This window comes from Mustelus asterias, unplaced genomic scaffold, assembly GCF_964213995.1.
Source record: "Mustelus asterias unplaced genomic scaffold, sMusAst1.hap1.1 HAP1_SCAFFOLD_485, whole genome shotgun sequence".
NCBI classification, from domain to species: domain Eukaryota; kingdom Metazoa; phylum Chordata; class Chondrichthyes; order Carcharhiniformes; family Triakidae; genus Mustelus; species Mustelus asterias.
In genome coordinates this window covers 230,847-295,000 of record NW_027590437.1, presented here as the reverse complement: position 1 = coordinate 295,000, position 64,154 = coordinate 230,847, and the positions used below count along the sequence as shown (strand labels likewise).

Sequence of the window (64,154 nt, the reverse complement as noted above, 5' to 3'; positions counted from 1 at the left end):
ATTTAATGTTTCATATCAGAGGGAGCGAGATCTGAATGAGAGTGGAATAGAGAGAGAGAGAGAAACACACAGGGAGGGAACTGTCTCATAGAATCATAGAAACCCTACAGTACAGAAAGAGGCCATTCGGCCCATCGAGTCTGCACCGACCACAATCTCACCCAGGCCCTACCCCCATATCCCTACATATTTACCCACTAGTCCCTCTAACCTAGGCATCTCAGGACACTAAGGGCAATGTTTAGCATGGCCAATCAACCTAACCCGCACATCTTTGGACTGTGGGAGGAAACCGGAGCACCCGGAGGAAACCCATGCAGACACGAGGAGAATGTGCAAACTCCACACAGACAGTGACCCAAGCCGGGAATCGAACCCAGGTCCCTGGAGCTGTGAAGCAGCAGTGCTAACCACTGTGCTACCGTGCCACCCTAACTCTTTAGTCTCTGCTTTACAACTGACTTGTTGTGTTTGGGTGTTACTGAGAGATTGTGTAACTGAGAGGAGATCCTGGGTTTTTGCTGTGCTATTTAATTTAAATATTTTCTTGTATTTTAATTATTTTCTCTCTCTTTCCCCAAGAATTAATATTTAGATTTTACTGAGAGATTGTGTAACTGAGAAGGGGGAATCCTGGCCTCTTGTGCTATTTAATTTAAAGAATTCTTGTATTTTAATTAATTATTTTCTCTGTTCCCCAGGGATTTGAATTTTGAAGACTGCAACATGACTCGGAATCCTTGGACAAGGGGCTTTTCTCCAGAGGAGGATGGATGGACTGAGGCCTGTTCTATAGGCCGCATGTGAGTTGTTGTCTCTTTATTATCCTGATCCAGGTTTAATTTTAATCTCGCTTCCTCGGACGAACCAGTTCTGGTTCGATTGTGGGGTGGGCTGGAGTTTAAAACCCTGGGGTTAAAATATCCCGGCTTTGCAATTAGTCACAAACAATTGCTGGGTGGCAAAGAGTGAATTAAATATCTGTAATATGAAACTGTCTAAAAGTTAGTTTTAAATCCAAGATAACAGGGATGGGAGACAGAGCGCTGTTCCTAATTGTTGAATAAAATTCATAGAGGCCTTTATAATTCAGTTTTCAGATGTTCAGACTTTCATTGTGTCCTCTCTGCAGCTTTTCCCCCATTCTGTCTATTTCTCTCTCTCTTTCTCTCCCTGTCCTTCCTCTATCTGTCTCTCTTTTTTATTCCCTCTCTCTCCCTCTTTTTCCCAGGAAATAATATTTTGTTGGACAATCTCTCAGTAAAATCTGAGAAAGGGGAATCCTGGGCTCTTGTGCGATTTAATTTAAACATTTTCTGGTATTTTAATATATTTCTCTCTCTTTTACCCAAGAATTAATGTTTAGATTTTACTGATTGTGTAACTGAGAAAGGGGAATCCTGGGCTCTTGTGGATTAAATTTAAACATTTTCTTGTATTTAAATTAATTATATTCTATCTCTTCCCCAAGGAATTCATATTTAGTTAGACAATCTCTCAGTGAAATCTTAGAAGGGGGAATCCTGGGCTCTTGTGCTATTTAATTTAAACATTTTCTTGTACTTTAATTAATTATTTTCTCTTCTCCCCAGGAATTTGAATTTTGAAGACTGCAACATGACTCGGAATCCTTGGACAAGGGGCTTTTCTCCAGAGGAGGATGGATGGACTGAGGCCTGTTCTATAGGCCGCATGTGAGTTGTCGTCTCTTTATTACCCTGATCCAGGTTTAATTTTAATCTCGCTTCCTCGGATGAACCAGTTCTGGTTCGATTGTGGGGTGTGGGGGGGCTGGAGTTTGAAACCCTGGGGTTAAAATATCCCGGCTTTGCAATTAGTTACAAACACGTTAACCCTTAGGTGGGTGGCAAAGAGTAAATTAAATGTCTGTGATATGAAACTGTCTCAATTTGTTTTAAATCCAAGGTAACAGGGACGGGTGACAGACCGCTGCTCCTAATTGTTGAATAAAATTCACAGAGGCCTTTACAATTCAGTTTTCAGAAGTTCAGAATTTCATTTCGTCCTCTCTGCAGCTTTTCCCCCATTCTGTCTATTTCCTCTCTGCTTTCTCTCTCTCCATTCCTTTCCTTCCTCTATCTGTCTCTCTTTTTTATTCCCTCTCTCTCCCTCTTTTTCCCAGGAAATAATATTTTGTTGGACAATCTCTCAGTAAAATCTGAGAAAGGGGAATCCTGGGCTCTTGTGCGATTTAATTTAAACATTTTCTGGTATTTTAATATATTTCTCTCTCTTTTACCCAAGAATTAATATTTAGATTTTACTGAGAGATTGTGTAACTGAGAAAGGGGAATCCTGGGCTCTTGTGGATTAAATTTAAACATTTTCTTGTATTTAAATTAATTATATTCTATCTCTTCCCAAGGAATTCATATTTAGTTAGACAATCTCTCAGTGAAATCTTAGAAGGGGGAATCCTGGGCTCTTGTGCTATTTAATTTAAACATTTTCTTGTACTTTAATTAATTATTTTCTCTTCTCCCCAGGAATTTGAATTTTGAAGACTGCAACATGACTCGGGATCCTTGGACAAGGGGCTTTTCTCCAGAGGAGGATGGATGGACTGAGGCCTGTTCTATAGGCTGCAAGTGAGTTGTCGTCTCTTTATTACCCTGATCCAGGTTTAAATTTAATCTCGCTTCCTCGGATGAACCAGTTCTGGTTCGATTGTGGGGTGTGTGGGGGGGCTGGAGTTTAAAACCCTGGGGTTAAAATATCCCGGCTTTGCAATTAGTCACAAACACGTTAACCCTTTGGTGGGTGGCAGAGTAAATTATGTATGAAACTGTCTATAAGTTTGTTTTAAATCTAAAATAACAGGGGTCGGAGACAGAGCAATGAACCTAATTGTTGAATAAAATTCACAGAGGCCTTTACAATTCAGTTTACAGATGTTCAGATTTTCATTTCATCCTCTCCACAGCTTTTCCCCCATTCTGTCTATTTCTCTCTGCTTTTCTCTCCATTTCCTTCCGCTATCTGCCTCTCTTTATTCTCTCTCTCTCCCTCTTTTTCCCAGGAATTAATATTTAGTTGGACAATCTCTCAGTAAAACCTGGAAAGGGGCAATCCTGGGATTTTGTGCTGTGTGATTTTCATTCTGGCTGTCCCGGGGGGTTTGATTTCACTGTCTCAGCCCCTCTCTGCCTCACTCTCTCTCTGTATAAACTTTTCCCAAATTACAAAACACTCAACACAGCTGACTGCACCTTGTGGGATCTTGCTGGGGATTTTGTTTTAAAAAGGGTGTTTTCTCAGAGGCAGTTTAAACCTTTCAGGGGACTGTGGGGAAGTCTCCAGACTTGGGACAACACACACACAGGGTTGGGGGCTGGGGGTGGCGGGCGGGGGGGAGGTGGGCAGTCAGGTATACTGGTATTCTGGGAGACTGATATTCCCAACAAGGGCCAGAGGTCTCAGTGCTGAAACATATTAAACTGTTCAAACAGAGGCAGGCAGAAAGCCATGAGGCTTCAGAGCTCCCTGTAGATGCAAAGGTAACTCCCATTGCCAAAAAGTAGCCACATGTGAAGTGGAAACACCTTCCCTCAGCTTGTTACACACTGACCTTTCCACAAACCCCAACATGTTTACAAACACTCGCTGCAGTTTCTGCAAACTTTGTATCAAACTGCCTCCCATTCTGCTCAATACTGACCCCCTCTCAACCTGGCACTGAACTAGTGTCTGAATTGAGACAGAGACACACAGACAGAGTTTTTAAAGTTGAAAGTTTTAAAGTTTATATATTAGTGTCACAAGTAAGGCTTACATTAACACTGCAATGAAGTTACTGAGAGAGACAGAGAGAGGCAGAGACACACAGAGACAGAGACATAGATAAAGAGACAGAAAGAGACAGAGAGATAAAGAGACAGAGAGGATGTTTAAAGTTTGTTTATTCCTGTCACAAGTAAGGCTCACATTAACGCTGCAGTTACTGAGAGAGACAGAAAGAGAGAGTTTTTAAAGTTGAAAGATTTAAAGTTTATTTATTAGTGTCACAAGGCTTACATTAACACTGCAATGAAGTTAGTGAGAAAGACAGAGATAGAGGGAGCATCCAGAGTGGGTTCAGTAACACATTTATTGATCAGATATCTCTCTCTGTGACCCTTTAGCGATGAGATATTCAGCCAGGATGGTTTCACTGACCCTCTTCAGCAGGCAGATATTCCCAAATCCAGCCTAGGTCTCAGACACACACACACACCACTCACACATTCCCTCTGCTCTGTCCAAGGGAATATTGTAATCCAGGAATTTCTATTTTATATTTACAGGGTGAGGGGGGGAGAAACTCAACTCAAAAATCCTGCAGTCTCTCCAAGCTGCTTTTAAATTTCAATTCAAACCCTGGGCCACATGGGAAGCTGCAGAGATTGGGAAACTTACCAAACCCAGTTTGTGTGTGAGAGTGTCTGCAGCTTTTGTGTCTTTGAACTTGCGAGGGTGTCAGGGAGAGAATGTCACTGTCTTCACCTCTCTCTCTGCCTCTCTGTATAAAAAATCACCAAATTAAACCACACTCAATAATGCGACCATACACAATTAATTATCAAATATCTGTCTCTCTCGCTTTATCTCTGTCTCTCCCCGTCTCTCTCTCTCCCTGTTCTCTCTCTCCCTGTCTCTTCTCGAGCAGAAACAGGTGGAGACAGAGAGGCAGGGAGAGAGAGAAAGAGGGAGGGATGGAAACAGCTGGAGTTGTGGGTTAGATGCAGGGGGAGAGACCCAGGCTGTTAGAGGGAGGGGGGGTTTCAGTGAGGGACAGGGTCTCCAGTTTAATTCTGAGGGTCCTGAGAGAGGGATTTCACTGTCTCAGCCCCTCTCTGGCTCCCTCACTCTGTATAAACAATTCCCAAATTTAAAAAACGCTCAACACAGCTGACTGCACTTTGTGGGATCTTGCTGTGCACCACAGTGATTTTAGTTTTAAAAAGGGTTACTTTTAAGAGGGAGTTCCGGCCTTTCTGGAGATTTGGGATGATGCAGACACACACACACACACACACACACACACACAGGGTAGTGAGTGGGGAAGGGGGCTCACAGCAGGCGAGAGAGTGGGGGGTGGGGGGAGGACTGTGTCCCATCTGATTCAGGTTCACATTGCTGCTGCTGCTGTGGGATCTTGCTGTGCACACACTGGGCCTGTGGCCTTTGGCTGCACTGCAACAGCGACCGCACTTTTTATTTTCAAACAAAATCTGGCCCAGGGACCGCAAAGTGGGTTCAAGGAAAAAGCTTGAAAAGGGGTCGGGTAAATTCAAGCACTTTAATCGCCGAGGCATCGTAGGCTCTGGAGCAAGTGCTGGGGAATGGGAGGAGGATAGATTGGGATTTGATGGCCAGCATGGAGCTGGTGGGCCGAAGGGCCTGTTTCTGTGCTGTGTGACTCCAGATTCTTTTCTCTCTCTCTTTTCCCAGGAATTTCTATTTGGATGGGGGGTGGGTATAGAATTTCCCTGTCTCTGTCTCTCCAGCGTTCTTACCAATCCCAGCACCCCTCCCCTCTCTCTCTCCCCAGACATTCCTGTCCATATTTCATCTTTCAATAAAATGTTTAAGAAAACACCAATGTGAATTGTTGTCAATTTAATTTGGGAAGAGAGAGAGAGAGAGAGAGAGGAGTGGATCCCATTTCCCACACACTCTCCTGCAGTCCTCACCCACAACATTTATTTAATCTGGCCCTCACCAGGTTGTGTGTGTGGGATCTTGCTGTGCACACAGGTGGGTCTGGCTCCCTATTCCTCGCACTGTGACCGTGAGCAGAACTTTAAACAGGAAAGATGTTGGGGAGGCGGAGGAGGCAGAGAGAGAGACAGAGAAATGGAGGGAGAGCTAAACAGAGAGGGTGTGGGGGGGAGGGGTGTGAGAGGGTCTCAGGAGGGGCAGGGGGAAAGAGACACAGAGTCTGGGGCTGCCCTCCTCCATCGTGGGACTGGCAGTGGGATCTTGCTGTGCAGAATTACCTTCATTGTCATTTGAATCATTCATTCATTTTCCTCTGATGGAGAAATCCAGCACGAGGGGGCATGGCTTTAAATTGAGGGGGGGTAGTTATAGAACCGATGTCAGGGGTAGGTTCTTTACCCAGAGGGTGGTGAGGGATTGGAATGCCCTGCCAGCATCAGTAGTAAATGCGCCTAGTTTGGGGGCGTTTAAGAGATCCGTAGATAGGTTCATGGACGAAAAGAAATTGGTTTAGGTTGGAGGGTCACAGTTTTTTTTTAACTGGTCGGTGCAACATCGTGGGCCGAAGGGCCTGTTCTGCGCTGTAATGTTCTATGTTCTATGTTCATTGACTAAGGGAGGGTGGGGGTGTGATTGTGGGATTATAAATATTGTTACCACGCTGAGGTGATGTTTCCCTCTGCGCTATTTTGTAACCCCCCCAAAGAGATACACCTTGCCTCGTAATCTTAAGTGTGTGTGAGACAGGAGGAAGCTACTGGTTTTAGACAGATGTGCAGAAGGAGGTCATTCGGCCCATCTAGTCTGTACCGACCACAATCCCAACCAGGCCCTATTCCCATGACCCCACACTTTTAACCTGCTAATCCCCCTGACACTAGGGTCAATTTAACACGGCCAATCCACCGAACCCGCACAGCTTTGTGCTGTCGGAGGAATTGGTAAATTAAAGCAGGATCTGACACTCTCTGTATCAGGAACAACTAACAGGTCTTTAATTTAGACTGGGTGACAACCTTATTAAAACAATGAACAAACTGAATAAACTCCCCAGTAGAATGCTGTTCCAATGACAAGACTCACTCAGGAATAATGAAATAAATCATTACAGAATAGAGTCACTCTCAAATAATATAATACCAGGCGTCTGTTGGAAGTGTGAACTTTCTTCTGCTGCTTGGGTCTGGAATACTTTCTGAGTTGGTTTCTGCTTCTATTTAGATGGTGATGTGATGAAGCTGTATATATTACTGCAGGATTCAGTATCAGACTCTCCCTCCTTCAATCTAAAGAGGCAGCAAGGTCGCTCCCTCCCCGTTATTTCCCCCTGTCCCGGGTTTAAATACCCAGAATTTCCTCACAGTATTCCTGCAATTTGAGTGGCTTGAGGCTGTCACCAACGCTCCAATTTGAATGCAATTGGTTGTGTGTGTTTGAGAGCTTGTTTTAAAATCATTGACCCAATTCAAAGCCTGTTTTGCTCTGCTGGGACACTGGCTGCTGCTTTGGACACAAATGTTGTAAAGTTGTCTTCTGCAGCCCTGCTTTCTGCAGTTTAAAATCCCCAGCACAAAGACACAGGCTTTCTAAAGACACAACGCTGGATGGTTCGTTTTGGTTTTCTCAGCATTTCTTTTCAATATTTACATTTGTCAAACACCAGATGTTTTACCCTAGATGCAACTTCATAACAATATTAGAGAGAGACAGAGAGAAAGAAAGGGAGAGAGAAAGACAGAGAGGGAGAGAAAGAGAGAGAGAGAGAAAGGGAGAGAGAGAGACAGAGACGGGAGAGTGAGGGAAAGCAGGAAAGGGCAGCAAGAGGTCAGGGTTGTGGGGGAGTGCAGTGAGGGGGTGGGGGAAGAGACACAGGATCTGGGGGTCTCTCGTGTGGAGGGAGAGAGAGGGAGACGTGTGGTTCCCTCATTTCCCACTCACTTTACCCCAATCCTCATTTAAAAATCACTTTGTATCTGGCCCTGCTCAGACTGTGTGTGGGATCTTGCTGTGCCCTCATGCTCTCTGTCTCCCCTCCTCCCCTCCCCATATTCCCCGCACCGTGACAGTGCCCCACATTTTAAACATAAAAAGATGGAGGGGAAGGAGGGTGGGGTAGAGAGAGGAACAGAGAAGGGGTGGGGAGTGTCGGGGGCTGAGTGGAGGGGGGTAGGGGGATAGAGACAGAGGCTCTGGGGGTGGGTGGTGTCCTCCTGCAGTGTGGGACTCCCTGTGGGATCCTGATTGCAGCATTCCCAGTCTCTGAGAGAGAAAGAGAGAGACAGAAAGAGAAAGAGGGGGAAAGACAGAGAGAGAGAGACAGGCAGGGAGAAAGAGAGAGAGAAACAGTGTGAGGGAGAGAGAGAGAAAGACAGAGAAAGATGGAGGGAGAGAGAGAGAGAAAGATGGACGGAGAGAGAGAGAAAGGCAGACAGGGAGTGAGAGAGAAAGATGGAGGGAGTGGGAGAGAGAGAGGGGGAGAGTGAGGAGGAAAACAGGAAAAGACAGCAAGAGGTGAGGTTTGTGGGGGTGCAGTGAGGGGGTGGGGGAAGAGACACAGGATCACAGTGACCCGAGCTGGGAATTGAACCCGGGTCCCTGGAGCTGTGAGGCAGCAGCGCCAACCACTGTGCCCCCGTGTGGCCCTACACATTATGATTCAATTCTGAGGGTCCCGGGGCGAAGGGGGGGGGGTGGATTTCACAGCCTCAGCCCCTCTCTGCCTCACTCTCCCTCTGTATAAACATTTCCCAAATTAAAACACACTCAACACAGCGAACTGCACCTTCTGGGATCTTCCAGAGCACCACAGAGATTGTGTTTTAAAAAGGGTTTGGCTTCGTTTTAAGAGGGAGTTCAACCCTTTCTGGGAATTTGGGATGAGACACACAGGGTAGTGAGTGGGGAAGGGGGCTCACAGCAGGCGAGAGTGTTGGGGGTGTGTTGGGGAGGACTGTGTCCCATTTGATTCAGGTTCACATTGTTGCTGCTGCTGCTGTTGTTGTGGGATCTTGCTGTGCACACACTGGGCCTGTGGCCTTTGCTCGCACTGCAACAGTGACCACACTTTATTAAACAAAATCTCGCTCACGGACCGCAAAGTGGGTTCAAAGGAAGAAGTGTAAACGGGGTCGGGTAAATTAAAGCACTTCAATCGCCGAGGCATCGTAGGCTGTGCAGCGAGTGCTGGGGAATGGGGGGAGTATAGATTGGAATTTGATGGCCAGCATAGACCTGGTGGGCCGAAGGGCCTGTTTCTGTGCTGTGTGACTCCAGATTCTCCTCCCTCTTTTCCCAGGAATTTCTATTTGGATGGGGGGGCGTTCATAATTTCCCTGTCTCTGTCTCTCCAGCGTTCTTACCAATCCCAGCACCCCTCCCCTCTCTCTCTCCCCAGACATTCCTGTCTATATTTCATCTTTCAATAAAATGTGATGGAAAACACCAATGTGAATTTTTTGGATTTAATTTCAGGGAGGGAAAGACAGAGAGAGAGAAAGAGAGAGACAGGGAGGGAGGGAAAGACAGACAGAGACAGAGAAAGACAGGGAGTGGGGGAAGGAGAGACAGACAGAGAGAGAGAGAGAGAAAAGCAGCCGAATAAAACCTGCAGCAGCCGCTTTATTCCATCGGATTGGGGATGTGATTGTGGGTTTTCCTGCTATCTCTCTCTCTCTCCCATCTTTCTCCTTTGATTGTGAGTTATCAGGGAAGGAGAGAGAGAGAAAGGGAGGGTAACAGAGGGAGATCAAAGGCAGAGGTGCAGGGAGAGGAGACACACTGGAGGGGGGGGTGGGTTAGGGGTGGGTCCTCTGCTCTGCACTCACAGCCCAGCTCCCCAGTCTCTGGGGAAAAGACCCTCACTCACACCCTCCCAGAAGGTGGGATTTGTAACCAGCGGCTGTGTGACTGAGGCTGAATCTGTGCTGTTGTGTTTGAATAGATTTTTTCCCAATATAAAGATATTGGAATGTGGCTGCTGCCACATTGCAGTGAGAGAGAGATGTGGCTTTGCAGGAGCTTCCCTCCCCATTTCCCCATGGAAATCACTGAGAAATAGCAAACGTGGCTCACAACACGTCATTATTTGAAACGGTCAGACAGAAACTTATCAGAGAGAGCATTTTAATCCCCATTCATCCCCAGACGGAGAAACAGAGCAGAGATCAGGACAGATTATCCAGAGTAAGAGAGACCGGGGCAAAGATGGGGTATTGGATATATATATATAGATCTGGGGGGAAAGCAAAAGAAACACAGAGGGGGCTGGACAGGTTCAGAGATAGAGGCAGAGAAAGAGAGAAACAGCGAGAGACAGAGGGAATGGGAGAAGGGTGTGACTCTGCTCGAAGTGGAAGGTTCCCTGTACAAACAGCACCAATGCTGGAGTGACTTATTATTTTCATTTGCGGTGGGGGAGAGATGGAGGGGAAAGAGAGGGAGACGTGTGGTTCCCTCATTTCCCACTCACTTTACCCCAATCCTCACTTCAAAATCACTTTGTATCTGGCCGTGTTCAAGCTGTGTGTGTGTGGGATCTTGCTGTGCACTCATGCTCCGTCCCCCTGCCCCATATTCCTCACACTATGACAGAGCCCCATGCTTTAAACATAAAAAGATGGAGGGGAAGGAGGGTGGGGTAGAGAGAGAGAAACAGGGTGAACAGAGAAGGGGTGGGGAGTGTTGGGTGCTCAGTGGAGGGGGGTAGGGGGATAGAGACAGAGGCTCTGGGGGGGGGGGGGGGTGTCCTCCTGCAGTGTGGGACTCCCTATGGGATCCTGATTGCAGCATTCCCAGTCTCTCTCCCTCTCACTGTGAAGCACTCAGGAGGGAGAGGGAGCTGAAATTCAAATTCCTGAGCCTGGGGAAAGGCTTGTTCTCAATCCCAGAGTCCTGCTTGTGTGTTTAGACAGGGCGCTGGGATTTGTGGGTGTGGATGGAGAAGATTGTTCTGTTTAACTGGGGGGTGGGAGAGAGGGGGGTTTGTTCTTTCTACCTGAGGAATAATGCAGCCTCTGTGACTAGGCCGCACTTCACGGCCTAAATCTCAGCAGCACTTTTGCATTCGCTTAATTCCCCAACAGGGTTTAAGTGGCTGAATTCAATGGTTCAATAAAATGTGAAGCAGCCGCTTCAGGGTGGGATTGTGGATTTTCCTGCCCCCCCGCCCCCCTCTCATTTCCCTTTTGATTGTGAGTTTTATTTTAAACGGTCAGACAGAAACTTAGAGAGAGCATTTCAATCCAGATTCACCTCGAGAGAGAGAAACAGAGCAGAGATCAGGACAGGTTATCCAGAGACGGGGTATTGGACAGATATAGATCTGGGGGAAGTGTGTAGGAGACGGAGAGGGAGAAACAGAGGGGGGGCGGGGAGGGGAGAGGTGACTGATAGAAGTGGGAACTTCATTGGGGCCTCCTGTGTTTATTCACTGGCCTGTCTCTGGAGTAAAGCCCCCAGAATGCTTTGATGTGTTTAATAAATTCAATATCGGGACAGTCAGGAGACAGTTGGAAGTTCATTGCATTTGAAACTTGTTCCCATTTTGTCAGGGTTTAATAATGAGGAGGTGAAAATGAATGTTTCCCCCACCTCCCCCCAGTGAGATTGTGAATTTCAGCAAGTCCTGGGATCTTGCTGTGCCTTTTATTGTTTATAATCAGCTTTTGTTTTGTGTTTAATCAAATTTCACTTTATTTTCTCTTTCTCTCTTCCAAGGAGAATTCCTTTGGAAACTTTGGCGATGCAGAGAGCGAATAGTTTTGCCGTGAGGAATCCTCGGACAAGAGCTATAACCAGAGAGAAAAATATTAATAAAAGTCCCCGTGTCTTTGTCGTTCATTTTTATTCACAGATAGACTGGTGGGGCTTTTACACGGAGGGTTAGTGGTCTGTGTGTCAGGGGGAGGGGGCATTCCCAGTGATCCCTGCTCCAATGTAATCCCACAGATTTCAATCCCTCTCCCTGAAGCTCTGTCTGTGCAACTCCCCCATCCTCAGAACTGTTTCTCCACATCTTTCCAATCCCTGTCTCTCCCCATCCTTTATACCTCAGCCTCTCACAATGGCAGCATCTTTCCCTTTTTCTCTCCTTCTCTCTATCTTTCACTCTCTCTCTGAAACTTTGTCACTCTGTCTTGCCAAAGCCCCACTTTCTATTTATCTCGACATCTCACTTTGTATCTCAGCCTCTCCGTCTCTCTCTCTCTCTGTGGATCATTTTATCTCAATCACAGCAGCCTCCTCTCCGTCTCTCTCTCTCTATCTCTGCTCCCCCCTCTGTCTATCTCTGCTCCCTCTCTGTGACTCATTCTGTCTGAAGTACAGCAGCATTCTCTCTCACTCCCCATCTCTATATCTTTTCACAATAACTTCATTGCAGTGTTAATGTAAGCCTACTTGTGATTAACAAATAAAATTTTAACATTAACTCTGCTTTTATTTGTCTCTTATCTCTCTCTCTATCGCTTCCCTCTCTCTATCTGCTTCCCCCTCTCTCTGATCTCTGCTTCCTTCTCTGTGAATCAGTCTGAATTACAGTCGCATCCTCCCCATCTCCATCTCTCTGATCTCTGCTTCCCCCTCTCTGTGAATCATTCTGTCTGAATTACAGCAGCATTCTCTCTATCTCCATATCTCTACTTCTCTGTCTCTTATATCTCTCTCTCTCTCTGCTCTCTCGTGGGGGACGGGCCAGATCACGGGTTTGCTGTTCACAAGCAGCAAGGGCCCAGGAACGCAGAGGGAGGGAATCGGGGGCAATTCAGAGGGATTCAGCACTGCTGAAAGGGCTGACCAGAGTCAGGGGTTATCAGAGAAAGGGGGCAATGGAGGAGGGGGGAGGGGGAATCAGACAGGGGGTCTGTTGTACAGGATGGGGGTGGGGGATGTTATAACACAGGCTGCTCAGTGTCAAGGGAATTAGTCATTTGAACGTTAATGTTTAAAATGGGCAGAGTTTCCACATCCAACTCCACCAGGAGCTGTTTACAGGGGGGTGGTGGACGGGGATGGACACGCGGAGGGGGGGGGGGTACTAATTAGAAAGGGGGGGATCTGTCAGTCCAGAGGCTGTTCACAGGGAGGGAGTGGGAATTTGCCAGGTTGAGAGGGGCGGGGGGGGAAAGAGGGGAACTTAGAGGGATACGGGGCTCAGAGGGAAGGATCGGGAGATTTAGAGGGATTGTGAGGAGGGACGACAGATTTGGCTGGAGTGGGGGGGGGGATTGAGGGGGATTAAAGGGGGAGAGTGGAGAGGGATGTAGGGGTAGACTCAGGGATTGTGGTCGGGAATTAGAGGGATTCAGGGGGATTTAAGGGTCTCATGGGGACTTTGGGATTTAGCGGGGCTGAGAGGGAGGGAATCGGGGGGAATTGAGGGGGATTTGGGAAGAGGGGGCTCAGAGGGGAATTTCTGGGGTTCTGAGGGATACAGGAGGGATTGGGGGGTTTACGGGGATTACAAGACATGGTTTGGTGCTCAGACAGATTGAAGGGGTGGGATTGGAGAGGGAGCAGGATTCGGGGGCAGAGGAATGTGGCGAGGGTGGGGGCGATCTCGGGAGACATTCAGGGGGGATTCCAGAGGAATCTCAGGGGCTTAGAATCTGGGGAGGGTCTGGATGGGGTAGGGAGTCAGAGGGAGATGGCGGGGGGGCGAGTCGGGGTGGAGGGAAAGGGATTGAGGGCGGGGTGGATTTATAGGGATTTGGGAGGGGGGAAATTCAGAGAGGGATTTAGGGTGGGGCCTTGCATCAGGGTTAGAATTGGGGGGGGTGTCGAGCGATTCGGAGTGGGGGGGTGACTCAGAGGGATTCAGGGGTGGGGAGGACTGAGGAAGGATTGGGTGGCTTGATTTTGGCAGGGGGGGCAAAGGGAGCCTTTGGGGGGGGGCTGAGGATTTGGGGCAGGAACTTGGAGGATTCAGGGGGCTGAGAGTCAGATTGGCAGTGGGTGTCAGAGAGATTGAGCGGGGGGAGGGGGTGCTTACAGAGTCGGATTGAAGCAGATCGGGCAGAGGGACAGGGAATCAGGTGGGGGAAAGGGGAGTTTTGGGGGGGAATTAGTGGAGATTGAGGGCAGCGGGTTGAGAAGGATTGGGAGTGGCTCAGAGGGCTTTGGCGGTGAGTTCCTGAGAGAGAGTGAGTGGGGGGGGTAATTAGAGTGGGATTCGGGGGCGGGGCAATTCGGGGGCGGGGCAATTCGGGGGGCGGGCAATTCGGGGGCGGGCAATCGGGGGCGGGCAATTCGGGGGCGGGCAATTCGGGGGCGGGCAATTCGGGGGCGGGCAATTCGGGGGCGGGCAATTCGGGGGCGGGCAATTCGGGGGCGGGGCAATCCGGGGGCGGGGCAATCCGGGGGCGGGGCAATCCGGGGGCGGGGCAATCCGGGGGCGGGGCAATTCGGGGGCGGGCAATTCGGGGGCGGGCAATCGGGGGGGGGCGGGCAATCGGGGGGGGGCCAATTCGGGGGGCGGGCAATCGGGGTGCGGGCAATCGGGGGGCGGGCAATCCGGGGGCGGGCAATCCGGGGGCGGGCAATCCGGGGATCCGGGGGCGGGCAATCGGGGGGCGGGCAATCGGGGGGCGGGCAATCGGGGGGCGGGCAATCGGGGGGCGGGCAATCGGGGGGCGGGCAATCGGGGGGCGGGCAATCGGGGGGCGGGCAATCGGGGGGCGGGCAATCGGGGGGCAAAACCCAGGGGGGGGGGGGAAAACCCAGGGGGGGGGGGAAAAACCCAGGGGGGGGTTAGGGTTAGGCAGCAGTGTTAACCCACTGTCACCGTGTCACTGTGAGGCAGCAGTGTTAACCCACTGTGTCACCGTGTCACTGTGAGACAGCAGTGTTAACCCACTGTGTCACCGTGTCACTGTGAGGCAGCAGTGTTAACCCACTGTGTCACCGTGTCACTGTGAGACAGCAGTGTGAACCCACTGTGTCACCGTGTCACTGTGAGGCAGCAGTGTAAACCCACTGTGTCACCGTGTCACTGTGAGGCAGCAGTGTTAACCCACTGTGTCACCGTGTCGCTGTGAGACAGCAGTGTGAACCCACTGTGTCACCGTGTCACTGTGAGGCAGCAGTGTTAACCCACTGTGTCACCGTGTCACTGTGAGGCAGCAGTTTTAACACACTGTGTCACCGTGTCACTGTGAGGCAGCAGTGTTAACCCACTGTGTCACCGTGTCACTGTGAGGGAGCAGTGTTAACCCACTGTGTCACCGTGTCACTGTGAGGCAGCAGTGTTAACCCACTGTGTCACCGTGTCACTGTGAGGCAGCAGTGTTAACCCACTGTGCCAATGTGAGACAGCAGTGTTAACCCACTGTGTCACCGTGTCACTGTGAGGCAGCAGTGTTAACCCACTGTGTCACCGTGTCACTGTGAGACAGCAGTGTTAACCCACTGTGTCACCGTGTCACTGTGAGACAGCAGTGTTAACCCACTGTGTCACTGCGTCACTGTGAGGCAGCAGTGTTAACCCACTGTGTCACCGTGTCACTGTGAGACAGCAGTGTTAACCCACTGTGTCACCGTGTCACTGTGAGACAGCAGTGTTAACCCACTGTGTCACCGTGTCACTGTGAGACAGCAGTGTTAACCCACTGTGTCACCGTGTCACTGTGAGGCAGCAGTGTTAACCCACTGTGTCACCGTGTCACTGTGAGACAGCAGTGTTAACCCACTGTGTCACCGTGTCACTGTGAGGCAGCAGTGTTAACCCACTGTGTCACCGTGTCACTGTGAGACAGCAGTGTTAACCCACTGTGTCACCGTGTCACTGTGAGGCAGCTGTGTTAACCACTGTGTCACCGTGTCACTGTGAGGCAGCAGTGTTAACCCACTGTGTCACCGTGTCACTGTGAGACAGCAGTGTTAACCCACTGTGTCACCGTGTCACTGTGAGACAGCAGTGTTAACCCACTGTGTCATCGTGTCACTGTGAGGCAGCAGTGTTAACCCACTGTGTCACCGTGTCACTGTGAGACAGCAGTGTTAACCCACTGTGTCACCGTGTCACTGTGAGACAGCAGTGTTAACCCACTGTGTCACCGTGTCACTGTGAGACAGCAGTGTTAACCCACTGTGTCACCGTGTCGCTGTGAGGCAGCAGTGTTAACCCACTGTGTCACCGTGTCACTGTGAGACAGCAGTGTTAACCCACTGTGTCACCGTGTCACTGTGAGACAGCAGTGTTAACCCACTGTGTCACCGTGTCACTGTGAGGCAGCAGTGCGAACCACTGTGCCACCGTGTCACTGTGAGACAGCAGTGTTAACCCACTGTGTAACCGTGTCACTGTGAGGCAGCAGTGTTAACCCACTGTGTCACCGTGTCACTGTGAGACAGCAGTGTTAACCCACTGTGTCACCGTGTCACTGTGAGACAGCAGTGTTAACCCACTGTGTCACCGTGTCACTGTGAGACAGCAGTGTTAACCCACTGTGTCACCGTGTCACTGTGAGACAGCAGTGTTAACCCACTGTGTCACTGCGTCACTGTGAGGCAGCAGTGTTAACCCACTGTGTCACCGTGTCACTGTGAGACAGCAGTGTTAACCCACTGTGTCACCGTGTCACTGTGAGGCAGCAGTGTTAACAAACTGTGTCACCGTGTCACTGTGAGGCAGCAGTGTTAACCCACTGTGTCACCGTGTCACTGTGAGACAGCAGTGTTAACCCACTGTGTCACCGTGTCACTGTGAGGCAGCAGTGTTAACCCACTGTGTCACCGTGTCACTGTGAGACAGCAGTGTTAACCCACTGTGTCACCGTGTCACTGTGAGGCAGCTGTGTTAACCACTGTGTCACCGTGTCACTGTGAGGCAGCAGTGTTAACCCACTGTGTCACCGTGTCACTGTGAGACAGCAGTGTTAACCCACTGTGTCACCGTGTCACTGTGAGACAGCAGTGTTAACCCACTGTGTCACCGTGTCACTGTGAGACAGCAGTGTTAACCCACTGTGTCACCGTGTCACTGTGAGGCAGCAGTGTTAACCCACTGTGTCACCGTGTCACTGTGAGGCAGCAGTGTTAACCCACTGTGTCACTGTGAGGCAGCAGTGTTAACCCACTGTGTCACCGTGTCACTGTGAGACAGCAGTGTTAACCCACTGTGTCACAGTGTCGCTGTGAGACAGCAATGTTAACCACTGTGTCACCGTGTCACTGTGAGACAGCAGTGTTAACCCACTGTGTCACCGTGTCACTGTGAGACAGCAGTGTTAACCCACTGTGTCACTGTGAGACAGCAGTGTTAACCCACTGTGTCACCGTGTCACTGTGAGGCAGCAGTGTTAACCCACTGTGTCACCGTGTCACTGTGAGGCAGCAGTGTTAACCCACTGTGTCACCGTGTCACTGTGAGACAGCAGTGTTAACCCACTGTCACCGTGTCACTGTGAGACAGCAGTGTTAACCCACTGTGCCACCGTGTCACTGTGAGACAGCAGTGTTAACCACTGTGTCACCGTGTCACTGTGAGACAGCAGTGTTAACCCACTGTGTCACCGTGTCACTGTGAGGCAGCAGTGTTAACCCACTGTGTCACCGTGTCACTGTGAGGCAGCAGTGTTAACCACTGTGTCACCGTGTCACTGTGAGACAGCAGTGTTAACCCACTGTGTCACCGTGTCACTGTGAGACAGCAGTGTTAACCCACTGTGTCACCGTGTCGCTGTGAGGCAGCAGTGTTAACCCACTGTGTCACCGTGTCACTGAGAGGCAGCAGTGTTAACCCACTGTGTCACCGTGTCACTGTGAGGCGGCAGTGTTAACCCACTGTGTCACCGTGTCACTGTGAGACAGCAGTGTTAACCCACTGTGTCACCGTGTCACTGTGAGACAGCAGTGTTAACCCACTGTGTCACCGTGTCACTGTGAGGCAGCAGTGTTAACCCACTGTGTCACCGTGTCACTGTGAGGCAGCAGTGTTAACCCACTGTGTCACCGTGTCACTGTGAGGCAGCAGTGTTAACCCACTGTGTCACCGTGTCACTGTGAGACAGCAGTGTTAACCCACTGTGTCACCGTGTCACTGTGAGGCAGCAGTGTTAACCCACTGTGTCACCGTGTCGCTGTGAGGCAGCAGTGTTAACCCACTGTGTCACCGTGTCACTGTGAGGCAGCAGTGTTAACCCACTGTGTCACCGTGTCGCTGTGAGGCAGCAGTGTTAACCCACTGTGTCACCGTGTCACTGTGAGGCAGCAGTGTTAACCCACTGTGTCACCGTGTCACCGTGAGGGAGCAGTGTTAACCCACTGTGTCACCGTGTCACCGTGAGGGAGCAGTGTTAACCCACTGTGTCACCGTGTCACCGTGAGGGAGCAGTGTTAACCCACTGTGTCACCGTGTCACCGTGAGGGAGCAGTGTTAACCCACTGTGTCACCGTGTCACTGTGAGGCAGCAGTGTTAACCCACTGTGTCACCGTGTCACTGTGAGACAGCAGTGTTAACCCACTGTGTCACCGTGTCACTGTGAGGCAGCAGTGTTAACCCACTGTGTCACCGTGTCACTGTGAGGCAGCAGTGTTAACCCACTGTGCCACCGTGTCACTGTGAGACAGCAGTGTTAACCCACTGTGTCACCGTGTCACTGTGAGGCAGCAGTGTTAACCCACTGTGTCACCGTGTCACTGTGAGGCAGCAGTGTTAACCCACTGTGTCACCGTGTCACTGTGAGACAGCAGTGTTAACCCACTGTGTCACCGTGTCACTGTGAGACAGCAGTGTTAACCCACTGTGTCACCGTGTCACTGTGAGGCAGCAGTGTTAACCCACTGTGTCACCGTGTCGCTGTGAGGCAGCAGTGTTAACCCACTGTGTCACCGTGTCACTGTGAGGCAGCAGTGCGAACCACTGTGCCACCGTGTCACTGTGAGACAGCAGTGTTAACCCACTGTGTAACCGTGTCACTGTGAGGCAGCAGTGTTAACCCACTGTGTCACCGTGTCACTGTGAGGCAGCAGTGTTAACCCACTGTGTCACCGTGTCACTGTGAGGCAGCAGTGTTAACCCACTGTGTCACCGTGTCACTGTGAGACAGCAGTGTTAACCCACTGTGTCACCGTGTCACTGTGAGACAGCAGTGTTAACCCACTGTGTCACTGCGTCACTGTGAGGCAGCAGTGTTAACCCACTGTGTCACCGTGTCACTGTGAGACAGCAGTGTTAACCCACTGTGTCACCGTGTCACTGTGAGACAGCAGTGTTAACCCACTGTGTCACCGTGTCACTGTGAGACAGCAGTGTTAACCCACTGTGTCACCGTGTCACTGTGAGACAGCAGTGTTAACCCACTGTGTCACCGTGTCACTGTGAGACAGCAGTGTTAACCCACTGTGTCACCGTGTCACTGTGAGACAGCAGTGTTAACCCACTGTGTCACCGTGTCACTGTGAGGCAGCTGTGTTAACCACTGTGTCACCGTGTCACTGTGAGGCAGCAGTGTTAACCCACTGTGTCACCGTGTCACTGTGAGACAGCAGTGTTAACCCACTGTGTCACCGTGTCACTGTGAGGCAGCAGTATTAACCCACTGTGTCACCGTGTCACTGTGAGACAGCAGTGTTAACCCACTGTGTCACCGTGTCACTGTGAGACAGCAGTGTTAACCCACTGTGTCACCGTGTCACTGTGAGACAGCAGTGTTAACCCACTGTGTCACCGTGTCACTGTGAGGCAGCAGTGTTAACCCACTGTGTCACCGTGTCACTGTGAGGCAGCAGTGTTAACCCACTGTGTCACCGTGTCACTGTGAGGCAGCAGTGTTAACCCACTGTGTCACCGTGTCACTGTGAGACAGCAGTGTTAACCCACTGTGTCACAGTGTCGCTGTGAGACAGCAGTGTTAACCACTGTGTCACCGTGTCACTGTGAGACAGCAGTGTTAACCCACTGTGTCACCGTGTCACTGTGAGACAGCAGTGTTAACCCACTGTGTCACAGTGTCGCTGTGAGACAGCAGTGTTAACCACTGTGTCACCGTGTCACTGTGAGGCAGCAGTGTTAACCCACTGTGTCACCGTGTCACTGTGAGGCAGCAGTGTTAACCCACTGTGTCACCGTGTCACTGTGAGACAGCAGTGTTAACCCACTGTCACCGTGTCACTGTGAGACAGCAGTGTTAACCCACTGTGCCACCGTGTCACTGTGAGGCAGCAGTGTTAACCCACTGTGTCACCGTGTCACTGTGAGGCAGCAGTGTTAACCACTGTGTCACCGTGTCACGGTGAGACAGCAGTGTTAACCCACTGTGTCACCGTGTCACTGTGAGACAGCAGTGTTAACCCACTGTGTCACCGTGTCGCTGTGAGGCAGCAGTGTTAACCCACTGTGTCACCGTGTCACTGTGAGGCAGCAGTGTTAACCCACTGTGTCACCGTGTCACTGTGAGGCAGCAGTGTTAACCCACTGTGTGACCGTGTCACTGAGAGGCAGCAGTGTTAACCCACTGTGTCACCGTGTCACTGTGAGGCAGCAGTGTTAACCCACTGTGTCACCGTGTCACTGTGAGACAGCAGTGTTAACCCACTGTCTCACCGTGTCACTGTGAGGCAGCAGTGTTAACCCACTGTGTCACTGTGTCACTGTGAGACAGCAGTGTTAACCCACTGTGTCACCGTGTCACTGTGAGGCAGCAGTGTTAACCCACTGTGTCACCGTGTCACTGTGAGGCAGCAGTGTTAACCCACTGTCACCGTGTCACTGTGAGACAGCAGTGTTAACCCACTGTGTCACCGTGTCGCTGTGAGACAGCAGTGTTAACCCACTGTGTCACCGTGTCACTGTGAGACAGCAGTGTTAACCCACTGTGTCACCGTGTCACTGTGAGGCAGCAGTGTTAACCCACTGTGTCACCGTGTCGCTGTGAGACAGCAGTGTTAACCCACTGTGTCACTGTCAGACAGCAGTGTTAACCACTGTGTCACCGTGTCACTGTGAGGCAACAGTGTTAACCCACTGTGTCACCGTGTCACTGTGAGGCAGCAGTGTTAACCCACTGTGTCACCGTGTCACTGTGAGGCAGCAGTGTTAACCCACTGTGTCACCGTGTCACTGTGAGACAGCAGTGTTAATCCACTGTGTCACCGTGAGGCAGCAGTGTTAACCCACTGTGTCACTGTGAGGCAGCAGTGTTAACCCACTGTGTCACCGTGTCACTGTGAGACAGCAGTGTTAACCCACTGTGTCACCGTGTCACTGTGAGGCAGCAGTGTAAACCCACTGTGTCACCGTGTCACTGTGAGGCAGCAGTGTTAACCCACTGTGTCACCGTGTCGCTGTGAGACAGCAGTGTGAACCCACTGTGTCACCGTGTCACTGTGAGGCAGCAGTGTTAACCCACTGTGTCACCGTGTCACTGTGAGGCAGCAGTTTTAACACACTGTGTCACCGTGTCACTGTGAGGCAGCAGTGTTAACCCACTGTGTCACCGTGTCACTGTGAGGGAGCAGTGTTAACCCACTGTGTCACCGTGTCACTGTGAGGCAGCAGTGTTAACCCACTGTGTCACCGTGTCACTGTGAGGCAGCAGTGTTAACCCACTGTGCCAATGTGAGACAGCAGTGTTAACCCACTGTGTCACCGTGTCACTGTGAGACAGCAGTGTTAACCCACTGTGTCACCGTGTCACTGTGAGACAGCAGTGTTAACCCACTGTGTCACCGTGTCACTGTGAGACAGCAGTGTTAACCCACTGTGTCACCGTGTCACTGTGAGGCAGCAGTGTTAACCCACTGTGTCACCGTGTCACTGTGAGGCAGCAGTGTTAAGCCACTGTGCCAATGTGAGACAGCAGTGTTAACCCACTGTGTCACCGTGTCACTGTGAGGCAGCAGTGTTAACCCACTGTGTCACCGTGTCACTGTGAGGCAGCAGTGTTAACCCACTGTGTCACCGTGTCACTGTGAGACAGCAGTGTTAACCCACTGTGTCACCGTGTCACTGTGAGGCAGCAGTGTTAACCCACTGTGTCACCGTGTCACTGTGAGGCAGCAGTGTTAACCCACTGTGTCACCGTGTCACTGTGAGACAGCAGTGTTAACCCACTGTGTCACCGTGTCACTGTGAGACAGCAGTGTTAACCCACTGTGTCACCGTGTCACTGTGAGGCAGCAGTGTTAACCCACTGTGTCACCGTGTCACTGTGAGGCAGCAGTGTTAACCCACTGTGTCACCGTGTCACTGTGAGACAGCAGTGTTAACCCACTGTGTCACCGTGTCACTGTGAGGGAGCAGTGTTAACCCACTGTGTCACCGTGTCACTGTGAGGCAGCAGTGTTAACCCACTGTGTCACCGTGTCACTGTGAGGCAGCAGTGTTAACCCACTGTGTCACCGTGTCACTGTGAGGCAGCAGTGTTAACCCACTGTGTCACCGTGTCACTGTGAGACAGCAGTGTTAACCCACTGTGTCACCGTGTCACTGTGAGACAGCAGTGTTAACCCACTGTGTCCCCATGTCACTGTGAGGCAGCAGTGTTAACCCACTGTGTCACCGTGTCACTGTGAGGCAGTAGTGTTAACCCACTGTGTCACCGTGTCGCTGTGAGACAGCAGTGTTAACCCACTGTGTCAACGTGTCACTGTGAGGCAGCAGTGTTAACCCACTGTGTCACCGTGTCGCTGTGAGACAGCAGTGTTAACCCACTGTGTCAACGTGTCACTGTGAGACAGCAGTGTTAACCCACTGTGTCACCGTGTCGCTGTGAGACAGCAGTGTTAACCCACTGTGTCACCGTGTCACTGTGAGGCAGCTGTGTTAACCACTGTGTCACCGTGTCACTGTGAGGCAGCAGTGTTAACCCACTGTGCCACCGTGTCACTGTGAGGCAGCAGTGTTAACCCACTGTGTCACCGTGTCACTGTGAGGCAGCAGTGTTAACCCACTGTGCCACCGTGTCACTGTGAGACAGCAGTGTTAACCCACTGTGTCACCGTGTCACTGTGAGGCAGCTGTGTTAACCACTGTGTCACCGTGTCACTGGGAGGCAGCAGGGTTAACCCACTGTGTCACCGTGTCACTGTGAGGCAGCAGTGTTAACCCACTGTGTCACCGTGTCACTGTGAGGCAGCAGTGTTAACCCACTGTGTCACCGTGTCACTGTGAGGCAGCAGTGTTAACCCACTGTGTCACCGTGTCACTGGGAGACAGCAGTGCTAACCCACTGTGTCACCGTGTCGCTGTGAGGCAGCAGTGTTAACCCACTGTGTCACCGTGTCACTGTGAGGCAGCAGTGTTAACCCACTGTGTCACCGTGTCACTGTGAGGCAGCAGTGTTAACCCACTGTGTCACCGTGTCACTGTGAGGCAGCAGTGTTAACCCACTGTGTCACCGTGTCACTGTGAGGCAGCAGTGTTAACCCACTGTGTCACCGTGTCGCTGTGAGACAGCAGTGTTAACCCACTGTGTCACCGTGTCACTGTGAGGCAGCAGTGTTAACCCACTGTGTCACCGTGTCGCTGTGAGGCAGCAGTGTTAACCCACTGTGTCACCGTGTCACTGTGAGGCAGCAGTGTTAACCCACTGTGTCACCGTGTCACTGTGAGACAGCAGTGTTAACCCACTGTGTCACTGTGAGACAGCAGTGTTAACCCACTGTGTCACTGTGAGACAGCAGTGTTAACCCACTGTGTCACCGTGTCACTGTGAGGCAGCAGTGTTAACCCACTGTGTCACCGTGTCACTGTGAGACAGCAGTGTTAACCCACTGTGTCACCGTGTCACTGTGAGACAGCAGTGTTAACCCACTTTGTCACCGTGTCACTGTGAGACAGCAGTGTTAACCCACTGTGTCACCGTGTCACTGTGAGGCAGCAGTGTTAACCCACTGTGTCACCGTGTCACTGTGAGACAGCAGTGTTAACCCACTGTGTCACCGTGTCACTGTGAGGCAGCAGTGTTAACCCACTGTGTCACCGTGTCGCTGTGAGACAGCAGTGTTAACCCACTGTTTCACCGTGTCACTGTGAGACAGCAGTGTTAACCCACTGTGTCACCGTGTCGCTGTGAGACAGCAGTGTTAACCCACTGTGTCACCGTGTCGCTGTGAGGCAGCAGTGTTAACCCACTGTGTCACCGTGTCACTGTGAGGCAGCAGTGTTAACCCACTGTGTCACCGTGTCACTGTGAGGCAGCAGTGTTAACCCACTGTGTCACCGTGTCACTGTGAGGCAGCAGTGTTAACCCACTGTGTCACCGTGTCGCTGTGAGACAGCAGTGTTAACCCACTGTGTCACTATGTCAGTGAGGCAGCAGTGTTAACCCACTGTGTCACTATGTCAGTGAGGCAGCAGTGTTAACCCACTGTGTCACTATGTCAGTGAGACAGCAGTGTTAACCCACTGTGTCACCGTGTCGCTGTGAGGCAGCAGTGTTAACCCACTGTGTCACCGTGTCACTGTGAGGCAGCAGTGTTAACCCACTGTGTCACCGTGTCACTGTGAGGCAGCAGTGTTAACCCACTGTGTCACCGTGTCACTGTGAGGGAGCAGTGTTAACCCACTGTGTCACTATGTCAGTGAGGCAGCAGTGTTAACCCACTGTGTCACCGTGTCACTGTGAGGCAGCAGTGTTAACCCACTGTGTGACCGTGTCGCTGTGAGACAGCAGTGTTAACCCACTGTGTCACCGTGTCACTGTGAGGCAGCAGTGTTAACCCACTGTGTCACCGTGTCACTGTGAGGCAGCAGTGTTAACCCACTGTGTCACCGTGTCACTGTGAGACAGCAGTGTTAACCCACTGTGTCACCGTGTCGCTGTGAGGCAGCAGTGTTAACCCACTGCGTCACCGTGTCACTGTAAGGCAGCAGTTTTAACCCACTGTGTCACCGTGTCACTGAGAGGCAGCAGTGTTAACCCACTGTGCCACCGTGTCACTGTGAGGCAGCAGAGTTAACCCACTGTGTCACCGTGTCACTGTGAGGCAGCAGTGTTAACCCACTGTGTCACCGTGTCACTGTGAGGCAGCAGAGTTAACCCACTGTGTCACCGTGTCACTGTGAGGCAGCAGAGTTAACCCACTGTGTCACCGTGTCCCTGTGAGACAGCAGTGTTAACCCACTGTGTCACCGTGTCACTGTGAGACAGCAGTGTTAACCCACTGTGTCACCGTGTCACTGTGAGGCAGCAGAGTTAACCCACTGTGTCACCGTGTCGCTGAGAGGCAGCAGTGTTAACCCACTGTGTCACTGTGTCAACCCACTGTGTCACCGTGTCACTGTGAGACAGCAGTGTTAACCCACTGTGTCACCGTGTCACTGTGAGGCAGCAGTGTTAACCCACTGTGTCACCGTGTCGCTGTGAGACAGCAGTGTTAACCCACTGTGTCACCGTGTCACTGTGAGGCAGCAGTGTTAACCCACTGTGTCACCGTGTCACTGTGAGACAGCAGTGTTAACCCACTGTGTCACCGTGTCACTGAGAGGCAGCAGTGTTAACCCACTGTGTCACCGTGTCACTGTGAGGCAGCAGTGTTAACCCACTGTGTCACCGTGTCACTGAGAGGCAGCAGTGTTAACCCACTGTGTCACCGTGTCACTGTGAGGCAGCAGTGTTAACCCACTGTGTCACTGTGAGGCAGCAGTGTTAACCCACTGTGTCACTGTGAGACAGCAGTGTTAACCCACTGTGTCACCGTGTCGCTGTGAGGCAGCAGTGTTAACCCACTGTGTCACCGTGTCACTGTGAGGCAGCAGTGTTAACCCACTGTGTCACTGTGAGACAGCAGTGTTAACCCACTGTGTCACCGTGTCGCTGTGAGGCAGCAGTGTTAACCCACTGTGTCACCGTGTCACTGTGAGGCAGCAGTGTTAACCCACTGTGTCACTGTGAGACAGCAGTGTTAACCCACTGTGTCACCGTGTCGCTGTGAGGCAGCAGTGTTAACCCACTGTGTCACCGTGTCACTGTGAGGCAGCAGTGTTAACCCACTGTGTCACTGTGAGACAGCAGTGTTAACCCACTGTGTCACCGTGTCGCTGTGAGGCAGCAGTGTTAACCCACTGTGTCGCTGTGAGGCAGCAGTGTTAACCCACTGTGTCACCGTGTCGCTGTGAGGCAGCAGTGTTAACCCACTGTGTCACCGTGTCACTGTGAGGCAGCAGTGTTAACCCACTGTGTCACCGTGTCACTGTGAGGCAGCAGTGTTAACCCACTGTGTCACCGTGTCACTGTGAGGGTGCAGTGTTAACCCACTGTGTCACCGTGTCACTGTGAGGCAGCAGTGTTAACCCACTGTGTCACCGTGTCACTGTGAGACAGCAGTGTTAACCCACTGTGTCACCGTGTCACTGTGAGACAGCAGTGTTAACCCACTGTGTCACCGTGTCGCTGTGAGACAGCAGTGTTAACCCACTGTGTCACTGTGAGACAGCAGTGTTAACCCACTGTGTCACCGTGTCGCTGTGAGGCAGCAGTGTTAACCCACTGTGTCACCGTGTCACTGTGAGGCAGCAGTGTTAACCCACTGTGTCACTGTGAGACAGCAGTGTTAACCCACTGTGTCACCGTGTCGCTGTGAGGCAGCAGTGTTAACCCACTGTGTCGCTGTGAGGCAGCAGTGTTAACCCACTGTGTCACCGTGTCGCTGTGAGGCAGCAGTGTTAACCCACTGTGTCACCGTGTCACTGTGAGGCAGCAGTGTTAACCCACTGTGTCACCGTGTCACTGTGAGGCAGCAGTGTTAACCCACTGTGTCACCGTGTCACTGTGAGGCAGCAGTGTTAACCCACTGTGTCACCGTGTCACTGTGAGGGTGCAGTGTTAACCCACTGTGTCACCGTGTCACTGTGAGACAGCAGTGTTAACCCACTGTGTCACCGTGTCACTGTGAGACAGCAGTGTTAACCCACTGTGTCACCGTGTCGCTGTGAGACAGCAGTGTTAATCCACTATGTCACTGTGAGGCAGCAGTGTTAACCCACTGTGTCACCGTGTCACTGTGAGACAGCAGTGTTAACCCACTGTGTCACCGTGTCACTGTGAGGCAGCAGTGTTAACCACTGTGTCACCGTGTCGCTGTGAGGCAGCAGTGTTAACCCACTGTGTCACCGTGTCGCTGTGAGGCAGCAGTGTTAACCCACTGTGTCACCGTGTCACTGTGAGGCAGCAGAGTTAACCCACTGTGTCACTGTGTCACTGTGAGGCAGCAGTGTTAACCCACTGTGTCACCGTGTCACTGTGAGGCAGCAGTGTTAACCCACTGTGTCACCGTGTCACTGTGAGGCAGCAGTGTTAACCCACTGTGTCACCGTGTCGCTGTGAGACAGCAGTGTTAACCCACTGTGTGACCGTGTCGCTGTGAGACAGCAGTGTTAACCCACTGTGTCACCGTGAGGCAGCAGTGTTAACCCACTGTGTCACTGTGTCACTGTGAGGCAGCAGTGTTAACCCACTGTGTCACCGTGTCACTGTGAGGCAGCAGTGTTAACCCACTGTGTCACCGTGTCACTGTGAGGCAGCAGTGTTAACCCACTGTGTCACCGTGTCACTGTGAGGCAGCAGTGTTAACCCACTGTGTCACCGTGTCACTGTGAGGCAGCAGAGTTAACCCACTGTGTCACCGTGTCGCTGTGAGGCAGCAGTGTTAACCCACTGTGTCACTGTGTCAACCCACTGTGTCACCGTGTCACTGTGAGACAACAGTGTTAACCCACTGTGTCACCGTGTCACTGTGAGGCAGCAGTGTTAACCCACTGTGTCACCGTGTCGCTGTGAGACAGCAGTGTTAACCCACTGTGTCACCGTGTCACTGTGAGGCAACAGTGTTAACCCACTGTGTCACCGTGTCACTGAGAGGCAGCAGTGTTAACCCACTGTGTCACCGTGTCACTGTGAGGCAACAGTGTTAACCCACTGTGTCACCGTGTCACTGTGAGACAGCAGTGTTAACCCACTGTGTCACCGTGTCACTGTGAGGCAGCAGTGTTAACCCACTGTGTCACCGTGTCACTGTGAGACAGCAGTGTTAACCCACTGTGTCACCGTGTCACTGTGAGACAGCAGTGTTAACCCACTGTGTCACCGTGTCACTGTGAGGCAGCAGTGTTAACCCACTGTGTCACCGTGTCACTGTGAGACAGCAGTGTTAACCCACTGTGTCACCGTGTCACTGTGAGGCAGCAGTGTTAACCCACTGTGTCACCGTGTCACTGTGAGACAGCAGTGTTAACCCACTGTGTCACCGTGTCACTGTGAGACAGCAGTGTTAACCCACTGTGCCACCGTGTCACTGTGAGGCAGCAGTGTTAACCCACTGTGCCACCGTGTCACTGTGAGGCAGCAGTGTTAACCCACTGTGTCACCGTGTCACTGTGAGACAGCAGTGTTAACCCACTGTGTCACCGTGTCACTGTGAGGCAGCAGTGTTAACCCACTGTGCCACCGTGAGGCAGCAGTGTTAACCCACTGTGTCACCGTGTCACTGTGAGACAGCAGTGTTAACCCACTGTGTCACCGTGTCACTGTGAGGCAGCAGTGTTAACCCACTGTGTCACCGTGTCACTGTGAGACAGCAGTGTTAACCCACTGTGTCACCGTGTCACTGTGAGGCAGCAGTGTTAACCCACTGTGTCACCGTGTCACTGTGAGACAGCAGTGTTAACCCACTGTGTCACCGTGTCACTGTGAGACAGCAGTGTTAACCCACTGTGCCACCGTGTCACTGTGAGGCAGCAGTGTTAACCCACTGTGCCACCGTGTCACTGTGAGGCAGCAGTGTTAACCCACTGTGTCACCGTGTCACTGTGAGACAGCAGTGTTAACCCACTGTGTCACCGTGTCACTGTGAGGCAGCAGTGTTAACCCACTGTGCCACCGTGAGGCAGCAGTGTTAACCCACTGTGTCACCATGCCACTGTGAGGCAGCAGAGTTAACCCACTGTGCCCTTGAACAAAATGGCTTGCTATGCAATTTGGGAGGACAGTTAAGAGTCAGACATGTTGCTGTGGCTCTGGAATGGCATGTAGACCAGACCAGGTAAGGACGGCAGATTTCCGTCTCTGAAGGGCATGAGTGAAGCAGGGGGAGGATGAAGGTGTGGAGAGAGAAATTGAGAGTGCGTGGGAGTGATAGTGAAGAGAGTGGTGGGGACAGGAAAGAGTGCGAGGGAACACAAGAAATTGATTGAAAGCAAAGCAAAGCAATGCAAGGGGGGGGGGGGGTGCGGTGCAGTGAAAAAAGACACAGAGTCTCCAGTGTGAGCTCAGTTCTCAGCTCCCACTCTTTGGAAAAAAGCCTCAGCCACAACCCACTGGGATTCCTGAATCATAGAAATAAACAAATGAATGGTGGGAGGCTGATTTCCAGACCAGACCACATCCTGGTAAATCTTTTCTATTCCCTCTCCAAAGCCTCCACATCCTTCTGGCAGTGTGGCGACCAGAATTGAACACTATATTCCAAGTGCGGTCGAACTAAGCTTCTATAAAGCTGCAACACGACTTGCCAATTTTTAAACTCAATGTCCCGGCCGATGAAGGCAAGCATGCCGTATGCCTTCTTGACTACCTTCTCCAGCTGCATTGCCACTTTCAGTGACCTGTGTACCTGTACACCCAGATCCCTCTCCCTATCAATACTCTGAAGGTTTCTGCCATTTACTGTAAGTTTCCTATCTGTGTTAGACCTTCCAAAATGCATTACTTCACATTTGTCCGGACGAAACTCCATCTGCCACCTCTCTGCCCAAGTCTTGGACTGATCGATATCCTGCTGTATCCTCTGATGGTCCTCATCGCTATCCACAAATCCACCAACCTTTGTGTCATCAGCAAACTTACCTTCCCCCACCACCCCTCATCCCTTGCCCCCCCGCAACCCCTCACCCCCTCCCCACAACCTCTCACACCCTTCAACCCCCCCCCCACAACCCCTCATCCCCTCCCCACAACCTCTCGCACCCTTCAACCCCTCCCCCTTGCCCCACTTCCCCCCACAACTCGCCCCCTCAATACCAATTGAGTCCAATCAATGTACTTGGACTATCAGCGACGATACCTTGTGTATTGATGTGTTTGTCCAGAAGCTTCTTCAATCAGAGAGTCCCTGCCTCCAACAGCCACTCAGGCAGCGAGTTCCAGATTTGCAACACAGTCTGCTCAACAATCTGTCATGATGTGGAGATGCCGGCGTTGGACTGGGGAAAACACAGTAAGAAGTTTAACAACACCAGGTTAAAGTCCAACAGGTTTATTTGGTAGCAAAAGCCACACAAGCTTTCGGAGCTGCAAGCCCCTTCTTCAGCCCCCCTCAACATTGTCCCCACATCCCCTCTGAAACACTCTCACCTTTAACCTCTGCCCTTTGGTCAAACCCAGACCAAGATGGCACTGGGCATGCGCTCTCCTGACATTGCCCCTCACAAACATGGCACTGGGCATACGCTCACTTCACATTGCCCCTCACAAAGATGGCGGCGGCGCAGGCGCACAGCCCCGCTGGAAACATGGCGGCGGTGAACTCGGGGCAGTAACGGGGAACAATACTGGGCTCCCGCTGGGTCCAAACGGGGAACCGGGGATTTCATTCTCTGAGTTTCCGCTGGACACAAACCTGGTTATGAATCCTCTCCGCCCACCCGCCGGATCCATCGCTCCCCCCGAGCCGCCATTGCACTCACTGACATCAAATCACCCATTGCCATCCCGCACACTGCGCATGCTCCACTCCCAGCCCCGCCCCTCATTCACTCCGATTGGTTGGAGGACCAGCCCCTCCCGCTCGGTCCTCCAGTCTCGCCCCCTTCTCCTCCTATTGGTCCGGAGCTGCCGTCAATCAGCCGGGCATTGTGACGGTTTGAGATGGTGGGCGGGGCCACAGCACCAGGTTAAAGGTCAACAGGTCTATTTGGCAGCACAAGACACGAGCTTTCGGAGCACTGCTCCTTGATCAGGGGAGTGGGAGATGTGTTCACAAACAGGGCCGACAGAGACACTAACTCAATTTACACAATAATGGTTGGAATGTGAGTCTTCGGGGAAGCGTTCTCCAAGGCTGCCTTCACCACACACGACAGCGCAGAGTCACTGCGCAGAGACTGATAGTCAAGTTCCACACACATGAGGACGGCCCCAACCGCCATCTTGGGCTCATGTCACACTATCTGGATGACCTGGATGAGGAAGCGGAGGGATGGGTTGGTAAGTTTGCCGACGACACGAAGGTTGGTGGGGTTGTGGATAGTCTGGAGGGATGTCAGAAGTTACAGAGGGACATAGATAGGATGCAAGACTGGGCGGACAAGTGGCAGATGGACTTCAACCCAGATAAATGCGTCGTGGTCCATTTTAGCAGGTCGAATGGGATGAAGGAGTACAATATTAAGGGAAAGACTCTTAGTACTGTAGAGGATCAGAAGGACCTTGGGGTCCGGGTCCATAGGACTCTAAAATCGGCCCCGCAGGTGGAGGAGGTGGTTAAGAAGGCGTATGGTGTGCTGGCCTTTATCAATCGAGGGATTGAGTTCAGGAGTCCGGGGATAATGATGCAGCTATATAAGACCCTCGTCAGACCCCACTTGGAGTACTGTGCTCAGTTCTGGTCGCCTCATTACACGAAGGATGTGGAAAAGATTGAAAGGGTGCAGAGGAGATTTACAAGGATGTTGCCTGGATTGAGTGGCATGCCTTATGAGGATAGGCTGAGGGAGCTCGGTCTTTTCTCCTTGGAGAGACGTAGGATGAGAGAAGACCTAATAGAGGTATATAAGATGTTGAGAGGCTTTTTCCCAGGGTGGAAATGGCTGCTATGAGAGGACACAGGTTTAAGTTGCTGGGGGGGGGGGGGGGGGGGGGGTAGGTACTGGGGAAATGTTAGGGGGAAGTTTTTCACACAGAGGGTGGTGGGTGAGTGGAATCGGCTGCCGTCAGTGGTGATGGAGGCAAACTCAATAGGGTCTTTTAAGAGACTCCTGGTTGAGTCCATGGGACTTAATAGGATGGAGGGTTATAGGTAGGCCTAAAAGGTAGGGTTATGTTCGGCAAAACTTGTGGGGCCGAAGGGCCTGTTTTGTGCTGTAGTTTTCTATGTTTCTATCTGTAACCCCCACGACTTGCCTGGCCTTGCAGAATCTCACTAACTGTCCTGTCTGGAGACAATACACATCTTTCACCGCTGCTCTACCCTCTCTCCACTCACATTGTCTGTACCTTTCAGACTTGCTTACCTGTAAAGACTCGCATTCCAACCGTTATAATGCACTGGCTAAAGCCAAACACAGTAAGAAGTTTAACAACACCAGGTTAAAGTCCAACAGGTTTATTTGGTAGCAAAAGCCACACAAGCTTTCGGAGCTCTAAGCCCCTTCTTCAGGTGAGTGGGAATTCTGTTCACAGACAGGGCTTATAAAGACACAGACTCAATTTACATGAATAATGGTTGGAATGCGAATACTTACAGCTAATCAAGTCTTTAAGATACAAAGAACGAGAGTGGAGAGAGCATTAAGACAGGCTAAAAAGATGTGTATTGTCTCCAGACAAGACCGCCAGTGAAACGTTGCAGGTCCAGGCAAGCTGTGGGGGTTACAAATAGTGTGACATGAACCCAATATCCCGGTTGAGACCGTCCTCGTGTGAGCGGAACTTGGCTATCGTTTTCTGCTCAGCGACTCTGCGCTGTCGTGTGTCGTGAAGGCCGCCTTGGAGAACGCTAACCTGAAGATCCAAGGCTGAATGCCCGTGACTGCTGAAGTGCATAAACATGAGGAGAGAAACAGTCAGTAACACAGGGTGCTGGGGGAGAGGGGTTACTGAATTACAGTGTGAGGGAGCTGCATTAACATCAGTACAGACACAGTCAGTAACACAGGGTGCTGGGGGGAGAGGGGTTACTGAATGACAGTGTGAGGGAGCTGCATTAACATCAGTGCAGATTCAGTCAGTAACACAGGGTGCTGGGGGAGAGGGGTTACAGAGTGACAGTGTGAGGGAGCTGGTTTAACATCAGTGCCGATACAGTCAGTAACACAGGGTGCTGGGGGGAGAGGGGTTACTGAGTGACAATGTGTGGGAGCTGGATTAACATCATTAGAGACACAGTCAGTAACACAGGTGCTGGGGGAGAGGGGTGACTGGGTGACAGTGTGAGGGAGCTCTACTAACATCAGCAGAGATACAGTCAGTAACACAGGGTGCTGGGAAAAGGGGTTACTGAGTGACAGTGTGAGGGAGCTGGACTAACATCAGTACAGACACAGTCAGTAACACAGGGTGCTGGGGGAGAGGGGTTACTGAGTGACAGTGTGAAGGAGCTGGATTAACATTAGTACAGATACAGTCAGTAACACAGGGTGCTGGGGGAGAGGGGTTACAGAGTGCCAGTGTGAGGGAGCTGGATTAACATCAGTACAGATACAGTCAGGAACACAGGGTGCTGGCGGAGAGGGGTTACAGAGTGACAGTGTGAGGGAGCTGGATTAACATCAGTGAAGACACAGTCAGTAACACAGGGTGCTGGGGGAGAGGGGTTACTGAGTGACAGTGTGAGGGAGCTGGATTAACATCAGTACAGATACAGTCAGTAACACAGTGTGCTGGGGGCGAGGGGTTACTGAGTGACAGTGTGAGGGAGCTGGTTTAACATCAGTGCAGATACAGTCAGTAACACAGGGTGCTGGGGGGAGAGGGGTTGCTGAGTGACAGTGTGAGGGAGCTGGTTTAACATCAGTGCAGATACAGTCAGTAACACAGGGTGCTGGGGGGAGAGGGGTTGCTGAGTGACAGTGTGAGGGAGCTGGATTAACATCAATAGAGACACAGTCAGTAACACAGGTGCTGGGGGGAGAGGGGTGACTGAGTGACAGTGTGAGGGAGCTGGATTAACATTAGTACAGATACAGTCAGTAACACAGGGTGCTGGGGGAGAGGGGTTACTGAGTGACAGTGTGAGGGAGCTGGATTAACATCAGTACAGATACAGTCAGTAACACAGGGGCTGGAGTAGGGGGGCGACTGAGTGTCAGTGTGAGGGAGCTGGATTAACATCAGTACAGATACAGTCAGTAACACAGGGTGCTGGGGGGGAGGGGTTACTGAGTGACAGTGTGAGGGAGCTGGATTAACATCAGTACAGATACAGTCAGTAACACAGGGTGCTGGGGGAGAGGGGTTACTGAGTGACAGTGTGAGGGAGCTGGATTAACATCAGTACAGATACAGTCAGTAACACAGGGTGCTGGGGGAGAGGGGTTACTGAGTGACAGTGTGAGGGAGCTGGATTAACATCAGTACAGATACAGTCAGTAACACAGGGTGCTGGAGGAGAGGGGTTACTCAGTGACAGTGTGAGGGAGCTGGATTAACATCAGTACAGATACAGTCAATAACACAGGGTGCTGGGGGAGATGGGTTACTGAGTGACAGTGTGAGGGAGCTGGATTAACATCAGTAGAGATACAGTCAGTAACACAGGGTGCTGGGGAAGAGGGGTTACTGAGTGACAGTGTGAGGGAGCTGGATTAACATCAGTACAGACACAGTCAGTAACACAGGGTGCTGGGGGAGAGGGGTTACTGAGTGACAGTGTGAGGGAGCTGGATTAACATCAGTACAGATACAGTCAGTAACACAGTGTGCTGGGGGGAGAGGGGCTACAGAGTGACAGTGTGAGGGAGCTGGATTAACATCAGTACAGATACAGTCAGTAACACAGGGTGCTGGGGGAGAGGGGTTACTGAGTGACAGTGTGAGGGACCTGGATTAACATCAGTACAGATACAGTCAGTAACACAGGGTGCTGGGGGAGAGGGGTTACTCAGTGACAGTGTGAGGGAGCTGGATTAACATCAGTACAGATACAGTCAGTAACACAGGGTGCTGGGGGAGAGGGGTTACTCAGTGACAGTGTGAGGGAGCTGGATTAACATCAGTACAGATACAGTCAGTAACACAGGGTGCTGGGGGAGAGGGGTTACTCAGTGACAGTGTGAGGGAGCTGGATTAACATCAGTACAGATACAGTCAGTAACACAGGATGCTGGGGGAGAGGGGTTACTGAGTGACAGTGTGAGGGAGCTGGATTAACATCAGTACAGATACAGTCAGTAACACAGGGTGCTGGGGGAGAGGGGTTACTGAGTGACAGTGTGAGGGAGCTGGATTAACATCAGTACAGATACAGTCAGTAACACAGGGTGCTGGGGGAGAGGGGTTACTGAGTGACAGTGTGAGGGAGCTGGATTAACATCAGTACAGATACAGTCAGTAACACAGGGTGCTGGGGGAGAGGGGTTACTGAGTGACAGTGTGAGGGAGCTGGATTAACATCAGTACAGATACAGTCAGTAACACAGGGTGCTGGGGGGAGAGGGGCTACAGAGTGACAGTGTGAGGGAGCTGGATTAACATCAGTACAGATACAGTCAGTAACACAGGGTGCTGGGGGAGAGGGGTTACTCAGTGACAGTGTGAGGGAGCTGGATTAACATCAGTACAGATACAGTCAGTAACACAGGTTGCTGGGGGGAGAGGGGTTACTGAGTGACAGTGTGAGGGAGCTGGATTAACATCAGTACAGATACAGTCAGTAACACAGGGTGCTGGGGGGAGAGGGGCTACAGAGTGACAGTGTGAGGGAGCTGGATTAACATCAGTACAGATACAGTCAGTAACACAGGGTGCTGGGGGAGAGGGGTTACTGAGTGGCAGTGTGAGGGAGCTGGATTAACATCAGTAGAGATACAGTCAGTAACACAGGGTGCTGGGGGGAGAGGGGTTACTGAGTGACAGTGTGAGGGAGCTGGATTAACATCAGTACAGATACAGTCAGTAACACAGGGTGCTGGGGGAGAGGGGTTACAGAGTGACAGTGTGAGGGAGCTGGATTAACATCAGTACAGATACAGTCAGTAACACAGGGTGCTGGGGGAGAGGGGTTACTGAGTGGCAGTGTGAGGGAGCTGGATTAACATCAGTACAGACACAGTCAGTAACACAGGGTGCTGGGGGAGAGGGGTTACTGAGTGACAGTGTGAGGGAGCTGGATTAACATCAGTATAGATACAGTCAGTAACACAGGGTGCTGGGGGAGAGGGGTTACTGAGTGACAGTGTGAGGGAGCTGGATTAACATCAGTGCAGATACAGTCAGTAACACAGGGGTCTGGGGGAGATGGGTTACTGAGTGACAGTGTGAGGGAGCTGGATTAACATCAGTACAGATGCAGTCAGTAACACAGGGTGCTGGGGGGAGAGGGGTTCCTGAGTGACAGTGATGGGGAGCTGGATTAACATCAGTACAGATACAGTCAGTAACACAGGGTGCTGGGGGAGAGGGGTTACTGAGTGACAGTGATGGGGAGCTGGATTAACATCAGTACAGATACAGTCAGTAACACAGGGTGCTGGGGGAGAGGGGTTACTGAGTGACAGTGATGGGGAGCTGGATTAACATCAGTACAGATACAGTCAGTAACACAGGGTGCTGGGGGAGAGGGGTTACTGAGTGACAGTGATGGGGAGCTGGATTAACATCAGTACAGATACAGTCAGTAACACAGGGTGCTGGGGGAGAGGGGATACTGAGTGACAGTGTGAGGGAGCTGGTTTAACATCAGTGCAGATACAGTCAGCAACACAGGGTGCTGGGGGGAGAGGGGTTACTGAGTGACAATGTGTTGGAGCTGGATTAACATCATTAGAGACACAGTCAGTAACACAGGTGCTGGGGGGAGCGGGGTGACTGAGTGACAGTGTGAGGGAGCTGTACTAACATCAGTAGAGATACAGTCAGTAACACAGGGTGCTGGGAAAAGGGGTTACTGAGTGACAATGTGAGGGAGCTGGACTAACATCAGTCAAGATACAGTCAGTAACACAGGGTGCTGGGGGGAGGGGTTACTGAGTGACAGTGTGAGGGAGCTGTACTAACATCAGTAGAGATACAGTCAGTAACACAGGGTGCTGGGAAAAGGGGTTACTGAGTGACAATGTGAGGGAGCTGGACTAACATCAGTCAAGATACAGTCAGTAACATAGGGTGCTGGGGGGAGGGGTTACTGAGTGACAGTGTGAGGGAGCTGCATTAACATCAGTACAGATACAGTCAGTAACACAGGGTGCTGGGGAAGAGGGTTACTCAATGACAGTGTGAGGGAGCTGGATTGACATCAGTCGAGATACAGTCAGGAACACAGGGTGCTGGGGGAGAGGGATTACTCAGTCACAGTGTGAGGGATCTGGATTAACATCAGTGCAGATTCAGTCAGTAACACAGGGTGCTGGGGGAGAGGGGATACTGAGTGACAGTGTGAGGGAGCTGGATTAACATCAGTACAGACACAGTCAGTAACACAGGGTGCTGGGGGAGAGGGGTTACTGAGTGACAGTGTGAGGGAGCTGGATTAACATCAGTACAGACACAGTCAGTAACACAGGGTGTTGGGGGAGAGCGGTTACTGAGTGACAGTGTGAGGGAGTTGGATTAACATCAGTGCAGATACAGTCAGTAACACAGGGTGCTGGGGGAGAGGGTTTACTCAGTCACAGTGTGAGGGAGCTGGATTAACATCAGTACAGATAGTCAGTAACATAGGGTGTTGGGGGAGAGGGGTTACTGAGTGACAGTGTGAGGGAGCTGGATTAACATCAGTACAGATGCAGTCAGTAACACAGGGTGCTGGGGGAGAGGGGTTACAGCGTAACAGTGTGAGAGAGTTGAATTGACATCAGTGCAGATACAGTCAGTAACACAGTGTGCTGGGGGAGAGGGATTACTGAGTGACAGTGTGAGGGAGTTGGACTAACATCAGTACAGATACAGTCAGTAACACAGGGTGCTGCGGGGAGAGGGGTTACTGAGTGACAGTGTGAGGGAGCTGGATTAACATCAGTACAGATACAGTCAGTAACACTGGGTGCTGCGGGGAGAGGGGTGACTCAGAGACTGTGCGAGGGTGCTGAATTAACATTAGTAGAGATACCGTCAGTAACACACGGTGTTATGGGGAGAGATTGAGCAGATTGGGTTTGTACTCGTTGGAGTTTAGAAGGCTGAGGGATGATCTTATAGAGGCCTATAAGATAATGAAAGGGCTGGATATGGTAGAAGTGGAGGGAATGTGGTGATATAAACAGGGCCTAGTTTTAAGGCTGATTAAATTGGATATCCTAAATTAAAGAATTGGGCACATTGAAATCAAACACAGTCAAACCGCAGGCAGGCCAATTGTACAATACACAAATGTGTCTGGGCCTGACCCATCAACCACCCATCAAAGGTCGTTACACTCTACTTGAGACTTAGCAGGAGATCATGGCACCTCATTGAAATGCATCGGTCTATTGTTAGAAGCCCAGATCGGGCCAGACTTTCTGTCACCAAGAGATCCTGTAGAAAGCTTACCTGATAACAAGTTTAACAACCTGGAGATGGACACCTGGGGGGCGGACCCTGGTGTCCTGTCAGGCAGACACCAAGAAACCCACTGGGTATTGGAACCCCCTCCTGGGACCTCAGAGTAGTGTGAGGTAATGCATTTAGAAAAGGCAAATAAGCCGATGAAATACACAATAAATGGATGGATTGGGGAAAGAGAGGCCAAAGAAACAGAGATATGTTGGAATCCAGGACAAGCTGCATATACAGAATACTGGTCAAGGCATTAAATGTAAGAAGTTACATTAATCTTATCTTCTGTCTGCAAAAAATCCCTGTCTCTTCATTTCCGTGTAGTGTGTGTCAGTTCTATCCCTGATCCTCTGCATCAATGAGATAGAAATTTCTTGCAACTTGCTGAAATGAAACAAATTGGAAATGTGATTGTCTCCCTTTTCAGTGAGGCTCACAGCTTTACCCTCTGTGTGAAAGCTGCTGCCCATCCTCGGCATGGAATTCAATTTAAACATTCCCCACTTACTGCAGAGAAGGGAGCGGCCCCATTCCAGGCATCAAATTCAACCAGTTTGACAACCTGCTGCTAATTCAACTGTCAACAAGTTTCATTCGAAATTTTACTTTAACTCTTCTTGTTCCAGAGATGTTCAGTAAATCAGTCAAATGATAAGAAACAAATTCCAACTGGGACTTCGGAATTTTGAGCAAACATTGATTTCCTGATATTTGTGGTTTCACCCCAGAGCCCAGGAGCCAGTTCCTTGTCAATGAGCTGAGAGAAGGGCTGTTTCTGTACATGGAGATTAACCATTTAACTTCCAAACTGAATGATCTCTGAGCAACAATGGCTGCAGCTGTTGGGCAATGAGCACGAACACTCCAGTTACATTTATTATTGTAAACCAGCAACTGAGACACCAGATTCTGGCCCAATGGAGTTATTCAAGAAGATGCTCAGAATTTCATTAACTCAGGATGACAAGTGAAGTGAATCAATGGCAGGTCATCGTCAACTGTCCTTATCGAGGATGACATCTACTCAGGGTAAATGGAGTTAAGATGCAGATGAGGCAAAATATAATTAATTAGAGGAATAGGCTCAAGGGGCAAAATAATTGCCTCCTGTTACTGTATTTAAATGTTGGTTGAATAATGAAGTGTGAAACTTCTGGAGGATTTGCACCTCCCTTTTAATCAGTTGAACTTGGATTGTTTATTTCAGATGGTGCAACATTTTTATTCAGAGAGTGATCAGATAATCGGTTTCAAAGGGCAAACTTTAGAAACCATAGTTTGGCAAAAACACTTGCAATGGTCCATCCTGTGCCATTTATAGAATCAAGCCCCTAAACTTACTGATAGTTTTATTCTGGGTTCAACCAAAATCTTTGAACAAGAGATTTGCTATCGAGTGGTTTTATATATACATATTTGGAAATTACTGATTTATAACCTGATCCAATATGCTGAGGATTCTAGATCGGATCCACGAGATTAAATATCAATTGTAATGTCAAATTGATAACAGTAAGACAGGTGAGAGCAGTGTGCTCTCTAACACTGCTTCCAGCTCTCCATCTCTGTTGGGCGAGTCCCACTGGTTCTCCTGCACCCACCTGGCAGGACAAGACAACAACTCAGGTTGTTGTTTTACTGTGTGTCAATTACAGACAGTGTGGGCCTCCAAATGAAAAGAGAGAATCGAGCCAAAGTTTTGAGTCAGGATGACCCTTCATCAGAACTTTTATTTTAGCTCATACTTTAACACCCTAAGGCATTCTATAAAAATGTGAAGAGTAAAAGGATGAGACATGAAGGTATAGGGCCTATAAAACGTGAAGGCGGGAAAATCAGTACGGAACCAGTAGAAATGGCAGAGGTGCTTAATGAGAATTTTGTCTCGGTTTTCACAGAGGAGAAGGACATGGGTGGATGTACTGTGGGCTTGCGGTGGACTGAAAAGATTGAGTATGTGGACTTTAACAAAGAGGTTGTGCTGGAATCTTTGAATGGCATCAAGATAGATAAGTCGCCGGGTCCGGATGGGATGTACCCCAGGTTACTGTGGGAGGCGAGGGAAGAGATTGCAGAGCCTCTGGCGATGATCTTTGCATTGTCGATGGAGACGGGAGAGGTGCCGGAGGATTGGAGGATTGCGGATGAGGTTCCTATTTTCAAGAACGGGAATAGGGATAGCCCAGGAAATTACCGACCGGTGAGTCTAACCTCAGTGGTTGGTAAGCTGATGGAGAAGATCCTGAGGGACAAGATTTATGAGCATTTGGAGAGGTTTAGTATGCTCAAGAATACTTAGCATGGCTTTGTCAAAGGCAGATCGTGCCTTACGAGCCTGGTGGAGTTCTTCGAAAATGTGACTAAACACATTTACAAAGGGAAAGCGGTAGATGTGGTTTATATGGATTTTAGCAAGGCGTTCGATAAGGTCCCCCATGCAAGGCTTCTAGAAAAAGTGAGAGGGCATGGGATCCAAGGGGCTGCTGCCCTGTGGATCCAGAACTGGCTTGCCCAAAGGAGGCAGAGAGTGTGTATGGATGGGTGTTTTTCTAAATGGAGGTCGGTCACCAGTGGTGTGCCCCAGGGATCTGTTCTGGGACCCTTGCTGTTTGTCATTTTCATAAATGACCTGGATGAGGAAGCGGAGGGATGGGTTGGTACGTTTACCGACGACACGAAGGTTGGTGGGGTTGTGGATAGTCTGGAGGGATGTCAGAAGTTACAGAGGGACATAGATAGGATGCAAGACTGGGCGGAGAAGTGGCAGATGGACTTCAACACAGATAAATGCATCGTGATCCATTTTGGCAGGTCAAATTGGATGAAGGAGTACAATATTAAGGGAAAGACTCTGAGTACTGTGGAGGATCAGAAGGACCTTGGGGTCCGGGTCCATAGGACTCTAAAATTGGCCCCGCAGGTGGAGGAGGTGGTTAAGAAGGCGTATGGTGTGCTGGCCTTTATCAATCGAGGGATTGAGTTTAGGAGTCCGGGGATAACGATGCAGCTATATAAGACCCTCGTCAGACCCCACTTGGAGTACTGTGCTCAATTCTGGTCGCCTCACTATGGGAAGGATGTGGAAAAGATTGAAAGGGTGCAGAGGAGATTTACAAGGATGTTGCCTGGATTGAGTGGCATGCCTTATGAGGATAGGCTGAGGGAGCTCGGTCTTTTCTCCTTGGAGAGACGTAGAATGAGAGGAGACCTAATAGAGGTATATAAGATGTTGAGAGGCATAGATCGGGTGAACTCTCAGAGGCTTTTTCCCAGGGTGGAAATGTCTGCTACGAGAGGACACAGGTTCACGGTGCTGGGGGGTAGGTACAGGGGAATTGTTAGGGGGAAGTTTTTCACACAGAGGGTGGTGGGCGAGTGGAATCGGCTGCCGTCAGTGGTGGTGGAGGCAAACTCAATCGGGTCTTTTAAGAAACTCCTGGATGAGTACATGGGACTTAATAGGATGGAGGATTATAGGTAGGCCTAAAAGGTAGGGATATGTTCGGCACAACTTGTGGGGCCGAAGGGCCTGTTTTGTGCTGTAGTTTTCTATGTTTCTATGTTTAAGTTTCCTGACCTACTAGCTGTAATTGAATTAGAATTTGACTGTATTTAATTCTTTGAAATCAGGAACACAGAGAGACTAAGTGAGTTGGTAAAGCTACAGCACAAAAAAACCCTGCAAATCTATGAATAGTCAGTGTGAGGCCATCCACTTCAGTTCTGATGTTCTAGTAACAGCTAACTGCATTCTGATGTTCCAGTGCACAGTTAGCTGCGTTCTAATTCAGTAGTTCCAGTGCATTTAGTTACAGGAGCTAAGTTCAGACAGAATTGCCCCACTCCCATGAAGCACCTCAGCACAGCTCTGTGCAGTCAGGGTCAAGTGTGGGTCAAGACTGGCAGGCCCCTGTCACATTAGGATCTTCTTTGGGGTATGGATTTCTGGGGACACTATCCCTAGGGGGCACCGCAGGGGTGATCAGTGCCAGTAATAGGAATTTCTTCATATGTGGACTTACCATCTTAGGAAACAACACCCTCCAAGCACTGGGTGCAATTGACCAAGAACTCGCAGAACTCAGACTATACACACAGCAAACGAGATATGCAGTAGACTATCAGCTAGCCAGACAAGGAGGGGTATGCACCATCATCAAAGGAAAATGCATCACATATGTACACGACGAGACATTAAACATAACAGCAGCCAGGTCCGGGATACAAAAGCAATTGGATAGCTTTAAACAGGGATTTACAGGGACTGATGGGTGGTTAGGGTGGCTGTTTAACACAGTTTGGGGAGCATACATTATGAAGGGATTAATTTTAGTAGTAGCCATCCTGTTCACACTCTGCCTGGGCCTAACCTGTATTAAAGTGATATGTGCAAATATTGCATCAAGAATGCTACCCACTGCCAGTATCCAGATGCAAGAATTTAACCACACCACAGAGGAAGAGGAACAACGGCAAGGACGACATCTGTACAAGTCACTGTACCTCTCAAGATCGTCCATGGGGGGTCAGCCATGAATGGGACCCCCTGGACGAGAGGAGGGACTGAAGTAGGCCATTTTCCAAAAGCCATATTTTTATTATCTCATCAATATTCACCTCATTAAACATATTCATTTATTGGACTGATTGGCACCATTCATAACGTGCCCACAATGCAGAGGGGAACACCCGAATGGACATTCGTTTAAATCCCCCTCTGCACAGCTGAGAGACCTTTCATTTCAAAGCCGACAAAAGATCATTGTTCTGCCCAGCAACAGCACGAAGCTGCATTTTAAACCGGCCTTTGGCCAGAAGATCGGGATATCTGCGAGTCAAGGCCTGGAGTGGGTTATATGGCATAACCGGACTGTCAATAAAATATTACAGGAATAAAATGGCCAAGGCAGGCAAAGAAACTTAATAAACTAGGATAAAAAGAATAAGAGATTAGATTAAATCCCCCTACACACAGCAGGACAAAATGACATTAACACCTAATCTCGCAAGCATAGAATACAGACACAAAACAGTAGAGGTCGATTTAGATAAGGGGACACATCGAGAGGATAATGGGAAACACATTAAAACACGGGGGCAAGAACAGGCAGTCCCATTAACACGGACACACACCATACAGATGCAAATTGACAAGTCTCTCCGGGAACTTCCTGACCAGACAGGCCATTTTATAAATATTGTAAAAATGTATGAGCAAATGTTCCCGCTCGAATTTGGATTCCTATAAATATCCAGAGCAAATGTATAACTATTGAGATCAACGTGGCCAAGCACTGTTTCTAAGCTGGCTACAGGGGTCTCCCTGGGTTCCCAGTAATTGTACATGAAAGAAAAACGCTTTGAACCTTGCCTTGCGACTCGACTTCCTTGAATGCACTGGTACAAGGGACTTTTCCCTACAACAAGATAGAGAGAGAGTAACAGAGAGAGGGAAGGAAAGGAATGGAGTGAGAGTCACAGAGAGGGAGAGGAAGTGATTGAGATAGAGTGTGTTCGGCAGAGTTCCTGCAATGCTGAGTACAATGGCCTTTTAAAGTACCACGCAGAACACAACAAATAGGAGCAGAAGTGGGCCATTCTGCTCCTCCCATTGATAAGATCATGGCTGATCTGACTGTGGCCTGAACTCTACTTTGCTGCGTGTCTCCCCATAATGCTCAACTCACTCTCTGGGGAAAGTGGTTAGCACTGCTGCTTCACAGCGCCGAGGACCTGGATTTGATACCCGGCTTGGGTCACTGTCTGTGCGGAGTTTGCATGTTCTCCCCGTGTCTGTGTAGGTTTCCTCCGGGTGCTCCGGTTTCCTCCCATATTCTGAAAGACGTGCTGGTTCGGTGCATTGATCCGAACAGGCGCCAACTAGAGGAATTTCACAGTAACTTCATTGCAGTGTTAATGTAAGACTGACTTGTGACCAATAAATGAATTTTAACTTTGACTTCTAAACACTAACCACCCCCTGAGAGAACAAATTATTCCTCCTCATCTCCATCTTTAATGGGAGCTGTATGAATTTTAAACTGTGCCCTCCCTGATACTAGATTCCCCCATGTTGGCCCTGTTCTGTGATAATACAGATGTTTAAAGATTATTCAGTAGTTCTTTAAGGGTAGCAGACACAGGGAAAAAAGAAGTGACTCTGTACACAACAGCTATATTTCAAGGGTATATATATGAGTGGGCAGTAATCTTCTCTCAGAATCAGACAGATTGTGGGTTCAGCTCAGAGCCTCAAATACTAGGCCCTCAGCATCGATCAGAGACTCCGAACACAGCATGATGGGAGAGCGGACAAAGGAAACTGGTGTTGAATTTGTGAGCCTTGCTTTGTGGGAAGCTTTAGTGTTTGGGGAGAATGTCAACTTCTGAATGGACCTACCATATATTAAGCTGATCTTTCTCCACACCCTATCGGTAACTGCAACACTATATTCTGCACCCTTTCCTCTCCTTCTCCCCTGTGTACTCTATGAACGGTATGTTTTGTCTGTATAGCGCACAAGAAACAATACTTTTCACTGCATCCCAATACAAATCAATCAAATCAAATCAAATTAACACGGTGAAGTTTGGACCCTGTGGGGTGACAGTTGTCTGAATACAGATTCTATCTTATTGTAACATTCAGGTACCACGTGTACTGAGCTCACCAGCGTTCTGTCTGTATTGTGTCAATCCAGTCTTGAAATATCCACTAATATTGCTAATTCTGCCAAAACAGAAACAGAAAGAGTGTTTGAATTCTCCGTGATTAGTCCCCTTAATGATAAACAACATGGTGGATGAGAGGGATAGAGAGAGAGAGGAAGAGATACAGAGTAACAGAGAGGTCGGGAGAATGAGAGAGAGCAATGCAGAGAGTAACAGTTGTCTGAATACAGATTCTATCTTATTGTAACATTGAGCTACCACATGTACTGAGCTCACCAGCATTTGCAGAAGCCATTATATAAATACTGTTCTGTCTGTATTGTGTGAATCCAATCTTGAAATTTGCACTCATGTTGCTAATTCTGCCAAGACAGAAACAGAAAGAGTCTTTGAATTCTCCGTGTTTAGACTCCTTAACGGTAAACAACATGGTGGATGAGAGGGATAGAGAGGGAGAGGGAGAGAGAGAGATGGAGCGATGCAGAGTAACAGAGAGATAGGGAGAGGGAGCAATGCAGAGAGTAACAGTTAGACAGTGAGGAATAGAGATTAATTCAGATGGATAGTGAGTGTCAGGGGAGTCCGAGACGCTACATAAACAAGGTAAAGATTTGAAAATGGAGGAGTGTTTCTTATCCACTTATAAAAGATAATCCACACTCACACCACTCACATTTCACACTCTCTGCTCAGTCCTGTGTTGGGGGGTGTTGAGTGTCGGATCAGTGTTTGCTTTTCTCAAACCGCACTGATATTCCCAACAAGGGCAAGAGGTTTCAGTGTTTAAAAATGTAAACATTTAAAAGCAAAACTAGACCGGATTTGGTTAAATCTCATGGGATCCAGGATGTGGTGGCCAAATGGATACAAAATTGGTTGATGACAGAAGACAGAAGGTGGTTGTCGAGGGTTGTTCTATTTTCAAACTGGAGGCCTGTGACCAGCCTCAGGGATCGGTGCTGGGTCCCCTGCTATTTGTAATTTATATTAATAATTTAGATGAGAATTTAGGAGGCATGGTTTGTAATTTTGCAGATGACACCAGGATTTGTGGCATAGTGGACAGTGAAGAAAGTTATCTCGGATTGCAACGGGATCTTGATCATTTGATCGAGTGGGCTGATGAATGGTGGATGGAGTTTAATTTAGATAAACGCAAGGTGATGCACTTTGGTAGATCGAACCAGCGCACTACTTAGTTAGTGGTAGGGCATTGGTGAGAGTTATAGAACAGAGATCTCGGCGTACAGATTCATAGCTCCTTGAAAGTGGAGTCACAATGGATAGAGTGGTGAAGAAGGCGTTCCACATGCTTGGTTTCATTGGTCAGAATACTGAATGGGATTTGGGACATCATGTTGAAGTTGTACAAGACATTGGGTAAGGCCACACTTGGAATACTGTGTACTGTTCTGGTCACCCTATTATACCAAGGATATTACTAAACTAGGAAGTGTGCAGAAAAGAACTACTGGGATACTGCAGGGTCTTGATGGTTTGAGTTATAAGCAGAGGCTGCAAAGACTGGGACATTTTCTCCTGGAGCATAGGAGGCTTCGGGGTGGTCGAACAATGGCCTCGCTGGATTCACTCTGTCCTTTCAGATTCAGTCTCACAGGCCTGGCTGTGTTCACTGTGTCCTTTGAGATTCAGTGTCACAAGCCTGGCTGGGATCACTCTATCCTTCGAGATTCAGTGTCACAGGCATTGCTGGGTTCTGTCTGTCGCTTGAGATACAGTCCCACAGGCCTGGCTGGATTCACTCTGTTCTTTAGGATTCAGTGTCACAGGCCTGGTTGGGTTCAGTGCCAGGTTCACAGGAGTGCCCGTGTCAATTAGTAGTTCCCTCTCGCTCGATTTGAAGTCCCAACTATCTCAATTTGGAGTGCCCCCTATCTCGATTGCGAGTGACCCTCTAACGATTAGGAGTGTCCCATCTTGATTTGGAGTGTCCCGATCTGCAATAAGGGAGCCTTCTATCTCGATTAGGAATGCCCCCCTGTTTAGATTTGGACCAGTGACTATTTCAGTGAGGAGTGCCCCCCGTCATTTCTGAGTGTCCCCGGTCAATTAGGATCGCTGCCTACCTCGATTAGGTCTGCCCCTCCCTCGATTAGGAGTGCCCCGTATCTCGAATGATGGAGCCTTCTATATCAGTTCGGGGTGCCTCCTATTTAGATTTGGAGCAGCGAATAATTCAATTAGCAGTCCCCCCCCCATCGCCATTGGCAGTGCCCCCCTCCCCGTCGCCGTTAGCAGTGCCCCGCCGTCGCCGTTAGCAGTGCCCCCCTCCCCCGTCACCGTTAGCAGTGACCCCTCCCCCCATCGCTGTTAGCAGTGCCCCCCCCCCCATCTCGATTGGGACCACGCCGTATCTCGAATAAGAGAGACTTCTATCCCGATTAGGTGTGCTCCCATTTAGATTTAGAGCAGTGACAGTTTCAATTCTGAGTGCCCGCATATCAGCTCGCACTGCTCCTGTCAATGAGGAGTGCCCAGGTGAATCACAAGTGCCCCCAATTTCCGTTTGGAGTGCCCACATCTTGATTACATGCGCCCTTATCTCGATTAGAAGGCCATGGACCAAATCCTGAGTGGAATGACAGGAGTCCAGACTTACCTGGATGAGATCTTGCTCATGGATTCGACTATTTTCCCAGTACTTGGAGAATACCTTAGAGGTTGCAGGAGCACGGCCTGCAAATCAAGAGAGAAATATGAGTTCTTCAAGGACTCCATTGAATGCCTGGGTCATGAAATGGATTGCACAAGGCCCAAGATGGAGGTCATCATGAAAGCCCCAAGACCAGACAATGTGTCCCAATTCAGGTGATTTTTGGGTCTAATTGTTGTACCTGTTAATCTCAGATACTTTCAACCAGTTTACTTACTCCAAGGTTTTATCCCGGTGCCCTTATTTGCAAGGTGGAGAAAGGACAAACACAAGTAAAGATTCAACAAGTTTATTAAATAACACTATTAACCCTTAAATTACCCACATAAAACAAGAGGATACCCCAGCAGATTCAAGTATACTACCCGTAAAGATGGCTTGGTTAAACTGCAGGCCCGATTCTCTGAGTCCCCCTGGTCTGTCGTCACGAAGGTGAGTCTCGATGGCCGCTTCTTCCTTCCTTCTCTGGTCAGTCTTCTGAATGGTCATGGCTGTCTCCCCTGTCGAGTCTTCGCTCCTTGTGCCTCTGAGTGTGTCCCTTTATCCCCAGCCTGCTTGCCTTTCCAGAAACTTCTCTGGCTTCTGGCCAATGAGGTCCCAGGAGGGGGTTCCAATACCCAGTGGGTTTCTTGATGTCTGCCTGACAGGACACCAGGGTCCGCCCCCCAGGTGTCCATCTCCATGTTGTTAAACTTGTTATCAGGTAAGCTTTCTACAGGATCTCTTGGTGACAGAAAGTCTGGCCCGATCTGGGCTTCTAACAATAGACCGATGCATTTCAATGAGGTGCCGTGATCTCCTGCTAAGTCTCAAGTAGAGTGTAACGACCTTTGATGGGTGGTTGATGGGTCAGGCACAGACACATTTGTGTATTGTACAATTGGCCTGCCTGCGGTGTGGCTGTGTTTGATTTCAAAATGCTCAATTCTTTAATTTAGGATATCCAATTTTATCAGCCTTAAAATTAGGCCCTGTTTATATCACCACATTCCCTCCTCTTGATCCAATGAGCGTCAGCGAACCGGATCACACAATTCTCACCAAACCATCTGAACAAGCAAGTACCCCGAATCTGGAGTTGACAGTATCATCCCTAACCCACAATAGTACTAACAAATTTAAATGAAGTAAAATAAGTTAAAAAAAAGAATAAGCAATCGGGTATGTACAAAACAAAGCAATAAACAGTACAAAATGAAGTAAAATAATTTTAAAAAACAAGAAACAATACGTCAATTGGGTATATACAAAACAAAGCAATAGTAACACTGAGCGTAGTAGGTCAACTGGGCATCAACATAGTCATGCAGGCAACAAAGGTGATGAGCATGTGTACTGCTAATTCTTTCAAGCAAAAGTCTTGTGATCTCTGCCTGGCGATCAAATTCACTTTGTGTAATTCGCATTTCCTGTTCTGCTGCTGAACGGGCCTCTGAGACCTTTGCCTTCTTCAGTCTTGCTTTTGCTGCATCGAAATCAAGTCTTTTATTCTGCAAGAGTTTACGTTCTTTAGATATTGTTCTGTAGTCCCCTTCCAGAAAGTTTCTAAGGGGTGCCAAAAGGTTGACCTCTGACGGGTGTACTTCCATCGGGCGTGGGGTGAACCACATGTATCCGGGGTATCGTAGGCTGATCTTCTGGTCTTTGGTTGATGTGGTGTCTGTGGTTCGGTCTGCGACAAGGAGTCCCAGATAACAGGGAAGTATGTAGTTCATTCTGGGGAAGATCAAGGTAGCACCTGTTAATTCTTATTAATATCTGATTCTCTTTTCCTTTTCTTTACTAGAATGTCGTATGACTCCTCTTTTTTAGAAAATAAAACCAAAGAAATAAGTAAAGGAATAATAAAGGCCCAATCGTGTCATACGAAGGGTAGTGGGGGAAGGAGTTTGCAGGGCGTGAAAATAAAATGTTGGGTATGTGGCATGTGTCCTTGTTGTTGGAGGACTCTGGCACAGTATAACAATAGATTCTTCATCTCACAACCAAACTGTGGTGTGTTGGAAGATTATGACGCAGTATAATGTGGGCAGATAAGAAACCCTTTTCAATTGGGTGATGCGTGGAGTGGACGGATAAAGCTATTTACAATTTGGACTGTGATGTCCTGATTCTTTCTCAGTGGAGAGAACCTATATGGGCGGGCTTTGGCTGCCAGGTACCCACTGCATTACCACCTCTGGTAGTGAGCGCCGGATCAAACGGTTCTGGGAGTCCCGGTACCAGGGGCGCCACAGGGGGTAAGGTTTGCGGGTTCCCCATCCTTTCCATCGGGGTCCCCTGGGTCGGGGTTTTATTCATGAAGCACTGTAAATTGGGGTGGGGACCGAGGTTGCGTGTGCTGTTCCTGGGGATACTGGGTGGGGGTTGATAACCTGGGGTACAGGTTGTGGACCGTGGTTTAGGTCCGGTGCTGTGGGGTGGGGGTTGATAACCTGGGGTACAGGTTGTGGACCGTGGTTTAGGTCCGGTGCTGTGGGGTGGGGGTTGATAACCTGGGGTACAGGTTGTGGACCGTGGTTTAGGTCCGGTGCTGTGGGGTGGGGGTTGATAACCTGGGGTACAGGTTGTGGACCGTGGTTTAGGTCCGGTGCTGTGGGGTGGGGGTTGATAACCTGGGGTACAGGTTGTGGACCGTGGTTTAGGTCCGGTGCTGTGGGGTGGGGGTTGATAACCTGGGGTACAGGTTGTGGACCGTGGTTTAGGTCCGGTGCTGTGGGGTGGGGGTTGATAACCTGGGGTACAGGTTGTGGACCGTGGTTTAGGTCCGGTGCTGTGGGGTGGGGGTTGATAACCTGGGGTACAGGTTGTGGACCGTGGTTTAGGTCCGGTGCTGTGGGGTGGGGGTTGATAACCTGGGGTACAGGTTGTGGACCGTGGTTTAGGTCCGGTGCTGTGGGGTGGGGGTTGATAACCTGGGGTACAGGTTGTGGACCGTGGTTTAGGTCCGGTGCTCTGGGGTGGGGGTTGATAACCTGGGGTACAGGTTGTGGACCGTGGTTTAGGTCCGGTGCTGTGGGGTGGGGGTTGATAACCTGGGGTACAGGTTGTGGACCGTGGTTTAGGTCCGGTGCTCTGGGGTGAGGGTTGATAACCTGGGGTACAGGTTGTGGACCGTGGTTTAGGTCAGGTGCTGTGGGGTGAGGGTTGATAACCTGGGGTACAGGTTGTGGACCGTGGTTTAGGTCCGGTGCTGTGGGGTGAGGGTAGATAACCTGGGGTACAGGTTGTGGACCGTGGTTTTGGTCCGGTGCTGTGGGGTGAGGGTTGGGACTTCCTTGTGGCTCAAAGACTCCTTCCAGGGTGACATGGTTTTGGTGAAAATTTTGCTGGGAGCCGAATGCCTTCATTTGGTTCACATGATACCACCCGGCTTTCTTGTGGTCTACCATGACCTTGTAAACCGAGGGGCTGGCCTTGTCTACCACTGGATAGGGGCCGGCATATTTGGGGGACAAGAACGTTCCTGGCTGGAAGACTCTGAGCATTATCTGTTGCCCAACCTCATATTCGGTGGGTTTTACCTTATCATCAAAATAGGCCTTCCTTTGCTGCTTCTGTTTGCCTATCTTAACGGCTGCAGCCTGTTGTGCGGCCTGTATGTTTTCTAGAATGGCTCTCACGGCATTTTCGTGGGTGAGGGCCGTGACTTCGGGCCCGGACAGATCCTGCCCGAGTAAAGGTTCAATTCCTCGCATAGGTCGCCCGGTCATGAGGACATGGGGGTTAATCCGGTGGAACTAGATACGGAATTCCGCACTATCATTAATATGAAGGGAAGGACTTTGTTCCAGGAGTGATTGTTCTGCTGAACGGTCTTACGGATCATATCTTTGAGGGTACGGTTCATCCTCTCTACTACACCGCTAGATTGGGGGTGGTAAGCAATGTGGAATTTTTGCTTTATCCCCAACAATTCCATTACACGTTGCATTACCTGGGCAGTGAAGTGCGTGCCCTGGTCTGAGTCGATGCTGCGGGGAAGGCCCCACCTCGTGAATATGTGCTGCACTAGGATGTCAGCCATGACCTTGGCTGTGTTTGTGTGCGTTGGAAAAGCTTCCACCCATTTACTAAAAGTGTCTGTGATGACCAGGGTGTATTTGTAATCTCCCACTCCGGGCGGTAGGGGACCAATATAGTCAGTCTGGAGATTTGTCCAGGGACCTTCCACAGGGCGAGTCTGCCTCAGTTCTCCTTTGTGGGGATATTTATCAGGATTGTTCTGTGCACAGATGATACAATTATCAACGTAATGCCGCACATCCTGTTCTCGGTTTGGCCACCAACACAATCCTTTGATTCGCTCACTTGTAGTTCCTGCCCCTTGATGGCCCTGGACATGGTGGTTTTGGAAAATGATTTGGTTACGGTCCCTGGTTGGGACCACATATAGGCCGTCCTTAAGGACAAGCCCATCCTGGACCGATATTGCGTCTCGCCATTTTTCAAAGGAGGCGGGGTTTGCCCCTTCCTGAATTTGTTTCAGGTCCTGGTCACTGCTCTGGGCTTGTTTTAGGTCTTCAACCTTGGTCTGGCTAACAGTCACATCTTCAATTCGCTCTGTAACTATTGGTTGCCAAAATTCTCCCTCTCTAGCACCCTGTTTGGCTAATTCATCCTCCCTTATGTTCCCAAGTGGGGAGGTGCGGTGGTGGGCCTTTACTTTAATTATGCCAGACTCCCGGTCTTGGGCAGCCTGGAAAATAAATCTTAACAGTGGGGCTGATGGTAGAGGTTTCCCCATCTGCTGATATGAATCCCCTTGCTTCCCATAGGGGCATGGAGTCTGTTAAACTGTTGCAGACATACATACTATCGGAGTGTATGTCCGCGGGTGTGGGGAACAGGTCAGGATGGCTGACTACGTACGCTATCACTGCCAGTTCTGCAGCTTGTGCACTCATGTGTGCTGGAAGTTTTAAGGCTATCTCCCTCAGGGGCTCGCCTTCTTGGTCTTCCACGTATATCCCACATCCTGTCCTCCTGTTTCCCTCTTCCACCATGGATGACCCATCTACAAAAATGTTTAAACTGAATGGCAGGACTTAAACATAACAGAATAAGTTTAACCTCTTCTGCCTCATCTAGACCGTTTAAAACACGATATTGGGTAACCTGGTCAAAGAGAGCATGTGGATCCCCGGAGGGTTCAAATACTCCAATCACTTTAGCTATGTCAGTGAGCTGTGTCATGGTGTATGGAGTTACATAAGTCACATTGTGGTTCTGTCCGTCCTGTCGTTGGGTGGTGACCGGATTCATCGGTACAGGAACCGGATTAGTGACTGGGCTTTTTGAACGAGGAGCTGAGACTGAGTTTCCCCAGGTGGGGGCTTGATTAGGTGGTGCCGTTCGTTCCACTACTGGGAAGGGAGGTGGGGATCCCCAGTCGGCAGTGACGCTAGCTGTTGCATAATGGCAGGCATCCTCTTCTAAATCCCCCCACTCTACCCCTGGGTCACTATCCCCTGTTTCAGTCGTGTATGCACACATTACACCCCTTTTTATGGCAAGTTGTGCTTTTAAATCTTCAATCTCGCGCAGGCATTTGGAGTGGTCTGTTGCGCGGGCTGTATTTACGTTTCCTGCTTCGTGCAAAACTTTTACTGCAGCCTGCAGGTCGCTGCATTTACGTTTAACTTCCTCTACCTGTTGCAGCGCAGCCTCTCTCTCACGGACAGCACGCCGTGCCCTTTGGCAGGCTTTATCACATTGAGCCTGGAATTGGCTCATGTGTATCATGTTAATCTGGTTCCTTTCTTCTCCTGTGCTTACCTCCGCTTCCAATTGTTGTGTGCGCGCGGTCTTCCACCGGGCGCACTAAAATGTGAGGATGGTTAGGTACACTATCATAAGTAGGATTCCTATTACGGCCAGTTGTGACAGAATGCGGACCCATGGGTGGATTTGGACATTTGAACCCCAATCCCAGAGGTCCTCCAATGCAGCATGACTGGCCATGATTATTTCCTTTTAGGATTCGTCACTTGAGTATAGGCAAGGTACTAAATTCCTCCCGTAGATTTTACCCAAATTCCCTAGACTGTTCTAGTTCTGACTACACAGTTTGTCCACCTTGTGTTACAGACACCGGGTTTATGGCCCAATTTACTGGTTGAATCTGTATTAGTCCTTCACTCACTTAAGACTGGCCGTCACGTGGGGCATCTGCCCTCTTAATTCAGGCTCAGACGGAGTGTTGGAGAAGACCGGGTTGATGATTCGACTTCGGAGCAACGTATTACTTCTTACCGAAGTCCCATCTGGGGTGCCACTGTTGTACCTGTTAATTCTCAGATACTTTCAACCAGTTTACTTACTCCAAGGTTTTACCCCGGTGCCCTTATTTGCAAGGTGGACAAGGACAAACACAAGTAAAGGTTCAACAAGTTTATTAAATAACACTATTAACCCTTAAATTACCCACATAAAACAAGAGGATACCCCAGCAGATTCAAGTATACTACCCGTAAAGATGACTTGGTTAAACTGCAGGCCCGATTCTCTGAGTCCCTCTGGTCTGTTGTCACGAAGGTGAGTCTCGATGGCCGCTTCTTCCTTACTTCCTTGTCTGGTCAGTCTTCCGAATGGTCACGGCTGTCTCCCCTGTCGAGTCTTCGCTCCTGTGTGCCTCTGAGTGTGTCCCTTTATCCCCAGCCTGCTTGCCTTTCCAGAAACTTCTCTGGCTTCTGACCAATGAAGTCCCAGGAGGGGGTTCCAATACCCAGTGGGTTTCTTGATGTCTGCCTGACAGGACACCAGGGTCCGCCCCCCAGGTGTCCATCTCCATGTTGTTGAACTTGTTATCAGGTAAGGTTTCTACAGGATTTCTTGGTGACAGAAAGTCTGGCCCGATCTGGGCTTCTAACAATAGACCGATGCATTTCAATGAGGTGCCATGATCTCCTGCTAAGTCTCAAGTAGAGTGTAACGACCTTTGATGGGTGGTTGATGGGTCAGGCCCAGACACATTTGTGTATTGTACAATTGGCCTGCCTGCGGTTTGACTGTGTTTGATTTCAATGTGCCCAATTCTTTAATTTAGGATATCCAATTTTATCAGCCTTAAAACTAGGCCCTGTTTATATCACCACACATGGGTGACCAGGCAACAGCCTGATAGAATAGGAGAACTTTCCATGTTCAAAACTGTTGGAATTCCAATGCTCACACAGTATGAAAGGGAACCTGTTGAAGGAGGGGTGCAGTCACAGTGAGACTCCTGAACAATTACAATCTCTCCATCTCCCATTCATATCCAATATCCCATTTACCATTTCTGCAGCAGATTGGGAACACCGACTCGTTCACAGACTAATGGACTCAAAAATCGTCTATCATGTAACCATGATCCTTGCAGACTCCCAGTGAGGTGTCTGTATTAAGGGCAGGTTGGAAAGCATTAACCATCAGAGAGGAAACATCACCTTCATAAAATGGAAATTTATGGAAATATTAGAGTTAAGTCACGATCTGAAACATTTAATTGAAAATTGGTGCTTGTGAAGCGAGGTTTCCAATAACTTAATTTCAATTCCTGCACCAACCTTGACTGACACTGTAAAGTAAGTCTAACAATTCAGCAAAGATGGTATTTTAATGCAACTAACATTTCTCTCTGTTCTCATTGAAGATCTCCAACAGAAACACAAGGAGACACTCCGGGTACAAACTGAAACACTGAGAGTGAGCACTATCCTCATAAAGGAGAAGGTTAAGATTTTCCAGCTGGTTGATCGATACGCTGAGCTAACGGTTATTTTTACTGTTCGAGATCGGACACTTGTCGAACATGAACTGCTGGCTAGAGGCCGAGACCATAAAGAATGGAGAGAGAAACATCTCCGGAAAGAACTGGAAAAAATCCGAAGTGATCAATTGTTTCAGAGCAGCTTTTCCCAGACGGGCAGTTTGCTGCAAAAAATTAGGAGATTATTCCACCAATCCCATTCAAGATCCAAATCTGGGAGTTCAGCAGCAGCGAGCGGAGTGCCGGGAATTGGAAAAACAACAATGGTACAAAAGATTGTTTATGATTGGGCCACTGGGAAAATATACCCACACTTTCAATTTGTTTTCAGTTTTAAATTCCGGGATTTGAACACTATTAACTGTAGAATAAACCTGAAGAATCTGATATTGGATCAATATCCCTACTTTGGGAATATTCTGGGAGAGCTCTGGAAGAACCCAGAGGGATTGCTGTTTATATTCGATGGTTTGGATGAATTCAAGGACAGGATTGATTTTGCCGACAATCGGAGAAATACAGAACCTCAGTCCATGTGCACAGATCCCGAATGCTGGTGTGAAGTGTCTGACATTGTGTACAGTTTAATACAGCACAAGCTGCTCCCAGGATGTTCAGTGTTAGTGACCAGCCGCCCCACTGCATTACATTTATTGGAAAAGGCTGACGTCAGTGTCTGGGCTGAAATCCTGGGATTTGTTGGCGATGAACGGAAGGAATATTTCAACAAGTTTTTTGAAGATCAGACGGTGGCAGCAGCTGTTTTCAAACACGTGGAGGAGAACGAGATCCTGTACACCATGTGTTAAAACCCTTCCTAGTGCTGGATCCTCGCTCTGTCACTGGGTCCCTTCTTTACACAAAGAGACAGGAAACGGCAGCAAGTTCCCAAGACCATCACCCAACTATATTCCTACTATATTGACAACATTCTGAAAAACCATTGCCGAGAGATTGAAAACTCCCGTGATGTGTTACTGAAGCTTGGTGAGATGGCCTTCACAGGAGTCTCCAAGAAGAAGATTGTGTTTAGGAATAAAGATTTGATTGAGTCCAATCTACAACCTTCCCAGTTCCTGTCTAGATTCCTGATGGGACTTTTAGAGAGAGATGATTCTGCCCAGAGTGTGGTTTACACATTCCCACACCTCACCAACCAAGAGTTTGTAGCTGCACTCACACAAGTGGTGTGGGAACATCTTTTTTACTCCTGTAACCTTTCTAGAGTGAGTTAGTGAGTGAATGTGAGACTGCGAAGTAGCATTAGTTTCTTGGTTATTTAGCTTTTTGTTTTTTCAAAATTGTTTTTGATACTAAAATGGAAATAAATGAATATGATCTGAGCCATTTTATGCTGCAGGGTGACTTAGATTGGGACCGGAATATTGAAGGGTACAAGATCTTTGGGAAGGACAGGAAGTGAGGAAAAGGCGGAGGAGGACTAGCTCTATTAATTAATGATGGTGTTAACACAATAGAGAGGGATGGACTAAGCTCAGGAAACCTGGATGGAGAAACGGTTCAGGAAGAAATTTATGAGAAACGACAAAGTGAAGAAGTCTCTTGTGGGATTGACAGGCCCCTAAACAGTAACCACACAGTAGGAACAAGGTATAAAGGAGTTTGTCAGAAAGACATGGCGATTATCATTCCGGATTTTAATCTAGATAAAGACAAAAATCAGACGGACAAAGGTAGCCTAGGTGAGGAATTGATAACTATTTTCAGGATAGTCTATTAGAACAACATGTTTTGCCACCTACGAGAGAGCAGCCTGTACTAGACCTGGGAAAGTACACAAATAAGGATTAATTAATGACCTGATAGTGGAGGCACCCTGAGATAACAGCCATCATAATGTGATGGAATTTAGCATTCATTTTGAGGGAGGATCTGAGTCTAATATTCTAAACTGAAATAAGTTTAATATTTCACAATCCACAGACTAGATATATTCAAACAAGAATGATAAATTCCCGGGGAGGGCCCAGGGGAGGGCCCACCCTCTGTGGTTCGTTAGAACAGATAAAGACAGTATCAAAGTTAAAGATAAAACATATTTGAGTGACAGATCAGAAGATTTGGCAGATTATCAAAAATAGTAAAGAATGACTGAAAGATGAACAAGGAGGGGAAGTTTAGAGTTCAGTAGAAAGCTCGTCACAAATCTGAAGACAGATGTTGAGAGTTTCCACAGATATTTTAAACAGAAATGACTGAAAGTGAGTGTTTGTCCACAGAAAGTGAGCCTGTAGAATTAATAATGGAAAATAAGGATATGACATGCGAATTGAACAGATACTTTGAATTGGTCTTTACAATCGAAGGAACAAGAAACACACACCCACCCTGCCCTATGATGTTGAGAGACCTTGTTTCAGTTCTGTCAAAGTCCTCCAATGATTGGATATGATGCTTGAGGCAGGGGGTGGTTGTTTTCCATGTGTTACCGTGTTTTCCTGTAAGCAGTTCTTACCATGTTTATATGTTTGTTCCAATGCCTGCATAATGTTTAAAATTATGTACATATGTTGTTACTGAGAGTTTTTGAAATTAAAGGGGAGGAGTGTTATATATGTAGTTTGGGGTGTTATGCCCCTTTAAGAGACCGGGATCGGTGACCCAGGGAACAAGCTGGGGAAGCAGTATTAGAATGACTATGCAACTATTAAGATGTTAAGTAAACTGTTCCTTGTTTTAATTATACTGACCTCAATGGTTGTCTTTTTATTGTTTATAATTAGATGCAAACATAATAGTTGGGCCTGGGACACTACCCTGAGGAACTCCTGCAGTGATGTCTTGGAGCTGAGATGACTGAGCCCCACAACCACAACCATCTTCCCATGTGTCAGGTATGACTCCAACCCGTACAGAGTCCCTTTAAGAAGCACTGTCTGTGATCTTTCCCCATCATTCAGTCACTCTCATCACAAATTAGTTTACAACAAGATTCTGAACTTTTACTTCAATCCTAAACCCCAAATCTATCCAATACAGCACGGTGATAGTGCCACACAGCACTCACTGTGAAGATGGGACTTTATCTACACAAGGAGTGTGCAATGGTCACTCCGACCACTGCTGTCATGGAGAGATGTATTTGTGGCAGGCAGTTTGGTGAGGAAGGGGTCTTGTATGTTTTCCCTCTTGTTGTTTCCTTCACTTGCCACAGCCACTCTGTGTCCTTTAGCGCTCGGCCAGCTGAATCTGTGTGTGTGTGAGAGAGAGAAAGAGGAGGCTGTGTGTGTGAGAGAGAGGGAAAGAGGAGGCTGTGTGTGTGTGAGAGAGAAAGAGGAGGCTGTGTGTGTGAGAGAGAGAAAGAGGAGGCTGTGTGTGTGTGTGTGTGAGAGAGCTGGTATGTTTGCGTGTGTGAGAGAGAGGTGAGGGACTGGAGTCAGTGTGTGTGAAAGAGAGAAATTGTCAGAGTGTGTGTGTCTGTGAGATAGAGTGGAGTCAGTGTGAATGTCTGTGTGAGAGAGAGAGACAAGAGTTGCAATGTGTGTGTGAGTGAGAGTGTGAATGTGTGTGAGATAGAGGAGAGCTGGTATCTTTATGTGTGTGTGTGTGAGAGAGAGGTGAGGGACTGGAGTCAGTGTGTGTGAATTGTCAGAGTGTGTGTGTGTCTGTGAGATAGAGTGGAGTCAGTGTGAATGTCTGTGTGTGAGAGAGAGACAAGAGTTGTAATGTGTGTGTGAGTGAGAGTGTGAATGTGTGTGAGATAGAGGAGAGCTGCTATCTTTATGTGTGTGTGTGAGAGAGAGGAGTGAGATTGGGATCAGTTTGTGAGCATACATGTGTGAGAGAAACACTGTGTGTGTGTGATAGAGTGGTGAGCGCATGTATGTGTCAGAATGAGGGATGTGAGTGAGAGGGATTCAGTGTGTATGGCTGTGTGTGTGGAATAAAGAAAGAGGTGTGTCTGTGTGAGAGAGAGATGACAGAGTTAGTGTGGGGGGGCCAGTCCGTGCTGCGCGCCGGGTTGGGTAGGGACACTGGGGATCAGCTTGTTAGTGTGTGTCTGTTTGTGTGTGAGCAAGGAGGAGAGTCTTTCTTTATATCACACACACACCCCTATACACAGAATCTCTCCCCCTCTCTCACTCACACCCATCATTCTGACTCACACATGGAAGCACTCAACTCTCTATCACACACACACACACTTTGTTTCTCTCACACATGTACGCTCACACACTGATTCCAATCTCTCTCCTCTCTCACACACAAACACACTGACATATCAGCTCTACTCTGTCTCTCTCACACACACACACTCTCCTTTCACACTCTCCCTCACATACATTGCAACTCTTGTCTCTCTCACACACACATTCACAGTTTGTGTATGTACGTGTGTGTGTGTGTAAGAGGAGAGTGTGGAGTGTGAGAGACAGTGCGGAGCGGTGTGTTTGTGTGTGAGAGAGAGGAGTCTGTGTGTGAGCCTGTATGTGTGAGCGAAACAAGATGTGTCTGTGTGTGTGAAAGAATGAAAGAGGAGTGTGTGTGTGTGAGAGAGAGAGAGATAGTGTGGAGTGCGTGTATGTGAGAGAGAGTAGTGTGTCAATTTTTGGCATGTGTGTGTAAATGTAAGAGAGGGAGGGAAGTGTGTGTGTCTGTGTCTGCGCATGCGTGCACATTTGTGTGAGAGAGAAAGAGGAGGGTGTGTGTGTGAGAGAGAGCTGGTATGTTTCCGTCTGGGAGAGAGAGATTTGAGGGACTGGAGTCAGTGTGAAAGAGAGTGTGTCTGAGAAAGAGTGTGCGTGTGAGGTAGAGCGTGTGAGAGAGTGTATGTGTGTGTGTGTGAGAGAGAGAGAGTGTGTGCGTGTGCGCGAGAGAGAGTGTGTGCGAGAGTGTGTCTGAGAGAGTGTGTGTGCGAGTGAGTGTGAGTTTGTCTGAAAGAGTGTGTGGGAGAGAGTGTGTGTGTGACAGTGTGGGCGTAAGAGAGTGTGTGCCTGAGAGTGTGCTTGATTGTGTGTGTGTGAGTGTGCATTTGTGAGTGTGAGAGGGAGTGCGTGTGAGAGGGAGTGCGTGTGAGAGGGAGTGCGTGTGAGGGCGAGCGTGTGTGACGATGAGCGTATGTGAGGGTGAGCATGTGTGTGTGAGTGATGTGTGTGCATGTGACAGAGTGTGTGCATGTCTGACAGTGTGTCCATGTGTGAGTGTGTGTGTGTGCGAGAGAGTGTGTGCGAGAGAGAGAGTGTGTGCGAGAGAGAGTGTGTGTGAGTGAGAGTGTGTGTGAGAGTGTGAGAGAGAGAGATTGTGCGACAGAGGGTGTGTGCAAGACTGTGCGAGAGTGTGTGCCAGAGAGCGTGTGTGTGAGAGAGTATGTGAGTGTGAGAGTATGTGAGTGTGAGTGTGTGTGTGTACGAGAGAGTGTGTGTGTGTGCGAGAGAGAGTGTGTGCGAGAGAGTGTGTGTGTAGGAGAGATGTGTGCGTGAGAGAGAGTGTGAGGGAGTGTCAGAGAGAATGTGTGTGAAAGAGTGTGTGTGTGTCTGTGTGTGTGTGTGTGTGTGTGTGTGAGAGCGTGTGTGTGAGGGAGACTGTGTGTGTGCAAGAAAGAGGAGTGTGTGTGTATGTTAGAGAGAGAAGTATGTTTGTGTGTGTATCTCTTTGTATGTGGAAAAGTAAGAGTGTGTTTGTGTGTGTTTCCATGTGAGGAAGTTGGAGGTGTTTGTGAGTGAGTGATAATGTTTTGGATAACTCTCACTCTGAGGGTTCACATCCACCCTCATTGCCACACACCAACACACACTCACACCCGCTGATATTGGGAGTGAGACGGACAGACACACACTCTCCCCCGAATGGTCATCATTATTTATTACTCATGTTTTAACATTATCAATTTATTGCTTCAAAATTGTTTGTTCATTGCTCAGCAAGATGTTTCTGTTTATATCTGAGCTTTATTTTGGAATTCCTGTTTAATGTTGTGCCAATCTTTTTCTTTCCAATATCTGTTCATCGGCCCGTTGAGTGAGAAAATAACTGAACCTGGCTCTACACAAGAAGGTTGGAGCAGCCGGTAACCACTGGACCAGAGGAGGAGATTGCAGGTTTCTCACCTTCCTTTCTCAGACGGGCTGGAACAGAGATAATGAAGACACAGAAACATACGCTGACCATCCTCCAGAGGAGCTGCTAGATCTTGGCTGGCTCTTTGCTGACAGAGTTTATGAGAAGGAAGTTGTTGCAGAAACAAGTGATCCGCTGGAAGAGGAGCTCCTGGTTCTTTGTCTCCACTGTCAACGCAGACGCAATCTCTCTGGTCTTGAGGAGTTTGCTCCAATTGCTGAAGGAGTCATGGGAAAGATCAGCGGCCAGATGGCAGCAGTGGCCAGAAGCTGCTGTCCCGCTCCACCAAGGTGTTTGTGCCCCAGGAAAAGGACAAGTGAAGGCAAATGTCCACAACTGGCGGCAAGAGAGCAAGAGCACTGTTGGAGATTGAAGACTCGGGGGACAGTGACCCCCGGGGGGTGGTGGAGGGGGTGGAGGGGAGAGGAGCTGGACACAAACTACAAAATACAGGAGGGAGGGGAGTTACATTCGTATTATCTGTGATTTTCATTTACAATTAGTTTGATTCTGTTGTCTGGTCTGCGCTAGTTTTAAGTTAAATCTGTTCCACATGTGACGTGTTTTATATGCTATTGAGTCTTGTAAATAAAAGGTTAATCCTGCTGCTCAGTAATTGGTGCGAATATTCCTCATTTTACAACCTGTAGAACTGTATTTATTCACAATTAAGTGCTGTTAAAGCCAGTTAATAATCGGATTCATGTGTGTTTTCTCATGAAGTTTTATGAAATCAGTCTATATTTCAACAATTGCCGACCTAAATTCTCAATGGAATTTCACAATTCACTCCCTTTCATTTGAGTTGTTAGATTCACTCAACCTGTGATGTGAGACATGCAACTCCGCCTGGGAGTTCACTCCCTCCCGCTGCAGCTTGACAGACATGTTCATCGTTATGGTGGGGAATGCGGAATAGTCTGTATTTTGTCGAGTGTTAGCCGAGGTACACGACACCAGACGGCACTTTCATGGTCACCTTACACAACGTAGGTTCCGGAATAATGACCATGAAATCGCCGTCTCGTGTCAAAAGCAAACTATTTGGTCCATTGTTGTAATAATGGCCACTTCCATCGAGGAGGACAAGGACAGCACAGACATGGGAACCCCAGCACCTGCAAGTTCCCCTCCAAGCCACTCATCGTCCTGGCTTGGAAATAAATGGCCCTTCCTTCGCAGTTTCTGGGTGAAAATCAGTGACCCAGGAAGGCAGCACAACACCTCCCTGGCAAGTGCAGCATACGTGGGAAATAAATACTGGGCAATTCTGGAATTCCTTCCCTAACGACATTAATCCCACAACACAGACTGCAGCGGTTCAAGAAGGCGGCTCACTGCCACCTTTTCAAGTGCAACTAGGGATGGGGAATAAATCCTGGCCGGCCAGCGACGCCCATGTCCCACCAATGATTCAAAAAGAAAAATTCTGAACATTTTATGAATTGAATTTAAATTTCACTATTTGCGGAGGTTTTAATTTGAACCTCCATCCCGGCAGATTTCTCGATTCTGAGTCTATTGGTATTGGACCTACTCCACCATATCATGCAGATTTACATCCGTTGTACCGTCCACATGCAGATTTACATCCACAGTGCTAACCACTGTGCTACCGGGTGGTACGGTAGCACAGTGGTTAGCACTGCTGCTTCACAGCTCCAGGGACCTGGGTTCGATTCCCGGCTCGGGTCACTGTCTGTGTGGAGTTTGCACATTCTCCTCGTGTCTGCGTGGGTTTCCTCCGGGTGCTCCGGTTTCCTCCCACAGTCCAAAGATGTGCGGGTTAGGTTGATTGGCCATGCTAAAAATTGCCCCTTAGTGTCCTGGGATGTGTAGATTAGAATTAGTGGGTAAAATACGTAGGGATATGCAGGTAGGGCCTGGGTGGGATTGTGGTCGGTGCAGACTCGATGGGCCGAATGGCCTCTTTCTGTACTGTAAAGTTTCTATGATTTCTTCAATGATTTCTATGACCATTAATAGAACTACATTCATAATGAAAAATAGATCTGAACAATGTTCCCAACAAATTGTGCGATCGCACAACATGTTTATACTGAGTCACCGAAATAGCACACATCTCATTCCATCAAGTCAGCAAATGTGGAATATATCTCCATATTCACTGACAGTTAAACTTGCAGTGGTTGCATTGGGAACAAACTCAGACAAAGAACACGCTGCACTGAGCACTGCACTTGCTCAATGATAGAGTTACCGGCAGAATTTTATTCTGGAGCTGCGTTGGAACAGTGATTAGGAGATAATTTGATGGTGTCTTATGACATACACATTATGTGGTCAACTTACATTGGCGGGTATAGGCGAAGAACAAGATCACTCTGGATCCAATGTTGTGTTATAACTTGTTAGGAATTGATCAATGTGACAGTGCAGAGGGAATTTTAGCTCTGTATTTACACCATTCCTCTCCCTGCATCATTAGTTTTTGAAGGGTTTCCGACAGAGGGATTTTTTGCTATTTACCCGAGATCATGCTATACGTGAACTTGGATTGCTTGAAGGTGCAGTGAAAGACTTGCTCTCTATTTACCCCATTTTGGATGTGTCCTGGAAGAGGGTTTTGTGATGTAATATATCAAATTTACAAGTGTTTGGTCATTTATGGGATTTGGGCGTCGCTGGATTGCCCAGTATTTATTTTCCATGTGTGTTGTTCTTGCCAGGGAGGTGTTGGGCTGCCTTCCTGGATCCCTGCAGACCCTGAGTTGCAGGTACACCAACACTGCTGGTCGGAAGGAACTTCCAGTGTTCGGACTCAACGATATTGTGGAAATGATGATGAATTTCTAAATCAGGACATTGAATAGTTTGGATGGGAACTTCCAGCAGCTGGTGTCCCCATTTATCTGTTGTTGCTGTCCTTCTAGATTGTAGTCGTCGTGT

At 49.2% G+C, this 64,154-nt stretch overlaps 1 long non-coding RNA gene across 1 annotated transcript; it reads right to left on the bottom strand.

Annotated features, from left to right (window-relative positions):
* Window positions 1-4,427: 4,427 nt before the first annotated feature.
* Window positions 4,428-30,351, bottom strand: LOC144486844 (uncharacterized). The gene is made up of 3 exons (XR_013496342.1): window positions 30,275-30,351; window positions 29,720-29,858; window positions 4,428-4,519 (listed from the first exon to the last, which is right to left on the bottom strand). It is a non-coding gene; the product is annotated as an uncharacterized LOC144486844 (long non-coding RNA).
* Between the last annotated feature and the right edge of the window lie 33,803 nt (window positions 30,352-64,154).